Here is a 61,817-nt window from a genome sequence, read left to right as displayed (position 1 = left end):
GCTGGGGCTCCAGGATATTTAGAGAGTGGTGGGTAGAAGATTAAGGCACTATAAACACTGAGTTTAAGAACTTTGAACCCCAGTAGAGCCATCCAGTACCAGCATTAGTAGAGAAGAAATGAGGAATCCAAGCTTGGCTGGTTAGCAGGTCATAAAGAATCATTAAGTATGGCTGAAAGCACATGGAAGTGAGTATGAATAGTTATAAAGACATAATTTTAAGCACTTTGAAGCCTGTACCATAGTTTTAATTCTTTTCAGTTGACTGAAAATCATTCTGTGGGTCTAAGAAGAGAGGACATTAAGTGCTGGGCCTGGAAGTAGAACTCAGGTCTGTGTGACTCCAAAACTTGAGCTTCTCACCACAATGTTATACTGCTATTTGGTGAATTACTGTGGGGTGCGCGTGAGCCCTTGCGCATAAACATGTGCCTGTGTGTGCATTATACCTTGTATTTTTAATTTTCTTTTTAAAATAAAAACAGGAGGTTGACACTTTTGTAACTGTTTCCCTCACCAACTATTGTATTCATGTAACACTTTAGCCTTTGGAGAACTCTGGTAACAATGGTTCCAGCTACATAACCTTAAGCCTGAGAACCATATTTAAATAAAAACCAATTCCCTCCATAAAGAACAGTTCCAGGAGGCCATACTAAATCTACCAATGACTCGTGCCATTCATCCGACAGCAAGCCCAGCAGTAGTGATGAGAAGAAAGACAATGGTCCAATTTTTCTGACTTTGTACAGACAGTTAAATCATGGAGATATCCCTGACAACAATTTCACCAACTTTTTCTCACTTGGAATGTTTTGGGCGAGTGTGTAGAAATAGCAGAAATATAATCTCCACTGTTTCCTCTATTAGTGTTTCTACTCATTAGATAATAATCGGTAACAGTAAACTTTTAAAACACTACATCTTTGTTTATACAGGAAATAAATGTGGTTTCCAAGATACACAGGAAGCAGATACGTGAAGTAAGAAAGTTAATTTTTAAACTACCTTTTAAAAATACCAATTATGTTCCACTATGGAGAAATATGTAGTCCTCTATAATGATGTTTTATCATTCTTTTAAAAAAATTATTTATTTATTTATTTATTTATTTATTTGAGAGTGAAAGAGCGAGAAAGTGCACGGGGGTGGGGGCAGGGAGGAAAAGGCGTAGAAGCAGATTTCCTGCTTGGGAGATGGGGGTACATAATCCCAGAACCTCCAGATCAGGACCTGAGCACACACTCAACTGACTGAGCCACCCAGGTGCCCCAATATTTTATTATTCGATTTCATAATGGAAGTTTGTGATTATATAAAGTCAGATATTGGGTTTACTAACATGGAGGCTGGCAAATCACATCCAGATCCTTAAGTTTTTGTCCAGTGTATTGCTCTGTATTTTCTCAGTCCTTTAACAGAAGCAAACTAGTTTTTCCATCTGATTCTTCTACTATGTGAACAGCACAATCACTACAAATTTTAGGGTCTCTGTCCATTAGTAGTATATACATATTATTAACATGAATTAAAAATGGCCTTTTTTTTTTTTAAGATTTTATTTATTTATTTGAAAGACGGAGATCACAAGTAGGCAGAGAGGCAGGCAGAGAGAGAGAGAGAGGGAAGCAGGCTTCCTGCGGAGCAGGGAGCCCGATGCGGGGCTCGATCCTAGGACCCTGAGATCATGACCCGAGCCAAAGGCAGCAGCCCAAACCACTGAGCCACCCAGGCGCCCCTAAAAATGGCTTTTTAAAAAAAGAATAAAAATAGAAAATATGCCTCTCAAGATCATAATCCTTGTCTGGGATGCATTTTCTCATCTCTAGCATAAGGGATTTAGAGTTGTTGAAGGCTAAGCACCATTCAGCTCTACAGATCTATGCTTCCATTGTTTTTAACGGACATCGTGAAACTTGCCAGAGCAAAACCAGGCAAGATGCAACACCAGTCTGTGAGGAACACAGATGCACCTCTTCGTTTCTTGGGTTCAGCAGCTAATTTGCTTCAGAATCTCATTTAGTCTGATGGCTCCAGAACTGGGGCCTGCCACCTTCCACCTGGGTCACGTGAATCAAGCTCAGAGAGAACAGGGCTTTCTTATTCAAAACATGTGTGTGAAAATAAATTTCAAAAATAAAGCTAGAGAATACACTTATGTAAAAAAAGTTCCAGGACAGCATTTTTTTTTTTTTTAAGATTTTATTTATTTATTTAACAGAGAGTGAGAGAGATAACACAAGTAGGCAGAAAGGCAGGCAGAGGATGAGGGGAAAGCAGGCTCCCCGCTGAGCAGAGATTCCCAATGTGGGGCTGGATCCCAGGACCGATTCCAGGACTAATCCCAGGACCCTGAGACCATGACCCTGAGACCAAGACCTGAGCCGAAGGCAGAGGCTTAACCCACTGAACCACCCAGGCGGCCCTTTTCAGGGGCTTTTTAAAAAAGAAGTCCACAAGTAGGTTGGACGTTAGATGCTAATGTTCCAAGAGATTCTTTGGCATAGAAATAATTTACACTGCCCAGAATCATTCAAGAATAAGTGATAAGTGGAAAGAAAATGGTTTTAAAAATATTTAGGGAAAAAGGTCTTTAAAATAGCAAGCACAAAAGAAGAGTTACTTAACATTTCATAATCATTGAAGGTATTTAAAGGCTCTGTTGTCTGTCTTTACTTAAGACTATATTTCTATTTTTTAAAAAATTCCAAATACCTAATTTATTCATGCTTATTTTTCCTGCCTTAAAATATGTCATGAAACTGTTTCCCCAAGATTCCATCAGGAACACAAAGTGCCAGTAAGTGCATGTACAACATGCCACAGTATAAATTGTATTTAATCTACAGTATCAAAAATGAATCAAATCTACCACGTAATGTCCCATCTGGAATCTTTCTCTGTGATGGAATTAGGTATGTTTCAATTCCAGATAATTGATTAGGACTAATTAAAAGAATAGAAAGCATCTCATTTGCCAGCAGTCAATATTATCACAGGGGCACACCAGTGAGTGGTAGCCCTGGAATTAGAGCACAGACTGGAATGTTAATTCACCCACACCCTGCCAACTGGCCCAGGTCTCTGAACTCTCCGCCATGGATCTTTTGCATGCAGAGCTCACTTTGAAGCTGTGAGAGTTTCATGCGTGGGAAATCAGGAGAATCAAAGCTGCTTTACACAAAAGCATATGATTGGGAGTCCAGGGGATGCTGAAAAAAACTACATACTAGTAACCTCCCTGCGGGAAGCTCATCTGAGTTATGAGACCCTCACATTTTGCATTTCTTGAGCCTTGAGTGTTTAAATTGCTGGCCTCAATCCTATAGCACCGGGATTTGTTTTCACATTTAGTTCCCTTGGATTTTTTTTTTTTTTTTAACCTACTTTGACAAAAAAAGAGGGAGCAAAATAGGAAAAGAAGGCAGGGGCGGGGAAAGAATAAATCATTATGCAGCTCTCAACCTCCACAGGGAAACAGCAGTACAAACCCACAGATCCAGAATTGTCAAGCAATGGGGCTGTTTGTTTACAAGTCACAGAATCAGTTATGTAACTAGAAGTTAAGGAAATCAAGTGAGTGTTTAAAGAGGAGCAAATACTGATACTTTTAAAGAGGAGCAAATACTGATACTTTTGAATTAGTCGAGAGACTCCTCTCTGAAATAGGTTCAGCTAGATGTTAGTCACTTTATGAATTTAGTTTTTGAGTTTTATTGTACAGTGTTCCCATATAGATAATGACCACTCATTTTTATCATTAATGGGAGATACCTAGGAATACTTTTTCATCATGGCAGTTGTTAAAACATTTATAAGGGAAATTGGAACAACTTTTTACCTGCTGATCTAAAATTCCTGTCTGATTTAGTAGGAGAATGTGTTATATGACAATAGATCAGTTTTCATTTCTCTCCACTCCTCACTCCATAACTTTTTGTTAATTGGTTGGTTGCTTTTATTTTATTTTATTTCACTTATTTATTTATTTAGTTAGTTAGTTCTGGGACCATATAATATTTATAAAATGAAGACCTCTAAAAGTATTTCCATGTAAATAAAAATTCTTTTTTATCTGAAACTCTGTAAAAATTTCAACTCTAAGGCAAAATGTTAGAAAATCAAATTATTTAAGTAGGTGATTAGATTGGGCTCTAATAAATTACTTTCAACAAAGCTCCTAAAAAAGTTTTTATAATATTTTTGATACCTGCATTTATATTTAGTATTTTCTTTTTGCAGAAAAGATTTTCTTTATTTGCCAGAGAGAGAGCACATAAGCGGGGGAATGGCAGACAGAGGCAAAAGCAGAAGCAGGCTCCTTGCTGAGCAAGGATTCCAATGCAGAACTTGATCCCAGGACCCTGAGAAAATGACCTGAGCCGAAGGCAGACGCTTAACCGACTGAACCACCCAGGCGTCCTATATTTAATATTTTCTAAAAATAAGTTTTTTCCTAAAAACTTAGAGCCAGATTTCAGTGTTGAAAGAGAATATAATCCAATAGCAAATTGAACTCAAACTACTGAAGTTTCGGTAAATATATTGATGGGACATTGTTTTCTTTCTCATTTAGCTAGCTTGTTCTTCAAATTAGGTCAGTTTGGTGTTATATGTTACTCCCTACGGAAAATGCTAGGGGAATTGTTGGAGAAGAATTATGTTTTTCACCAGGCAGACAAAAGCTGAGTTCAGGCCCTTAGGGAACCTTCTCAGGGTGTTTTCTGCTAATGGTGCCAGAGCCCCATGACCAGGAGGGAGCTACACAGCTGAGACGTGGTACCCAGAGGGCTGCTCAGCTCTTGAACCTGTCATAATAGACACCGAGAATAGGGACTAAGTCCAAGTTAATCTTTTAAAGTGTACGTATGTTGTTTGTGTTTAATTTGAGTCTTGGCATAGAGCAGGATATTTGGTGGCCTATATTCTATCTAAGTTAGAAGTAGGGCTGGACCGACTCACTATCTAGAGATGAGAAAAGTACAACAGAAGCCCCTATGCTCATTGACAATATTCCCATAAATGTATATTCTTAGCCCAGGAGCATCACGGAGCCTCGGTAGCAGGGGGTTTGATATTTACCAGCTTAGAACAACGATGTAAATTTGAAAAGACCTCTCCTTCTATTTATAGGTCAGTGAATGTTGAACAGAGGAATATGAGTCTAAATGAAAGGAAAAAGATGAGTATCAACTTAAGACCAACTTCCCTCAATTGCTTTTCAAGTTTTTAGGTATTTCTGGACCTTAAGGACATATCATTCCACTAAAAAGCAACAAAAATGATTTATGCAACTTGTATGGAGGTAAACTGAATGAACAAAATTTTGTTCTTACTCACACTTGTATGGGTTATTAATCACTGCTAACAGATAGTGGTAGTGTGCAGAGGTGCCTACAATTTTTAAAATTACCTTTACCTTGGGACATCTGGGCGGCTCAGTTGGCTAAGTATTCGTCTCTCGATTTCAACTCAGGTAGTGATCTCAGGGCTGTGGGATCGATCCCTGGGTCGGGTTCTGTGCTTCACAGAGTCTGCTTGGGATTCTTTCTCCCTCTCCCTCTGCTGTTCCCCCACTCATGATCTTTCTTCTCTCTCTAAATAAATAGATAAATAAATAAAATCTTTAAAAGAGTAAATAAATAAAATGAAATTATCTTCACCTTGTCTTGCCTGCTATCCAAAGGCATAAGAAAATAGATCATTATCATTTAAAATAACCACAATTATAATAATACTTTATCAACAAGACCTTAATTTAAATAATGACATAGACTTTTCAGAGCACTCTGAAGTATATGAGGTAATTTATACACTACAAGAGCTCATTATTACTTGTATACATTTCTCTGAGATTTGAAATGGCATCACATCTTACAATGAAGATGAAATGGGTTTTAGACATTTATTTAGACAGTATACTTCATTTCTGTATGTATATTTTACTTCAATACAAAGTTGAAAAGGCTCTGAAAATATGCATTTTAATTGATAAAAAATTACTGAAACTGAGTGAACTAAGTCAATTTTTAAGAAAGTATATATATAGCTATTGTTTCTTCAATATGCATTTATAAAAGTGGGGGTGCCTGGGTGGCTCAGTCAGCTGGGCAGCTGCCTTCAGCTCAGGTTATTATCCCAGAGTCTGGGATCAAGGCTTCCTGCTCAGTGAGGAGTCTGCTTCCCACTTCTCTCTCTGCCTTTCCTCTTTGCTCATGTTCTCTCTCTCTCTCTCAAATAAATAAATAAAAATTTAAAAATTTGTAAAAGTGGTTTTTTTACGTGATTATAAACTACCTTCCTTCAAAAACAGCTTCAAAAATAACTCATGATTTGGGCTTTCTGCAGTTGGGACTGAAGTTTCATTAGTTTGGGGCACGTGGGTGGCTCAGTCCTTTAAGGATCTACCTTAGGCTCAGGTTATGATCGAAGGGTCCTAGGATGGATCCCCATATCAGGCTCCCTGCTCAGCACTTCTCCCTCTCGCACTCCCCCTGCTTGGGTTCGCTCTCTTGTTGTCTCTCTCTTTCTCTCTCTGTCAAATAAATAAATAAATAAATAAATAAATAAATAAATAAAATCTTCTTAAGAAAGAATATCTTAGTTTAGTTTTTAAGTTCAGAGAAAGGATGGGGACAGAAAGAAGAAGAAATGTGTTTGTACAGGGCAGGGCAGCTTTCAGTATTTCTTAGAGGTTGTTTGATGTAGTGGAAAGAGAATGAGCTGTGTCCTCCAATGATGTGGGTTTAAACCCCTGCTCTGTTACTTAGGCTCACCAAGCTATCCTTTCCTTATCTATAAAATGCGAGTGTTACTTTACAGAATTGGTGCTCAATACTATTTATATAGGTAGAGGACTCAACCAAATGACTTCTTGGGTTTCTTTTAAGGGATAAAATGATATAATTGTAAAATAGATGTACCAATTCCCCTTGAAGAGTGAATGGCTGAAAACACAACCAAAGATGGCAGGATAAGCTATTAAAATGGCTTTTGTGAAACTACCTTCCTTTGGTTTTCATCAGCTCTAAATGAAAGCTACTCTTTTCATAGCCTAAAGCAATATTTTCAAATCAGGAAAATGATTGCTCTGAGGAAAGCCAAAATGTTCCTATGCTTAATCCTACTGTTTGAAGTAAAAAGATTTGTTACATTTTTTTGCCTGAAATGAAAAACCAAGAACTGTTCTAAATACTTTAAACAACGATCAAGTGCTCATAAATTCTAAGTTATGAATCACTTGAGGACCCTAATGTAGCACATTATAAATATTAATTAATTCTTACTAACACCTCTGCAGTAAAAGTGTTATTATCCTTTTACCAGGCAGGAAGATGAAGTGTCCCTGAGACAAAGCAATTTACCCTGGGGATGTGTGGAAGTTGCCAAGCCAGAAAAGAGAACCAAGGAGTTTGGAATTGGAGCCCTGTGTGTTTACAATGTAAGAAGAGGCTCATTCCAGGGCACCTGGCTGGCTCAGCTAGTGGAACATGTAACTCCTAATTTCGGGTTTGTGAGTTCGAGCCCCATGTTGGGTGTAGAGATTACTTAACGAAAAAAAATCTTCAAAAGAAAAAAAAAAAAAGACTTGCTCCTCACATATTAAATTGATATAGTGCTGCGGTAGAGGGGGGTGGTTGTGTGTCCTACTGAGACCTTAAAAAATGTTAGTTCTTTGTTTCCAGGCACTGTCATCACGAATTATTTGTTGATAAGGCTAACACTTCAATTTTTCAGAACTAAACTTACCTAGTAAGCTTCAATTTGTTATTGTAGGGGCACCTGGGTGGCTCAGTCATTCAGCATCTGCCTTCGGCTCAGGTTGTGATGCCAGGGTCCTGGGATTGAGCCCCACCTCAGGCTCCCTGCTTGGTGGGAAGCCTGCTTCTTCCTCTCCAACTCCCCCTGCTTGTGTTCCCTCTCTCACTGTGTCTCTCTCTGTCAAATAAATAAATAAGATCTTAAAAAAAAGTTGTAAGTAGATTAAAAATAGAATTATTTAGTAACAATGAAGACCAAAGACAAAAAGGAAAATAAAAGATTTTTCTCTTTAGCAGATAAGTTATTTACTTGTTTATTGTGGTTTTACTTTCACATTTTTGTTTCAACAACTGTAACTTCTAAGATAATCTAGAGATTATTTTGTGATCTCTTTCTCTGTTCCAATCCTTTGATGTACAGAAGACATTCAATAAAGACTTATTGGCTGAAATGCAATTCCTCTTCCAATTATAAATTGACCAGTGACTAGTATAGAATATTGTCTAATGGGTAGGTAACACAATGTATAAACAACTTCACTCACTCAAGCACTCAGTTAATATAGCACATTTACTCCTTTAACCAAATAATGTGTGATTAGAAATATCCCAGGAATGAGCCAGAGTTAGCTGTGATGACTTCAACTTATTTAGCTTTGGCAAATAAGCATATAGTGCTAGTTCTTCTTCAAAAGCTAAAAATTTGACAATAGGAGTGTGATTTATGGTTTAAAAACAAACAAACAAACAAACCAGAAAGCGATTGAATGTGTCAAGAGCCAGCATAACATACATTTGTCCAAATTTTGTTTTCCAAAAAATCACTTACCTAGCCAAAAATAAATGCTGGAGGCTGCTTGACTTTCAGAATTGGGTAGTATGAAAAATGGAATTCACCATTCCTGGGTAAGTTTTTTTTTTTCCATAATTAACTGAAAGATTGGTTTATATTGCATCCATATAACTCTTTTCTGTCATACCCTTGGAGCTGTGATGTTTAAAATAACACCTTGAAATTGTTGACTATAAGGTAGAAAAGTAGAATTGAATTTAGTCGTATGGGGTTGGTCTCAACTTCGAGGTACTACAGTGTACTTATGAAAATGAGCCTGGCAAATGTTTTCCACTAGAATATTTACGGATATAGTAATTTAGTTAGTCATTCCCCAGAGGAGATTATGACATGCCAGTAGCAGTGTCCAGTTGGAACAAGAGAAAGACATTTAAAAGAAAACATTTTTAAAAACCCAAAGAAAACCCCACTCTGTTTAATTTTCCTTTTTTTTTTTTCAAAGATTGGAACTAAGTTAAAAAGGTCCACACATTTGAAAAACTGTCTCTATGACTTTTTCTGATAGACTGCTTCCTTTCCTGTTTCTGGGTTAAAAAAAGTAACTCCTAAGATTTTAATTTTAGTTTCTCATACAAGACAAGACCAATTTCACTGGTTTGTATTCTGTCCTGAGCCAAGAATTGAGGCCAACAGTCATGAAAAGATAACCACAAGTTGACTTTTTGTCTTTTGTCAGTTAATACCAACAAAGAAGAGAATGAGTTATTTACATCCTTATAAAATAATTTCAGAAGAAAAGGGTCTTCATCCTACCATTAATCATATTATTTCCCACTCTTTTTTCTGATGAAGAATTTGGAAATATCAGTTAGGCCCTCACTGACAGAAATTACTGAGTTTAAGTTCATGCTAATCCAACTAATGCTGTTGATAGTTGTATATCCAACAAGATCAAAGCTGTTAATTTACTTTTAAGAACCCTAGCAGACTGATGTTCTTACAACCAGTGCGTATTAGAGATCTTTCTAAATCATCAGGTCTGTGAAATAGCAAAGAACCTAAGGAGAAAAAAAAATTAGGCAACATAGTTTCATTGAGCTCTTTTCCCTCTGGGGCCTATTAAGTACTATGCAAACAAGGCCGCCTCTTATTTTGGCTTATTTAATGTTGCTATACACCTCTCGGACAAGTGGAGCCAGCCCTCTAGAACTGTCTGTCTCATCTCGAACAGTTTGTTATTCATATTTTAGGTTTTTTGTTTTTTTTTAGGTTTTTTTGGTGCCTGTTTTTCAGTTCATGAAGTCAGAGTATCCAATACAGATAAAATCAGCCGAAGGTAGACCGGAAAGTAAGCATTTCAAGATAGGACATCAACATAGCACTGAGTATATCTCATTCACTGGCACAAGTCGTAGGACATCTGGGCAGAAAAAAACAAAAACAAAACCAAACCCAGTTCAGAAATGCCCCCCTCGACTCCCTCGCACTGTCTCAATGGCCAAGAATTATACAGAGAAGCCATTTTCAAAGCCCACATCCTTGAGATGACGCAGGCAGGAGCCACCTGTGTCGACATTTCATCGCGTGGAGTCTCTTAGTCAGGCATCACGATTTGTCTGAACACAGAGGAGGATGGAGCCAAAGAGCAAAACTGTGTTTAGTCTGGCCTCGTGAAATGCAGGCTTGGGAAAATCTTAGGGGTTTTTAGAGCCTTCTTCATGTTCACACTTAACACCTATTACTGTTCATAAGGGATAACCACATATGTTGAAAAGAAAACATGCCCTTTAGAATTGAACTTATACCTTGGGGATGAAGAGATCTCCCCAGATAATAGCTGATGGGCACTGCACAGTCTTGAATTTGCTCCCTACTGACCTGACATCATTGAATTTGGAGAGGCACAGCCAGGTTCATCTAGGGGTAGCAGAGAAGAAAACTGTTTTGAAAAAAAAAAAAAAAAAGAAAGAAAGAAAGGTGATTATAATTCAGGCTTTTAAATTAAGTCACAGAAGTCCCTACCTAATTATACCATGAAAACAAGTTCTAGCTCCAAGTTCCTAGGAAAGAGAAGGTTGTGGTGGCTTTATTCTTGTTTACTACTTTCAAACAACCATACCACGCTTGATCTGTGTTTCATTTTTTTCTTAAAATAATACAATTAGACCCACCTAAAAACACTAGATGAAATGTTTCAATTTGGAAACCAATTTTCATTTAATTCTTAAGGATACATGGCAAAGGGAAATGTGGTAAAAAATTATCTTGGCCAGCAGAAAACCACAAACCTTGAGTTATATCCCATTACTAACCTTCTTGACCCCGAATGTGAACCAGAGACCAGCCAGCCAGTCACTGAAGCATCAAAGTATTAAGAAACCATTGTGCTGCAATCATAAGAAGTGCTGAGGGGAGACAAAAAGCAAATGAAAAACAATTCTTTTTTTTTTTTTTTTAAGATTTTATTTACTTATGTGAGAAAGTGAGCAAGAGAGAGAGAACATGAGCAGGGGTAGAGGGAGAGGGAGAAGCAGACTCCCCTGCTGACCAGGGAACCTGATGTGGGGCTCGATCCCATGACCTTGGGATTTTAAACTGAGCCAAAGGCGGGTGCTTAACCAACTGAGCCACCCAGGTGCCCCCAAAACATAGTTCTTGCCTTTAAAAATGTATGAGGCAAGATGTTAGTACAAATCACATGGACAAGTTTACATTTACTTTCTTGCTTTGAAATTTTTCTCTCCCCTTTGCAAAAGATAGTAAACTGAGGGGTAATAGGAAGGGGGAAAGCTGAGATCCTTAGTAATCTATTAAATGGGACTGTAAACAGATTTCTGAAAAATCAGAGCCCTTAAATATCTTCAGAAAAGGATAGGGATTAAGAGGAAAAGCTTTGAAGACAGATAAATCTGAGCCTGCCACTTGAACCTTCCCAACTTTCAGTTTTCATATCTGTAAAATGGGAGCGATAATGCTACTTTACAGCATGGTTGAGGAAATCAAGATAAAGTACATGAAGGAATTAGCACAGAGCTTGGCAAATAGCAAGAGCTCAAATAAACAGTAGTCTTTATTATTATTAATACTGGCTAGTGGCTAATATCTATCTGATATCTAATGCTGTTGACATGGAATGTTCCCAACTCTCCTCTCTAATATTTATCAGTGGCTCAACCAGCCATGCAGGGAGTGTCAAGTACAACTGTGTGTAACTTTGGTCACTTTCTTCTTGGGTTTGATCCAAAGGCTGACTCAGTGTACTGTCCCTGCTGGAGGGGTCTGGCAGGGGTTGAGGGTGAGAAGGTCGAAGAATCACGGCAGGTCTAGTGAGGATTCCAGCCAGGAGTGTGCTGTCTTAGCCCAGCGAGAACTGCTGCAGACACCTCTTGGCTTTGCAGCCTTTGGGACTGAGTTGCTGTGTGTGTGTGCCAGCTTGGTCTCACTGGTGTTTTGAAGACAGCACATGAGTGTTTCCCCTGCATCCTGCTAAACTGTGATAACTCCAGGACTGGGAGTCTCCAGCACTTGTTTTGGGGATGAAATACTGTTTTAGAACCAAGGACAACAGATTCAGAGCACTCCATGATATCAGAGGAGGTATGCCCTGCTTAAAAGGGGAAAAGCTCCCCTCCCCAAACTAAAATCACAAGGACTGCATTCTAATGGGACTCAGAAGGAGAATAAGTGGTAACATTTCTGTCTCCTGCCCACATCAATTGAGGAGGTGGAAGATGTAAGAATTAAGCCAGAAGAATTAAGAGTAAGTAGATGAAAAGAAAGGCCTAATTCTTGGAATTAGGAAACCTCGGGTCAAGGTGACATCACAGAAAAAGGGTTAAATTATTTTTACGCATCTGATTAAAAGTTGGATTGGGAATATTATCATTAGAGCCGAGATCTTGAGATAAATCTGAATATATGTGAACCAAACTGTGTGTAACTTACACTGGTGCAGAAAGGACTTTTTTTTACTTGAAAATATTTGGATATAAAGGATATAAAAATATCTTTTACCTCATATCCAAAGGGGGAATACCCTTAAGCTTGAGAATATATGCCAATAATAATAATAATAATAATAATAATAATAATGGGTGAAGTAATTTGTCTTACTCCTTAGTGTTAAGAAGTTAGACCCAAGTACAGGCGTCCTGGATGAGCACAGGAAGCTTAAAGGCTGTTGAATCTGTCCTGCCGCTAGTACCACCTAGTGGCAGCCAGAAGATGTGTAAGCATCTTGGATCTTTGAACAAATGGCTTTGAAAAGCCACAAAAGCATCCATCTATAATACTCATTGTCGAGGGGCGCCTGGGTGTCTCAGTGGGTTAAGCCGCTGCCTTCGGCTCAGGTCATGATCTCAGGGTCCTGGGATCGAGTCCCACATCGGGCTCTCTGCTCGGAAGGGAGCCTGCTTCTTCCTCTCTCTCTGTCTGCCTCTCTGCCTACTTGTGATCTCTGTCAAATAAATAAATAAAATCTTTAAAAAAAAATACTCATTGTCGAAAACCACTTGAAAATGCACAGGAATTCAGAACAAATTGTCAAGGCTCCCTCCTTTCCCTCTCCCAGTCCCACTTGTCTTCCTTGTTAATAGTAATCTGCTGTGCACTTCCTCAAATCCCTCTTTCTCCTTTGCGTCTGTCTCCCTGACTCTCTGTCTTACTCCCTGCAATTGTTTTTTTTTATTATTTAATTTTACTTTTTCAGTGTTCCAAGATTCATTGTTTATGCACCATACCCAGTGCTCCATGCAATAGGTGCCCTCCATAATACCCACCGCCAGGCTCACCCAACCCCCCACTCTTCTCCCCTCCAAAACTCTCAGTTTATTTCTCAGAGTCGACAGTCTCTCATGCTTTCCCTCTGATTTCCCCCAGTTCACTTTTCTTTTCCTTCTCCTAATGTCCTCCGTGTTATTCCTTATGCTTCACAAGTCCCTGCACTTAGTTTTTTAAAATATATATATATATAAAGGGAGGGGCACCTGGGTGACTTAGTTGGTTGTGTCTGCCTTCTGCTTAAGACACGATTTCAGGGTCCTAGGATTGAGCCCCATAGGGAACTTTCAAATAAATAAATAAAATCTTTTAAGAAATATATAAATGGAATCATACTACATATTATGGGGTGACTTGTTTTCACTTAACAAGTATACCTAGTCCCTAGCACAGCAGAAGCTATCACAAGTTGGTCCAGGCACTATAATTTGCTCACAGGCTCAACTGTCAGGGGGCTTTCAAATAATGAGCTAGAGGAGTTAAATGGTCATTAAAAATGCCTTTTTTTGGGCCCCTGGGTGGCTCAGTAGGTTAACTGGATGCCTTGAGCTCAAGTCCTGATTTCAGGGTCCTGTGATTGAGCCCTGCATTGGACTCCATGCTCAGCGGGGAGCCTGCTTCTCCCTCTCTCTCTGCCCCTCCCCTTCCAGCTCGTGCTCTCTCTCTGTCAAATAAATAAAATCTTAAAAAAAAAAAAAAAAGGTTTTCCCATTTAAGTGGTTCTTGACTCAAGACCAGCCATTATCATTTGCCCTACTTCCTATTCTTATTCCTGAACAATAGTCCCTCTACCTCTCCATGCTGTGGTCTAAACTGGCAATGGGCAGGCTACCTCCATACAGCCCCGTCCCCTGCGTTCTCATGGTCTGCTAACCCCACCTCAGAAAACTCCTAGTCTGCGTGGGACATTGTCCCAGTGCACCTTCTTCACTCCTCACCACCACTGCAGAAGCTTCCTTCTGTATTCTTCACCCTGCCTCCAAACTGCCACAGGGCAATCATTCTGTAACACACATGTCATCCTGTCATTTTGCGCTTACAAAAATTCCTGCAGCTCTACAAAAATTTTCTGCAGAGCAAAGCCTCAACCATTTGCCTGTATGCGAGGTTCCTCATACCCTGGCCCCAACCGGTGCCTCTTTTCTCCTCCACTGCTCCCTATACGCTGGCTGCACAGAATCTCTTCTTCTGGAGTGGATCACCTGCCTTCATAGGCGAATGCCCTGCGATTCCTTCTCTGCGTGTGAAATGTGCTTTTTCTCGGGTCTTCCTGATTAGATTCTACTAATTTGTCAAGATGCGTCTCAAATACCACCTATGACATGGCCTTCAACTCCTGCAGCTCCTCCCCTATCTTTTCATGTGTTTCATAGCCCCTTCAGGATAGCATTCATGTTTTACTGCAATTATCTGGCAATGAGCACTCTGAATATTTATTGTAGTTCCCGCCCCATTTCCCATCCTGCAGAGGAGCTGGTAACATGAATGCTTGTTCATGAGTAAACGAACATTAAAGAGAAGAACTAGAGTGAATAGACCAGTGGTTTCTAAACTTTACTGTGATAAAGATCATCTAAGGTGCTTATTAAAATGCAGATGCTTTGTGTTTACCCTCAAGAGAGTCTACCTTATTTAATAGGTCTGCAGAAAATGGGGTTCAGGAATCCTTGTTTTTGTTTTTTTAAGATTTAACTTATTTATTTGACAAAGAGAGATCACAAGTAGGCAGAGAGGCCACAAGTAGACAGACAGGCAGAGAGAGAGAGAGACATGGGGAAGCAGACTCCCTGCGGAGAAGAGAGCCCGATGTGGGGCTCAATCCCAGGACTCTGGGATCATGACCTGAGCTGAAGGCAGAGGCTTTAACCCACTGAGCCACCCAGGCAACCAGGAATCCATGTTTTAACAAGCATCCCAGGTGGTTCTGATGGCCTGTAGAAGAAGCCTTCCCTTGGATAGTGAAGCAAATTATCTGAGAAAGAAAAGAAAAAGCAAAGAACATTTGTTCCTCGAGATGGCATACCCTGAAGAATGTGCTTATGCCCATAAGAGATCCCCTGAGGTGATTGTTCTTCTGAGGTGTTTGCAGTCCCTGAATAAATAGATAGCAGTCCAAGTTTGAGAAAACCGCAGCGCAGTCAATTCAGGGGAGACTCTAAAAAAGCATCAAGCTTTATGTCCAAGGGCTGGACTGTTTCTTTTTCAGAACAGTTGTCAAGTCCCATATGTTTGTTTTGTTAGAATAGTCACTATTTAGCCAGACCCAAGCTGTTTTGATTAATATATTGCATTTGTATTAAACTTCTCTTTGGATGTTCTCCAAGCATTTTAGCAGCTTTAAGCCTGTCTTCCCTCATTCCCTGAGGGAGGAACAAGTACAAGTTCACGCCAACTCGTTAGAGGCATTGCTCAAGAACAGCTCCTGGGGCACCAGATGCAGGCAAGAGGGAGAGAGTGGGATAATTCCCAGCCCCTACCGCGGCTCTCTCATTTTCCTCCACCCACTCTTCCAAATGCTCACTGGCGTCTTCAGCAGGTGGCTCCCACCCCTGCCTTCAAGTCGGCTCAGAAATTTCCCTCCCCAGATAGATGAGCTGAAAAAGATTCCCAGGTTCTAGACAATGCAGGACTGCCAAGGAACACATTGACCCGAGTGAAGACTTCATACAACTGAATGACAGGATTTCGTAGCGATGGCAGCAGATGCCCACTGGAGGCAGCACACCAGCTCTCCCAGTGGTCCATGGGCTCCAATGTAGTCACCTGGATCTACCTGGTCTTGTCCTGACTCCTCATTCCTGGGACTTTCCTTTTGGTGAGCCATCCCCGCTCAGCTCTACAGACTCTGATTTCCTCAGATCCAATGACACTAACCCAATTGAATCAACCCACTTTCTGATATAGGTACTTTAATGACTCCGTATTGGTAGGGTCTGTCTTCTCAACCATTGCCTTCTTAGCATGTCCACTCTTTTTTTTTGTTTTTAAGATCAATTTATTTAATTTAGAGAGAAAGAGAGAGCATGAGGGGAGGGGCAAAGGGAGAGAGAAACGGGCTCAGTTTCATGACACTGAGCTCACAGCCTAAGCTGAGACCAAGGGGCAGATACTTAATGATTGTGCCACCCATGTGGCCCTTAGAATGTTCACTCTTTAGCTTCATGACAAGGTCAAAGTAAGGTACATACATATTCAAAGCAGACCATCATTAAACTCCTCTCATATGATTTCTGAGAAACATTTGATTCTTGTCAGTTTCCAGAAGGATTTATATACCTGAAGGGAAGAGGAGACAACCCATTGGCATCTGCCCCTTGGGAAGTCTATTCAGTGGAGTGTCCGTCTGGAATTATATTCCCTGATGCTTTAGGGAGATGGGTTGACCTTGAAAACTTGATTTCTTGACTCATGGGCCACTTTGCATCAGTATCGTCTTTTTTTTTTTTTTTAAGACTTTATTTATTTATTTGACAGAGAGAGAGACAGTGAGAGAGGGAACACAAGCAGGAAGAGTGGGAGAGGGAGAAGCAGGCTTCCGGCTGAGCAGGGAGCTTGATTAGGGCTCGATCTCGGGACTCTGGGATCATGACCTGAACCAAAGGCAGATGCTTAACGACTGAGCTACCTGAGTGCCACATCTTCATGTTTTGTTTTGTTTTGTTTTGTTTTTAAAGTAAACGTATAGTAACATTAACTGTGTATGTGAGTGTTTGTGTAATTTGTTAATTATCTAGATTTTGGGGGAAAAGTGCCTGGCATGCCTGTGTGAGCATGCACACACACACACACACACACACGCATGCACACACACACACACCCCTACTCCACAACAAAAGAAAAGCCTAAAGAATAAACTGGGAAAAATCAAAATTCTGACTGGGTTTAGAGCTAAAGAAATGGAAAAAAAAAAAGTACTTGAGGCTGTTTTTTTAAACAAAGTCACTGATAAAGGCAAAGAAAAAAACAGCTTTCAACTTTGAAAAATTCACAGTGTTTGCTTATGTTTAATGGGCCTGTTGAACTTTTGAAACATTCAAAAAATATTTTTTCTCAAGTAATTTGACATTTAAAATTCTTCTTCAGGCAATGAAGGCAGGTGCCACTAACACCATTGTTACTTCATGGACTCTGTCCTTTTTAAGAATGACTTTCTCAGTATGTGGGAAACAGGTTGTGGGACTGTCAGAGACCAAGAGTTTGCAGACTCCCAGAGGAGGTTGTGTGTATGGGAGTCACTGGATTTTCATTCTGCCTCTTCCACTCACACTAGCTATGTGACCATGGGCAGCCAGTCTAACTTCTCTGGGCTTAATATCTTCATTTTAATAATGGAAATCATATACACTTTACAGAGTAGCTGGAGGATTTAATGAGATACTATGTAAAATATGTCTGCCCCACAACATATTCAACATATTCAACTTCATGAATGTGATTTTTGCCTCTCCTTATCCCATTTAATCCATCCCACTACCTCCAGAGCCCCACCCAAGCTAGCTCAGTGTTTATCTTATTTTTTTAAGTCCACGAGAGAAAAAAGATGGTTTAATCAGTCTCCCGATTCATTCTATGACTTTAAATTTTCCTTGGCAGGAAGTGATGTTTTAGAAAGAATTGAAAACATTTACCTTCCTTTTTGGTGTCGTTCCACCTTAGGATCCCCAATAGAAAAGGAGAGTAGTTTGTCAGGGCTCCTCAGCTGTCGATCAAGAAAGTCTAAATTATATTGTCATAATATACAACCCCAGATCTTAGTGGTATCTTATGATAGGTCTCCTTCATAAAAAAAAAAAAAAAAAGATGAATTCATACAGCTTGGAAGGATGGGTGAATGAATGGATGGACAGGTAAGTGATAAAGCACATATCCTTAATTGTTAACTGTGAAATCCCGGTGATGGGTAGGGGGATGGTGTTGTACAGTTCTCTCAAGTTTTCTGTGTTTTTCAACATTTTCACATTGAAAGGTTGGGGAGAAAAGTTTATTTCTTACTTATGCTACAGGTCCAACAAATGTTGCCCAGGATTCCACTCTATACCTCCTCATGATAGGATGCAGGATGACGGATCAACTTGAAAGTGGCTGGTTGCCATGGCAAAGGGAAGACAAGCTCTGCCGGGTATCACACAGACAGCTGGATACTTCAGGCTGGAAGGACAGAGTCGCTTCTGCTCAATTTACTGGCCTGAGCTATACTTACATGGCACCAGCGGGGCTGTAGAAGTGCAATCCTATCATGTGCTTAAACAGGAGAGGCTGGAAACCTTTGGTGGGGAGCACACATGATTCCCCTGCCGTAAATAAACTCCTTAAAAGAACTACACATCTTTTTTTTTTTTTTAAGATTTTTTATTTATTTATTTGACAGAGAGAGATGACAAGCAGGCAGAGAGGCAGGCAGAGAGAGGGGAGGAAGCAGGCTCCCTGCTGAGCAGAGAGCCCGATGCGGGGCTTGATCCCAGGACCCCGGGATCATGACCTGAGCCGAAGGCAGCGGCTTAACTCACTGAGCCACCCAGGCGCCCCAGAACTACATATCTTAATACCATCATCACTAACAATACTCACATTAAAAGGCATATTCACTTAAATCAATGTCAGTAAGAGAAAGAGAAGCTTTTTTTCTTTCTCGTAGGCTTTCCTTCCTTTAGAGAGAGTAGAACTAACCCCCTAAGGGTTAATATATTCCAAACTTCTCACTGGCTGGTTTTTCAGCCAGCCAGCCAGCCAGCCAGCCAGCCAGCCAGGCAGCTCTTTCTAGAATCTCATCACCTTTTTATTGAGCCAGCTCATTTTCACTGAGTCAGTAAGTATATGTGGAAGCCGTCCAGAAAACTTAAGAAAAGCAGAAGTTAGATGGAGGCTGATGACACTTTTTCAGAAATGAAGTAAAAAAAAAAAAAAAAAAAAAAAAAAGTAAAATATGTGAGTAAACAAGATTTCAAAATTACTCCTGACTCACCATTTTAGAGAAGTCAGGACCGATTTCATAGCGGGGTTGACATTTAAGCTGGCACTTGAGAGCATGGCTAGGTAGAAAATGCAGTGGTGAATTCCAAGCAGAGAGAACAGGCCGTGCAGTGCCAAGGAACCGGTTCTGACTTGGTATATCTGAAGGAGAAGCAGAAGTTCACTGTGGCTAGAATCTAGAGTGCCTGGAGGGACCAAACATACTGCGCCATTTTTCATCCATTAGCAAATGGGAATGGAACACCATACTTGTTAGGGAAAAACTGTGATGTCCCATCTTGTGCTTAGTATGACTTTGAAGAGAAAAGGTCATCTTTAAGATATTTGCTGTGTAGAGTTCCATACATTTCTTTTTTTCTTTTCTTTTTAAAAATTTTACTTATTTATTTGAGAGAGAGAGAGAGAGAGTAAACAGGTAAGCAGGGGGAGAGGCAGAGGGAGATGGAGAAGAAGACTCCCCTGCTGAGAAGGGGACCTGACATGGGGCTTGATCCCAGGGCTGTGATTCCAGGACTGTGAAATCATGACCTGAGCCAAAGGCAGCTACTTAACCCACTGAGCCACCTTTCTATACTGACTATGGAGTTTCAAGAAACTGAGCACTTCTATTTATTGACAGTAATTTTAAAGTCTCATTTATATATATGAGATATAAGTGATACATAGATGATATATATGAGATATATGATATATAGATGATATATGTGAGATATATATTGATATATAATACATATTTAAGAGAGTCATAGTTATTTTCTTTGTGAAAAGTGATTGATTTACTAGGCTGCAAACCAATGTAGGCAAAACTACCAAGTTAAAAACACAAACACTGTAGGAGTGTGGGCAGATAATGAAATGATTTTGAATGAAATGTGTCAGGAGAAAGGAGGTGGGGAGAAGAGAAAGAAGATGCTTTGCATGTGATATGTTATTCCATCCAGACACACTTTGTGATGGGGGTATCGCTATCACTATTTCATAAATGAGACACTGAGGATCAAAGAAAGGAGTTCCCTATAAAATTAGGTGATTAAGCTTTGTAAGGGCCTATTTAGCCAGAGCAGCCCCACCTCGGTTGAACAGCCATTTTGTTGCTTATGCAGTATAACTTAAATTGACACTGCCCGCCCCTCGCCCAGGAGAACTTATTTAAAAGCAAGCGGGGGTGGGGTGGTGGTGGTGCTTGGGTGGCTCAGTGGGTTAAAGCCCCTGCCTTCGGCTCACGTCATGATCCCAGGGTCCTGGGATCGAGCCCCACATCAGGCTCTCTACTCAGCAGGGAGCCTGCTTCCTCCTCTCTCTCTGCCTGCCTCTCTGCCTACTTGTGATCTCTGTCTGTCAAAGAAATAAATAAAATCTTAAAAAAAAAAAAAAAAGCAAGCCCGGGAAACCAGTCCCAGGTACGAAGCCCAAATACAAGGGTGGGTCAGGTCAGGTAGAGATAAGAGCCCGAATTTGAGGATGAGTCGGGTCAGGTGGAGACATCCAATCAGTGGGGCGTGCATACTGTCTCCCTAGTTACCAAGGAGTGTGGGCCCTGCCTTTTAAAGGGCTCCAATTCTGACCAAGGTGATAGGCTAGTTCAAACAGCTACTATGGGGTGAATTGTAATTCAATTGGCCACCCGCGTATGACCTAGCATGACTGTGAAGCTCTCTCTGTGTGTTGCAATCTCATTCGCCCCCTGTGTGTGGTGAGGCCCAACCACATGGCCTTTGCTCTATAAAAGTTAGTCTGGGAGGCAGGGAGGGGTTACGCGTTCTGTAAGAGACGGCCCCAGGGGTTGGTTTGATTCTCCATGCTTGGCAAGAAATAAAGCTTTGCTTGACCTTCGCTTTGTATCAGTCTTGCTCCTTTAGTCACGGACCCATTATTGGGGGACTCAACATTGGGGACCCAACAGCTTGAGCCTTAATTTTCAACAGCTGAGACTAACTTTTCCTCTGTAAAATGGAGATATGACAAGCGCTGCCTACCTTAAGGAAGGTTAGAAGGAGTAAAAGAAATAACAAATAGAACTTGAGACATCCTTCTTGACCTTTACCAGATTTTAAGTTCTCTGACTCTGTCCTCGTGTTTCCATGTTATTCAAAACTGGGTATTCTAAAAAAAACTTTAGGGAAGTCTGTGTGTGGAAAATTTCTTTTCCCAGCATATCTTAAAATACACTACTTCAAGCTATTTACTTTTTTTTTTTTAAGATTTTTTATTTATTTGTTTGACAGAGAGAGAGACACAGTGAGAGAGGGAACACAAGCAGGTAGAGTGGGAGAGGGAGAAGCAGGCTTCTCACTCAGCAGGGAGCCTGATGTGGGGCTGGATCCCAGGACACTGGGATCATGACTGGAGCCGAATGACTGAGCCACCCGGGCGCCCCCAAGCTATTTACTTTTAAATAGTTAAAATATTGTTTATACAGGTTGGGGGAGGGCTTCTTTGTTTGTTTTTTTACAAAATAGAGCATAAACTTTGGCCATTATTCCACACCCATGTCAGGAATACGCTAGAAGAAGTTTTATCCCTTAAATTAAAAAAATTGACATTTTTAATGATTTTGTTTCAAAATGTACTTGCCCTCTCTTTTATTTTTAGTTTTTTAAAATGTTTTATTTATTTAGTTGTCAGGTGGAGGGGGAGCAGCAGGCAGAGGGAGAAGCAGTCTCCTCCCTAAACAATGAACCCGATGCAAAACTTGATCCCAGGACCCTGGGATCATGACCCAAGTGGAAGGCAGATGTTCAACCAACTGAGCCACCCAGGTGGCCTGTCCCCCATTTCTGTCTTTTTTTTTTTTTTTAAGATTTTATTTATTTATTTGACAGACAGAGATCACAAGTAGGCAGAGAGGCAGGCAGAGAGAGAGGGGGAAGCAGGCTCCCTGCTGAGCAGAGAGCCTGATGTGGGGCTCCATCCCAGGACCCTGGGATCATGACCTGAGCTGAAGGCAGAGGCTTGAACCCACTGAGCCACCCAGGTGTCCCCATTTTTGTCTTTTAAACAAAATATACTGAATAATGTTATGTGCCAGTCAATGTACTATAATAGCGATGTAATGGGACAGATTTGGCTACACTTGTGGTGGACATAGCATAATGTATACATTGCCAGGTCACCGAGTTGTACATCTGAAACTAATGTAACATTTGTGTGTCAACTATACTCAAATAAAAAAGGATATTAGACTAGAAAAATAATGTTATGTGTCAGACACCATTCTAAACATTTTACATAATTTAATCCTCATAACCATGCCATAAGGTAAATATGGTTATTATCTCCATTTTCTTAATGAGAAAATTGAAGCAAAGAGATATTAAGTGACTTGCCTAAGGTCATACTGTTGTTATGTGGATGAGCCAGGATTTGATTTGAGGCGTCTAGGCTGCAGAATCTGAACTCTTAAACAGAGTCATGATGCTACATTTCTGAAGACAATGGATTATCTATATAGATCAGAGTAATGATTGTGTATAACATTTTTTATTTGATGTCCACAAAAACTACTGTGGTCCAGCACAGGACTGTAGCCCCATATTGTAGGGATGTTCCTATCAATTATGCTTTTTGATGTACTTTACCTGCTTTTTTTCTTTGTCCTCTCTCTGTGGGGGAAAAAAAATTGTCATGTAACTACTCCTACCAACTGCCCTCTTTCCTCCAATTAATCTGCTTCTGATATCTGAAAAGTCAGAAATCAGAATACCCTGTATATTAGAACTGTCTCTGAAGTAGGAGTCATGAGGTCTTGAGAGAAGACCCAAGCCTTTGGTGAATGGACTTTGTGACATCTGTGACAGGGATCTTAATTTTTTGGCATGTTTTCTGTTCTCCCCTGGATCCAGACAATCTGGATGGCTGGGTAAATGACCTCTTGACAAGTGAGGTGTCACAAAATATAAGTTCAAGGCATTTCTACTCTTCCACCTGTTCAAAAGTGTTTTTAGTCATCATCACAATTAGAAGGATGGCCTAGTTCCTGAAGCTTCTGTGTAACCATCTGATGCTTCGAAGTAAAGAGACATGGCTACAACTCATATAAAAATAGCCCTTCCAGATGGCTGAGGGGCAAAGTTACAACTCAGCAGCTTGATATAGCTGAGCACTCACATTTTGGAGTAGGAGGAGAGCTATGTGAGAAGTAGCCAGAGACACTGGGCTGGAGTCCAGTCATAAGTAGAACAGCGTATGCCAGAGAGATCACTTAACGTGGCCGCTTAGCTGTTAAGATTTCCTGTTTACTTCAGCTCCATCTCCTCTCCATCTCCCTTGATTCAACCTTACCTCTCAGTCCAACGAAAATACACTTTTTTTTTTATCCTTTTTAAAAGCAGCATAGAGGTATAAATTTTACATCTTAAAGGGCTTTAGAATTCTATTAGCCCAACTCCTTGTTTTAAACTCAAGCAAATCAAGACGTACAAAGGCGGTGACCACTTAGGCTCGACCAGTATGTTTGTGGGACTCAGATGTTCCAGCTTCTTGACCAGGGCTCATCTGTCCACGATTCCCGGGTGGAAGGCATGTGGAACTATACCACACCACGTTTCCCCAGCTTTGCTCTGAGTCAGTCCATACACAAAAATTAAAGCCTCTAGCTCAAAAACAAAAACAAAACTGCAGAAGCCGTGATATTGCTTCCATCCTTCCAAACAAATACGCAAGCTCCAACAGACGAGTCACTAGCTGGAGACGTTGTTTCACAAATGAAAATATTTACTAATCAGAAAATATTTACTAATTAGATGCTTCGAGAGATTAAAACATAGAGTTTCCCTATTTTCCCAGCATCTACTAAGCCTGCCTCTCTGTTGGATATTCTGGAAGAAAACTTAAGTCAATGTCTATTGCAATAATTGAATGTTGGTTTTTAAAATACAGTCATTAGGAGTAGATTTGTGCTTATATTTAGCAGCAATTGTAATAGACACTATTATTTTTGACAAACAAAGGAATTGAGAAAGGTACTGTTCTCTTTCAACATTCCTTACCATGAGCCCAAATCCAAGGCATTGCTGTGCCCTGCTGGTAATATGGCCTCATTACAGGTAAACGACTGGGACGGAGGGTTTGCCGCCCGCCTTGAGAATGCAGTTCCTCAGTAATCTCTCTCCCACACTCCCCCTATCCTAGCATATGCCTACAAGAAGTCTTTGCAGGAAGCAGAAAAGCAAATCCACAGCTAACTTCTCCTGACACAATAAATCTGTGCTTCCCAAATGAACAAGACAACACTGTTGCAGGGTAGTATGTTGCAGGGAGGAAATGTTTTTCCTTCCTAGAGAATTTATCCTCAAACTGCATGGAGTGAGGGATTTGTGCCACAGAACTTGCAGGATCCTGGGGGCAGGCAAGGAGATCTCCATCCCGGTGCCCATTTGCTATGACAATAGCATGTCCTTGTGCGGCTCAGCTACATAGACTGGTGATGGGCATGGTCGTCACAGGAGGAGGCGTCGAAAGAAGTAGGGACAAGCAGTTTTTTCACTGTCCACCAAGGGCCTGAGTCTCTGCTAGCCTTGTTAGAGCTGGCTGGAGGCCTCCTGCTAAATTGTCCAAGCTGATCTATGATGAAGGGTGCTGATTCTCCTCCAGGTGTAGCCTCCGTGCCCTTCAATGGAACAGGAGATCTGAATGGGGCTGGCCTGGAGACAAAGGTCACCGGCTAGACAGATATTGCCCATATGAAGAAGAAAAATCAGGGCATGATTTTCAATACCTTTATTAAGAAATATCAAAAGTTCATTACAGTTCCATACACAGTTTTACAAAGTTCAAGGGAAGGGGAACGGAGGGGTGCCATCATATGCATGTTTGAACGTTATGACAGCTTGCCAAAAAGGTAATCCTACAACTTCTGTCATCTTGTTTAACAGTGGACCCCAGCCAGGCCTTTTCCCATTTCTACTAGGCCACAATATAATACCTTAAGCTACTTGAAAGAGTTTTAAGGTGTTATAAATACTTCTTAAATATTTGCCCTTTTATTGTCATGGTTGTTCCCTGAAGAAGCTGAGCCATTTATACGAGCACAACACCTGAGTCCCACTTACTGCTGCGTGTCTTATATTATCACCAAGCCTGCCTTGGGGTCTGGACAACACCACAAGTTACATGTTACCATATCACACTTGGGAGAGAACCCACACACGTTGTTACATTTTTTATTTAGCATTTAACAGAAAAAAAGGGGGGGGAGGGGAATCACTCAATGTGGAAACAAAACACCACAGTCATTCAGTGGAATTATGAGGAATGGGACACGTCTGCCAATTCCACTGAGCTCCTCTCAAGCGGTCGACGGCATGACCAGGAACAACTGGATGCAGGAACACCAACACAGAACACAGCAAGGGATCTTCTCGGGGATGGTACACCACAATCTCTTATGTCAGGGACATGGCATCAGAAGGGAATTACACTTTCAAAGTAATCGGGGCCAGTAGGTCATCAGCACCCGAAGGGAAACAGCAATGGTGTCATGTGCCTTGGCAAAGGCTTGTGCTGGGTTATCTGAAAGTAGATTGTTGAAGAGATTGTCCAGCAACATCAGAAAGAGCCATCTTCAGAGGAAGGACTCCTTGTTCACCCACATGAGGCTGCGTGTCTCATTGGGCTTGCATTCATACTCAATGACAGAGAAGGGGCTTCCCCATTGGCAGTGATCTCGCTTGTGGTAATTGTAGAACTTGACTTGCCACACCGTCTCGAAGGTCCCAATGTCCGTGAACTGAGGGAAGAGAAACATGAGTCATAAAAACCTTGTTCTGCCATGAACAATAGCTAAGAATTCATGTTAGGGAAAGAGATCCTGCATAATCAAGGGTCAACAGTCGAGGCTCTTTTGGTCTGCAAAGTTTAGGCCTTTAACTTTAATGAACTATTTTCCTTTATTATGTGAGCTATTTTCCTATAAGCCTTTTTCTCTATAATCCCATTGTACAGGTGACATTTGCTGTCATACTGTCTTTAATAAACATGACTCCCCAAATTTATCTGTTTTCCAGATTTAATTATTGGAAATAACTCTTTGAATCTCAGACTTTCAAAGCTTGCCACGAAGCAGGGTTAGGAAGAGAAGAGAGGGAATAGTGTTTGAGGAGGATCTTTTGGTGTCTATTTCAAAGGACTGTTATACAAAATAACAAAGGCACATTATCACTAAGCACAAGACACAACTGCCCTTCCATCATTAATTTCACTTCCAGGGAAAAATATTTTCTTAGAAGTATTTGATTGTTAAAGACCCTACTTCTACTTTTAAAAATACTGTTGAGCATCTGTAAGTCAGGACCCCATGTCCACGTCTAAGGCTTCAGTTGTACATGGTCCAGAGCCATAATTGAGTACATACTATGTGCTTTGCATGCACAAAACTTCATATGAGGTATGATTCTTGCCCTCAAGAAGTTTGCATTCTACTGCCAGAAGGTAAGCCCTGCAGATCACTGCACAGAATTCTCCTGAGCCCTAAGCATGCAACTCCCATGTAGCTGAGAAGAGGACACAGAATACACTAGGGGCCACTTGGGCAGGTGTTCAAGGGGCCTGACCCTGCCACTGCCTCCTGGAGCTATTTAGGGGATCTGGCATTAAACATCATGATGCCTGTCGTTATTTTCTCCTCTGACCCTCTCCTGTCATGGGAGGAGACAGGGACTGACTTGGCAATGTTCTTAGACTTGTCAGGAGCCAGAAGACGTGGAGGGAGGCAGGGCAGTGAGCAACAGGAGTCTTACGCTTGAGGCCGCTGCAGGAGGAGGGTGATCAGGTGCTTCCCAGATGGCTTTCCAAGATGCTCTCAAAATTATATCCTGCACCATTGCCTCATCCTGCTAATTTGATCCCCAAACAGGGTTTGGCTTTCCTTTGGGATATGTGCCTGACTCCAAACAGTGGGTGACATACCTTGAGTCCCCAACTCTTTCCCCAGGTAGGAAAAGAAAGTATGTTTTTCTAGAGAATCATGGCTTACCAGTCTAAAGACCTGGAGTGGCTTTATTCACTATAGCTTCCAAGTGGAATCAACTCAGTGTTTCATCACTCACTTGGTCATTGACAAGTGTTAGTGTGCCTGTTGTTAGGGCGTTTTACTCAGGAAAAAAGAAACATGCTGATTCAGGCAGCAACGAGGACGGATCTCGAAGATGTGCTGAGCAAAACAACCCAGACCCTAAAGGATACATATACTGTATGATTCCATTTATAATATTCACATATCTGTGTATCTATCTCTCTATCCATCTATCTATGCTGACAGGAAGCAGGAAGCCTCCAAGGTTACTTACAGTCTGGGGTGGAGGAAGGGATTAATGGTTTATGAAAATGAGCAAGAGGGAAATTTTGGGGGGGAAATGTTTTACATCTTGACTGGGGTGGTGATTACATGAAAAAGAAAAAAAAAAGGCTAACATTTGAAAAAAACTTCAGATGTAATAGTAGTAGTAGTTACAGAAAGGCAAACTTTGACTGAGGTGATTATTCACCTATTAACTCGGCGAAAATGTCTAAATACCAGAAGCAATCATTCACCTTCGGGGTAATATAATGAAAATTGGTGGCATATCCATTTGATGGATTTATGTAGCCATTACACAGGAATTTAGAGTTCTTCATGTTGACAGAAAATGCTTAGAACAATGTCAACAAGAAAAAGATGGATTAGGACAGTTTATATAGAGTGTGAGCTCAAGTGTATAAAATAAGATGGATAGAAAAAAAGAGAATGAAAAAATGTTGTCAGTAAAGCTTTTAAGTAAAGGAATGGAGTGTTTTCCTATCTTTTCTACTTGGATTTTCTGCAATAAATATGTAACTTTTATAAAGAACATTTTAAATGGTGAAATGGATTTATCATCCCTAAAAAATTAACACACATTTCCCTCTAACCCTAGGGATTTTATAAATTCTATCAAGGATACATATATGCTAATCAAAAGATTCCAGCTTTGTTGACAGTAGGGTAGTGGTAGAAAGAATAAATTGAAATGTGTTTTATAAATCACCAAAATTTTTAAAGAGGGATGATGATGGTGATTAGTGCCATTATCATGATTTGACCAGCACAGAGCTCTGCTCATTTTAAGTGCAACTGAATTACAATGACTCCTAAAAATACTTTACATACACCAGTTAATTTTTGAGGAAAGCAGCTTGAGACTATGCTAGGGAAGTGGGGGAAACAAGAATATCTTGAAAGATATACAAGAATATCTTTCTTGAAATAGATATAAATAAAAGTTGGTTGTAAAAGCAAAAACAAAGATTAAGACCACAGGCAAGAAAAACCCAAAGACACGACACTGTGTCTGAATAACCTTAAAATTAATGAAGTCTCAATGTCACAGTGATGTGGGAAACAAAGGCAGAAGAAAAATTATTAAATTTCCTACTTACTTACAGCCCACTGACAAGTCCATGAAACAGGCAGAATGACATTCCTCTAGGAAATCAGTAGCCTGGATGTTAATACTTTGCTAAGGGCAAAAGGCATTCTGAGGCTGGTCCCCCAGGATCCTAGAAGTCTGCTTTAACATATAAAAATTCCTTAGAAAACTTCCTTCATCTCTATTCCCCAAGATACATGTTGGTAGTTATCTTCCAAGCCACCCAGAGATATACATCTGAAGAGTCTTGTGGCTGACTTCTTACTCAACAGTTATAAGTGACCTTTCCCTAACAACAGCCAGACCCCTAGGATCCTGGAAACGTTGTTTCCAAAACACGTTGGAGGCTTCCCTATCCCTCACCCCCTCCCAACTTGAAAGTATATAATGGGTCACTCCTCAGGACCACAGTGCAGCTCTTTCTGCTTATAGGTCCTGTTCCCGTGCTTTAATAAAAAACCATCTTTTTGCATCAAAGATATCTCAAAAATCCTTTCTTGGCTGTCAGCTTGGAACCCTAATGTCTTTCCTACATCGACAGTTGACACAGGAGACCAGCATAGAAATCTGCTGACAGCAACAGTCAGAGCTAAAGGTATGGAATGTTCAGGTGCTTCTATTTTGTTTTTGTTTTTTTCTCTTTTACTAGTGTTGGGCCCAAGGTCATTTTGTAGTTAACTACTGCTAAATATGCATCTTTTTTCCCATGCCTTAGTTGTCCTAACCTCCCATTAGCTTTCTTCCTGTTCTTTCTTCTGGAATTCTATTTCCAGGATGCCTCACCACCTAGCTCAGAATTTCTTCTCCTCTGATGTAGGAGCAGATGGGATCTTGAAAGCTGACATTCTTCTTAAAGAACAGAAGCAACTACACAGGCTCTCCGCTCTCTCCCAACCCATCTGTGCCTTCCAAGGAAAACGTACACAGGCAGGCTCCTTGAGTGATGCAATTCACACACAGGTAGGATTTTGTGCATTTGCATAGCATTCTTTATTTTATACAATACCTTACAGGTGCCATTCTACTTTGGTCTTTTGACTAGTTTTAGCTTTTCCATTTCATACAGAAAAGAACTAAGATTCAGAGAGGTTAACTGACTGCCGTAGGTCTAGACTATGTAGCCATGATAGGAGAAGGTCAAGAACAATGACAGGAGAAGGTGAAGAACTTAGGTTTCCTAATTTTTATCTAGAAACTATTATCATTATATCGAACTGCTTTTAGAAGCAAATAAGAGTTAATGAACAGCTTTTCTCTATTCTCTGAATGAGAACATGTATGGATTGCCATATATAGAATGCTTTAGGGCACTACTGTGCACTGAATGTGTGCATCTCCCCAAATTCACATGTTGAAGCCTCCATCTCCAATGTGATGGTATTTGGGGGTGGGGCCTTTCAGAAGAAATTAGGCCATAAGGGTGGAGCCCTCGTGAATGAGATTAGTGCCCTTGGATGATAGGAGAGGGATGATCTCTATGCTTTTTCATGGGAGGATACAGCCAAGAAAGCAGCTGCTTGAACCTGCACAAGGGCGCTCATCAGACACAAAATCTGCTAGTACCTTGGTCTTAGACTTCCAGCCTTCAGCACTATGAAGAACTAATGTTTATTGTTTAAGCCAGCCAGTCTATGGTATTCTAAAAGTGACACTCCACTATAGACCTGGGCATATTACTTGATAGTGTCCATACAAGTTGCAAACTTTGGGATGTTTTTATTTTACAACTGATACGGGAGAGAATCATCAGATTCCAAGGAGAGGAGATTCATCTGTCATCTTCTGTAACAAGGAATCTGAAAAGTTTATTTTATTTTATTTTTTTAAAAGATTTTATTTATTTATTTGACAGACAGAGATCACAAGTAGGCAGAGAGGCAGGCAGAGAGAGGGGGGAAGCAGGCTCCCTGCTGAGCAGACAGCCCGATGTGGGGCTTGATCCCAGGACTCTGGGACCATGACCTGAGCCAAAGGCAGAGGCTTTAACCCACTGAGCCACCCAGGTGCCCCAAGAAGTTTATTTTAAATAAATCCTATGGTCAGGGCACCTCGTGGCTCAGTCGGTTAAGCATCTGACTTCAGCTAAGGTCATGATCTCAGAGTCCTGGGATCGAGCCCCGCATCAGGCTCCCTGCTCAGTGGGGAGTCTGCCTCTCCCTCCGCCCTGGTCATGCTCGCTCTCTGGCTCAAATAAATAAATAAAACCTTAAAAAAATAATAACTTCTATGGTCTTACAACCAGTTAGCTTAAAATCACTAGAATACCTCTCACCACTCACCATGCCACTAGAGACATAGGAAATTCACAAGAATAAGGTCACTCAGGAATCCGTTGACTTGAGAGCTTAGAACAACCTTATCATATCGATAGAAACACAATGTTACCTCACTGGTAAACACATTCATTACAATAAGCATCTGTGACTTTTTTTTGTGCGGCGTGACCTATGAATTCTTACCGGATTCCAAGCCTCTCCTACTCCTGTACTGCTTGATGTTTTATCAGTAAATACATGTTTTCCATGTCTCTTAGAACTAGATCGATAGAATAGATAGGACTAAAAGTTCTGAGAGTTATAAAGTACGCTTAACTTTGTAAGAAACTGTCCAACTTTTCCTAAGTGATTGCATCATTTTACATTCCTCCCAGCAACAAGAGTTTTAGCCGCTCTCCATCCTCCCCGACAGCTGGCATTGCCAGCCCTTTAGTCAGTCTGGTGTAAAGAAGAAGAAAGATATTAAAGAGTAGAAATAAATGAAATAGAAAAGAAAAACACAGTAAAGAAAAAACTATAAGGGAAGACTCTAGAAAAGAAATAATGTAAAGAAAAAAAAATGCAGTGAAACCAAAATCTGGCTTTTTGAAAAGGTCTGAAATATTGATAAACCTCAGGGGCACCTGTTTGGTTCAGTCAGTAGAGCATGCATCTCTTAATGTTAGCATCAGGAGTTTAAGCTCCATACTTGGTGTGGAGCCTACTTAAAAAAAAATTTAAAAAAAAAAAAACCCTAGAAAAACTGAGCCAGAAAAAGAGGACAAATTACTGATGTCAGGAATGAGAGAGATGCTACAGCTATAGATCCCAAAGACCTTAAATTGGAACTTTATACCCATACAATTAATGAAATAGACAAATTCCTTAAAACACACAAACTATCAGTTGCCCTCTATGTACTAAGGAAATTATATCTGTGGTTAAAAATCCTTCCAGAAAAAAAATCATAGGCCCAAATGGCTTCAATGATAAATTCAGACATTTAAGGGAAAAATACCAGTTCTACATAAATTCTTTCACACAATGGAGGAAGGAAAACTTCTCAATTTATTTTATGAAGCCAATGTTAACACCATAACTTGGCAAGGATATTACATATAAATGAAAATTGCAGACAAAAATTCCTCATGGGCTTATGCATACAATTTGCTTTTAATTTTTATTTGTTTGAATTAGTAAATGAAATCCAGCAAGAGTCTTTTACAACAGTAACAAGAAAGTTTTATCCTTGGAAGTCAAGGATGGTTCAATATTCTGAAATCCTTTTAATTCACCATATTAACAAAAATAAAGGAGAAAAGCTATTATCATCATACCCATGGCTGCAGACAAAGCATTTGGTAGTCCAATATCCATTCATGATAAGAACTCTCAGCAAACTAGGAATTGAAAGTCCCTCAATCTGATTAAAGGGCATCAATAAAAAAACCTATAGCCTATAGTTAACATCACCCTTAATGGTAAGACTGAGTTCTTTCCCTATAAGATGGGAAGTAAGACAAGAATATCAGCTCTTACTATTCCTGTTCAGCATTGTGTTGAAAGTCCTAACCAGTACTTTAAGGCCAGAGGGGGGGGGGAAAGGGAAAGTAAAACTGTTTCTATTTACAGGTGAACAACTGTTTGCAGAAAATACTAAGCAATATAATGAAAAGCTACTAAAATAAGCGAATTTAGCAATTTTGTAAGATACACTATCAATTTATAAAAATTGCTGTATTTCATAAAGAAATACACTAGCACTGAACAACTGGTTGTTTTTTTTTCTTACAGAAACTGATTTATTTTTCTTTCTTTTTTAATTAACATATAATGTATTATTTGTTTCAGGATTATTTTTAAGTATTTCACCAATTTTGTAGGTGAAAATTGGCATTGCACTATTTGTATTTTTTTTTTAAAGATTTTATTTATTTATTTGACAGAGAGAAATTACAAGTAGATGGAGAGGCAGGCAGAGAGAGAGAGGAGGAAGCAGGCTTCCTGCCGAGCAGAGAGCCCGATGCGGGACTCGATCCCAGGATCCTGAGATCATGACCTGAGCCGAAGGCAGCGGCTTAACCCACTGAGCCACCCAGGCGCCCCTGTATTTTTTTTTAACCAATAGTGAATTTAAGCCATTTAAAAATACAGTTATTGGTTATTTGTATTTCTTTTGTGAATTGCCTATTTATATATTTTTGCTTATTTTCCCATTTCCCACATCCTACTGTTATTTTTTTCTCACTAGCTTCTAAGAATTCTTTGTATATTAAATTATAGATCTTGACAAATGGCTCTACAGAGCTGACACACAGGAACAACTTTTCTATTTGGCAGGACATGCACCAGCTCACCTACCTCTGCACACAGAGCCTCCTAACAAGCTCACATAGCTCGTTACCTTATTCCTCCTAACTGCCACCAGTCTCCCACTGAAGAGGGCCAACAAAAGGGGAAGAACGATATGATGTATGCAGGAAGAATATCCACCTGGATTCTCCCCCTGGAGGGACTGACTGGGGGATCAGTCACATTAAGGTACAAGTCAACACTGCTGTTTGAAATGGGGGTTGAGAGCTTTAAGAGCTAGGTAATTCATTCCTGCTACCAGGGCCTCAGGAAATATCTGAGTAAAGAGATCACTGCCATCAACCTAAGTCAGATATCAATGGATACTTCCTGACTTCAGCTTCGGTGGGTGGTAAAGGGCTATGGAAATTCACTGCAGGCCGCAAGCCAAGTCCACACAGGCAGTGGCTGAAAATCAAGGCAGTGTAGCCTAGGAGACTGGGCATATGACATATAAAGCTTTCACCAATTGTTACTTGCCTTTTAATTTAAATTCTCTTAATGGAAATTTAATTTAACATCATGATGTCTGACAGTAATTTTACAGTGCATGTAATCAAAGCTTTCAATTTTAGCTTTGAAGATCTATTTCTTTTAGGTTTAAATTAATTATTTTCTTATCAATTTTTTTAAAAAAGTTGACTTTTGAGTTAACTCCTTGATCCACCTGAAATATATTTTAGAGTATCATATCAGGAAAGAAAAACAGTGATGTTTCCCCCAAATAGCCAATAATTCCAGTATTATTTATCCAAATATTTAAAAACAGAAAAAAATACTTTTAAGTAATTTCACACTGCTAAGAAGTTGCTCTTGTATATCCTTAATTCAACGTCCCTTACCGGATTCCCCTATCTGTAAGTTGGATTATTTGGACATTTCAAGACTTCCTTATTGTACCTGAAAATGTGGTTATGTCTTTAATGTATAATACTTAAGCCTGAAACATGGATGACAAAAGTCATAAAATAGGTTCAAGGCTATATGAGCCTTTCAATACTAGAATGAAATTTGAATTTAACATTAGATCTGTTGACTTAATCAGGAAACCTTCTCTAACCTCTATTGTTTTCCTTAGAATCAGTCTATTACAGATGAGATACAAATACAGGGCCAATGTTCACATCAAAAGCCACGTGATCATTGTTGGAAAAATCAACTGTCAATCACTAACTTCTAGATGTGCACATTCTATCTAAGAAACCAGGCTTTCCTACTGGAACTCAAAATGCTAATACCATCTTAAATCCTTTGTAAGATGATGTACAAGTGTAAGCATAAATCAATTTTCAATGAAAGTTAAGTAAAATCTAAAATTATGAAAAAATCAAAATAGACTGTCAACTCTGGAAAAATAATGTTCTCAAATTTAAATATAAAAAATCACAAAGGAAAATGAGAAATTTAAATGGATTATGTTTCTAAACAATGGAAAATATAAGCAAAGCAACTCTGAGAGAAATAGGATAGATAGGACAGATTAAAGAAAAATCTTTACAAGGACTCTGATTTTTTAAGATTTTATTTATTTGAGAGAGATAGAGGGGGAAGGAGTGCATTGGTGTGTAGTAGGGAGAGAGGCAATGGGAGAGGGGGAGAGAGACTCTCAAGCATGCTTGGATGCTGAATACAGAGTCAAATCTAGGGCTCAATCCCATGACCCACAGATCATGGCCTGAGCCAAAATCAAGAGTTGGAGGCTGAACCAACTGAGCCACTCAGGCACTCCCAGAACTCTGATTTTTAAAAAATAATCTCAAAAGAAATACTAGCAAAACATGAAAGAACCAATTTACACACACAGAAGTAAAATTAAATGTTGAGATGTTCATTCTTGTCAGTGAGAGTAAAAAGTAAACTAGGAAATTTGTTTTTTAAAATAATTCCCAGTGATGTCATAATTATAGCAAACCCACTAGACTTCTATATTGCTGGTAACATTGTAAAATGGTACACACAATATTAAAAAAAAAAATACCCGAAATGGCCATATGTGGGAACAGTCATAAAACTCATTTCTTTTGGGGACACCTGGGAGGCTCAGTCAGTTAAGTGTCTGTCTTCAGCTCAGGTCATGATCCCAGGTCCTGGGATAGAACCCTGCATGAGGCTCCAGGCTCAGCCTGGAGTCTGCTTCTGCTTCTTCCTCTGCCCTCCCCCCATGCTCTCACTTTCTCTCTCCCCCTCCACAAATAAATAAATAAATAAATACAATCTTTAAAAAAATTTTTTTTGTTCCTCTTGCCAAATAATTTTACTCCTATTGAAGCAGTGGCACAGAATAATTCATTATAACACTTCTTATGATGAGAACAGCAGACATATCTAACATCTGAGGAGCAGTCTAATCAATACAATACAGCATGACAGAGTCTTATGGTGTCATTGAAACTGTAACAATAAACATGTAGAATGTTGGACAATTACATAATAAAATGGTTGCAACTATAAAATGTATATATGTGGAATGGAATCTGAAAATGAACAGACAGATTCCTGTTGCTTTAAAAATTGTTCAGGGCACCTGGGTGGCTCAGTGGGTTAAGCCTCTGCCTTCTGCTCAGGTCATGATCTCAGGGTCCTGGGATCGAGCCCCGCATCAGGCTCTCTGCTCTGTGGGGAGCCCGCTTCCTCCTCTCTCTCTCTCTGCCTACCTCTCTGCCTACTTGTGATCTCTGTCTGTCAAATAAATAAATAAAATCTTTAAAAAATATATAAAAAGATAAAAATTGTTCAAAATCCTGGGGGCACCTGGGTGGCTCAGTCGGTTAAGTGTCTGCCTTCTGCTCATGTCATGATCCCAGGGTGCTGGGATCAAAGCCCACATCAGGTTCCTTGCTCGGCAGGAAATTCTCCCTTTCCTAGTCTCCCTACTTGTGTTCCCTCTCTTGCTGTGTTTTTGTCAAATAAACAAAATCTTAAAAAAAAATAAAAAATTTTCAAATTTCTAAAATTTGTACTATTTAACATTTTTTTAAAAAATCATGCAAATCCCTTGAGATGCCAGGATATATTCCCAGCCCTCTTCTCTGTATCTTTGCCCAAACAAAAGGAATCCTACAGGGACTTGTTGGCTTTCGGTCCAATGGGTGTGTTACTAAATGACAGTATTTCAGAATCTGACTTTCTTCATCACATAACTAGTATCATCCCCTTAAGGGTAGATTTGTAGTCCTTATACCCCCTTAGAGCTGAAAGGGGCCTCAGAGATCAGGGAGTGGATCCACATATGCCGCTCTGGCTTTATCTTGAGCCAGTCTCTGCCTCACTCTCCGCTCCACCCACGCTGGGCTTCTCTCCATTACAACACATTATGCTCTCCCTCAGCTTGTGATCTCTGTAAGTCCTCTTTCCTCAAGTGTTCCCTCTTCTCTCAGTGCTCATCTGTTTATTTCTTTCTCAAAAAAACCATCCTCAAAATCTTGAATTAGACCCGTGATATATGCTCCAAGGGCATGCTATTTTTTTTTTTTAGTCCATTTTGTATAATAATAACTATTTACTTTATTATTGGATAATCACATAGTCTGTTTTTCTGCTCTGGATTAGAAGCCCCATAAAGCCAGGAATATCTATTTTGTTCATGAATCCTCTTTCTGTGCCTGATGGCTAAGAAATGCCCATGTGTTTGTGTTGAATTGAGCAAATAAAAAAATTAATAGAAGAGAAATCTAAAAATACTAAATAAAATATGAGCATGTTGAATTTAGTGACATATTTTTTTAAATGCAAAACATTTAAGTGGGGTTTATTTTAGGAAATAAAGGGTAGTGTATTATAGAATTATTACATTAGTGTATCAAAATAGATCAATTATCTCAATACATCGGAAAAGAAATTAGATAAAATTCAGCACATCTTCCAATTTAAAAAATGTCTCAACGCGCCTGGGTGACTCAGTCAGTTAAGTGTCTGCCTTTGGCTCAGGTCAGGATCTCAGGATCCTGGGATTAAGCCCAGCATTGGGCTCCTTGCTCAGCAGGGAGTCTGCTTCTCCCTCTTCCTCTGCCCCTCCCCACCATTCGTGCTCACGTGCTCGCTTTCTCTCAAATAAATAAGCAAATAAAATCTTTTTAAAAAATGTCTCCTAGTGAGCTAGAAAAAGGATGCTTTAACATGATAAATATTTAAAAAACTAACATTGTATCTAACAGTGAAACCCTAAAGACAAGGATACACCTTACCACCATTAGTGAGCACCATTATTCTAGAAACACTAGCCAATGCAGTAAGGCTGGAAAGAAGATTCAGAAAATGATAGTTGTACGTAGATATAACTGCCAACTTGAAAAACTTAAGATTAAATGGAAAATTTGAGTAAGCAAGTTCAGTAAGGTGGCCAGTTACAAAATACATGAACCCATAATAAAAACAATACATTTAAAACCATTCAGTATTAGCATAAGAATAGACAGATGATGGAATAGATTAGAAAGCACAGAAAGATTTTTTTGCTCTACAAGAAATTACTATGAAACTGACCATTGAAGAATGGATTTAATGAATTGTATTGGAATATTATGGACAAATAGATTCTAGTATGAAACTTTGAGTTAAAATTTCATAATTTTATAATATTTCCTATCATTTCTTAAAGGGATATACTGATTGCTTTCTTTTCCATGGTTTCCATTTGCCCTAACACCCCCATGCAGACCTTACCGGCATTGTGATCTGGATGGGTTGTCGCTCTCCACTCTTGGTTGGGGCCACACCTTCTGTGTCATATGTGCCCGTATAAACAATTCTGTCCCCATCAGGCTCTTTAGACTTCAGCTCCAGTGGGACAACCACACCACCAATGGAAATGTTCCTGCAATGGACTGGAGTTCACTATATACAGTAGGAATAAACTTAGGCACCCTGTCCTGGTCTGGACCATAACCCCAGGCAGGAATCCTACAGAGTTTGGCTAAAGGAGACTTCTGGTGGGGTACAAACTTCTGAAAGATCAGGAGGCCTGAGTTTGCCAACTTAACAGTCATGTGACCCTAGACCAACTACTTAATCTCTCTGGTCTGTCCTTAGTATTTCATCCAGAATATTTGTACAAGACTGAGTTGGACTCTATCGGTCCTCCTCTATATTTTCTTATCTGTGGGATTATGAAAAACTTACCTATGCCCAGCCTCATCCCAAACCCCAGAATTTAGAATTCAATGTGGTCAGGTATGGTTCAGGCACTGGTAAATTTAAGTTTCTCTAGGTGATTCTAATGTGTAGGTAGGGTTGAGAACGACTGAATTAGTTGTCTAATGATTTTTTCCTGTTCCAACAATCAGAGATCCCATGATTTGGGGCACACAAAGCCAACCACACAATCAGAAATTCTCAGCAGCATCATTCCTTTGCACTAAGGTAGTGATTCTCAAGGGAGAGCCCCTAAACCAGCCCTGTCAGTATCACCTGCTCATGTATTAGAAAACAATGTTTAAGCCCAACTCCAGACATAGTAAACTGGAAACTCAAGAGTGGGGCTCAGGCATCTGTGCTTTAATAAGCGTTTTAGGGGATTCAGATACTCAAGCTTAGGAACTACAAGGTTAGGGCAATGAAAAACCCTTGATTAAAAAGTGTAAATAGAAAAAGTAGTTCTGTCATAAACACAAATTCATTTTAGATTAGTTAAAACAAAACAGAGAACCACCTTGAAGAAAATGGAATAGAGAACAGATAACTTGGGAGAAGAGGTTGCCAGGAAAGAAGGGAAAGGAAAAGTCGGGATCATATGGGGCTGCACCGAACAGTGGGAAATGTGAAGGCTACCTTGGCATGGGGTTGGGGGGAGGGGTGTCGGTGACAAGCAGGTGGACCAGGAGCACCAGAAAAAACCCAGTGTGGTTCTAACACCTAGACGGCCAACACAGGTTTATTGAATTAATGCCCATGGATGGAGACTGCAGCTATAAAAGGTATCTGGTGGACCCAAAGCCCCTCCACAGCCAGCTTCCACATTAGACTTCACACCATGTTTAGGTGGAAGCTGAGAGGTAAAGGCCCCCATCCCTAGATACTTCTCTATAAGCTACAGCACCCTTCCATACTGACTTAGAAATCCAGTGGGTGCATCCAACTGTGGTAGCAGGGAAGAGGGAATCCCTGCCACGAATAAACCAAGAAACATCCTTTTGTTGCAAGGATGGGGGGGGTGGATCCCAGGCACCATTACCAGGATGAACAAACAACTCAGGAGAAAATGAAAAACACCTGGCAAGGAAAACGGTGAAACCAGGCCTAAGCAGAGGCGGCTGTGCTCTAACTTGTGGCTGTTCCTCCAGCCCCAGGGTCTCCAGCTACATAAGGGTAGACGGATGGTGGAGTAGGGAGCATCCCTCAGGGAGCCCCAATAAATACCCCCCCCCCCCGGCTCAGCCCTTCTCCCTCCTTCAGCCTTGCGGTTGGCAGAAACGCCAGGGCAGGGGAGAGGAGGGCTGGGATTGCGGTAGGTGAACCACCCTGGTGGCCTGTGGGTGCGCCAAAGGCTGAGCAGAAGGGATGAAAAATTTACTAGAAACAACCCTCCCCGCGCCCCCCACCTGACCCCGCCCCAACCCTGGCTTCCTGACGCTGTTTTAAACATCCCTCCCCGAGATGGGTGGAAGGAAGCGTGAATAGGGAAAGACAAGCGTAAAACAGAGGAGGGGACCAAAAGGAACAGGGAACTGACCTCTTCCCCCCACCCCTGGGCCGCTGGACACGACGCGAGGCCAGAGGGCCCGGGGAGAGACTCAGGGTATCGCGGGGGCCTCGGTCCTCCACGCGGACCCCAAGGTGGGACCGGGGGGCCCCGGCGCGCGCGCTTACTCACTCGACTTGCAGCGTGGTGGGCTTAATCTTCACCTCCACCTTGTAGGAGGAGCCGGTGAGCAGCTTGATGGTGCGGTTCTGGCCGAAGCGCTGCCCGTCCACCTTGAAGAAGACCGGGCCGTCGTTGGGCTGGATGCGCAGCGCAATGGAGAGGCGCACTACACCCGGCAGGTCCCCCATGGCTGGGCGTGGAGCGAGCACGGCGGCCCCGCGGGGCGGAGGACTGCGCGGGCTGCGACCGAGCGGCTGGAGCGCGATGGGCGGAGAGGGAGCGCGGGGCGGGAGAGGGAGGTGGCGGAGGGGAGGCTGCAGCTAGGATCCCGCGCCGTCGCGGCCGTTCGCCCCGGCTTTTGAGGACCAGCTCCGGAGGCCGTGGCCTTCCGCCCCACTCCGCAAGGAAACGCGCCCGGGAGACGGCTCCGAGGGCCCGAGCTTCCCCATCCCCCGCCCCCGTGCTGCGCCCTCCGCGTCCAGCTGGTTTCGTTCCGGCCCGCAGGCCCCAGGCAGATCCGCGCAGCTGGGGGCGAGAGAGTTAATCCTGCTTACGCACCACAATCCCCTCCAGCTGGAGAAGAGGACATTCAGGCTCCTCCTAGAGCCGCGCGGGGCGGGCGGAGATGAGGATTGGGAGGGAGGAGATACTGGGGTACTGAGGTTAAGCGGCATCTCACCAAGGACCGAGACCTCGGAATCTGGGTACAACTTTGGTCGACTAAGGGATGTGGATACCATTGCTCGAGAATCGGGCCCCAGCTAGGCAAGAGGAGGCTCAGAGGCGAAAGGGAGATGGGAAACGGGGCAGGAAACCTCTAGCCAGTGATTTAAATGTCAGGAAATATGAGTCTTTCCAAAGCTTAAGGGAAATGGCCGAGGAAAGGCGCAATTCCATCCAACGTGACCTGAAAGCTGCCCTGGTTTAGAAATGTGTGCAAGAAAAAGAAAAAAAAAATACCAATATATATTCAAGGAACTGCACCTTCTCGTAGGTGTGTATTTCTATTATGCATCTCAAGAATGACACGGTGTAATGAGTCACGTATATTTACAGAGATCTCGAAAGGTGAGCTGTTAACCCTGTAAAAGGTAACTGGCTTGTGTCCAAGGCGTAGCTGGTGACAATCGCCAAGAGGAGGCACTGGTCACAAGATCATTGGCAGGGCACCCCTTGCGACACGCAGAGTTTTGATTTGCATAATAGCGTGATTAGAGCTTGTCGTTGGGAGAAGTCGGTTGACAGGTCGAGATTTTGGAAGCAAGAGGAGACCAAGGCTATCAGGGCTCTACCGGGAATGGCTTCAGAAAGCGGAGAGTAAACACCTGCTTCAGCACCAGCTAGGTGGATAGTACCAGAGCCTGCGAGCACACCTGGGGAATGGAGAAGCTGGTTAGTGAGGACAGATATGCAGGGAGGGGTCTGTATGGGAGTTTTAATTCAGTCAGATTAATAATATTGCTTTTCTTTAGAAATACGACCATTTCGAAAGTGGTTTATTTCCCACCTTATTCTACAAATTACATCACGTTTCTCTCATTTCCGAATTGTTTGCAATATTTCCTACACTACTCTGAATCGTATTAAATTCTGTAGGCTGCAGTTTTGTGTAATTGTTTGTATTGACAAATTTGTTCACCACACCATAGTCGTTAACATTAAATAAAATAAAATCCCTTAAAAAAACCTGATACAGGGACGCCTGGGGGGCTCGGTGGGTTAAGTCTCTGGCTTTGGCTCAGGTCCTGATCTCAGGGTCCTGGGATCGAGCCCCGCATTGGGCTCTCTGCTCAGCAGGGAGCTTGCTTTGCCCCACCCCTCTCTGCCTGCTGCTCTGCCTGCTTGTGGTCTCTCTGTGTGTGTGTCAGATAAATAAATAAAATCTTAAAAAAAAAAAAAAACACAACCTGATACATATATTCCTTACATAACATGTATTTTGGCTCCTGAATAAAATTTGACGGCAGGAACTCTTTTTCAGATCACTCAGTAATGTCTACCATAGTGTCTTCTGGAAAGGGGCCCATCAAATATTTGTGTTTATCCAAGTTGTTCAGACTTCACCAAAAGGGGGGGGGGATAAGATGTGAGGGAATGACTGGAAAATGTTCCTTGGCAGCAGAGGCAGTTTGTGTAGTAGTTAAAGCCCAGAAGCCTTACCATCAGACTTGTTAAAATCCTCACCCTATCACCTTGACAGTTGTGTGACCTTGGCAAATTTCATAACCTCTTCAAAATGGTTTTCTCACCTGTAAAAGGGATGGAGGAAAGCAGATGCTATCCCTCTGATAAAGTTGTTGTGATAATCAAATGAGATGATGCACATTCTAGAGCCTGAATCTAATATTAGCTATTACTGTTAAGTGGGGGGAAAAACAAATAGTCAATAAACATATATCAGGATGCTCAGCCATCGCCAGTAGAAAAGCCAGAGGAATGTAGACCAAGTCAGTAGTATCAAAATTTTTTGTGTATCAGCTTGGCAGAATTTTCAAAGTCTTAAAATTCAGTATTGGTAAAGATGTAGAGAAATCAGCACTGTCATGAGCTGGTGGAATAATATAATTGCTACAACCTTTTATTAGAAGTAATTGAATAAATTAATAAATTAGTAAAAGTTAAGCCATAAATGGGGCACCTGGCTGGCTCAGGTAGAGCATGCAATTCTTGATTTCAGGGTTGTGAGTTCAAGCCTCAAGTTGGGTGTAGAGATTACTTTTAAAAATATAAAAATCTTCTAAATTAAAAAAATTAAACCATATATGTATATATGTGTGTGTGAATGTACGTATACATATATACATATATGTATATATATGTATATGCACACACGCAGTGCTGAGACAACAATCCTACTTTTGAAATCAATCCTTCAGGATGCCTGGGTGACTCAGTCACTAAGCATCTGCCTTCAGCTCAGGTCATGATTCCAGGGTCCTGGGATCGAGCCCCACATCAGACTCCCTGTTAGGCAGGAAGCCTGCTTCTCCCTCTCCCACTCCTCCTGCTTGTGTTCCTGCTTTCGCTGTCTCTGTCAAATAAATAAAATCTTAGAAAAAAAATAAAACCAATCCTTCAGAAAAAAATGAAGAGATTATTGCACTGGATATATGTAATTTGGGTGTTAATTGCAGCACTGATTATAAAAATCAAAACAAAGCATAATTGAAAATCAACCAATAAATACATGGCTGAATAAATTCTTACCCATGCTATAGAATTTGTGCCACTGTTAATATAATAAATTATATGTTGTATTGGCAAACACATATGCTAAAACTGTTAATGGTAAGAGCAGGGTGGCTACAGGGCGGTAAACTGCGGCAGCCTGAGGACAAGTACTTTGTTTTATTCATGGCTGTATCACAGCCAGCACAGAAGAGTGCTTGGCACATACTAGGTGCTCCATAAATATTTATTGAATTGAATTTCTGTCCTTGTTTTAAACATGTTCATATGTAAATTCTCCCATGTCTTGAAAAACAATGGGATCCATCTGATTTATCTGGAGTAATGTAAACTGAAAACAAATCTAATTGCAAATAATATCTATAGTGTGATGGTATTTCAAAACACTGAAATTTTAAAACCATATAAATGTGCATATGTTTTTACTAGCCCTCTTTTAAAAAAGTGGAAGGTACACAGCAAATGTAGTTTTGGTTACTTGGGTGGATAGGGACTGGAAAGAGAGTGATACTCTTGAAAGTACTTTAAAGTCTTTTGGGAAATTTTACTTTTTTCCTCCAGTTTTTGTTCAGCAATCCCAGTCTCAAGTCAACTTCCATCTGTGTTTTAAAAAGAGTGTTGGATGTGAAGTAAGATGACTTCAGTTTGAGTGCTGGCTCAGCCACTAATTGGTTTCTTTATGCAAAGCACTTAAAATCTTTGCATTTCAATTTTCATTATGTGTAAAATGGGAATTAAAATATATCCTTCCTAACGCTATGAAAATTAAATGATAAGATGGAAAGCATTTGAAAAATAAATTACTTTTCAAATATGAGGCATTATGAATGCTGGGCAACATGCATTAGGGATAATAATTTGAGAATGATAAAATGCAACTTCTTAAAACAGAATTAATAAATATAAAAGCAACCATAAATTTTCCTATACCGATACAAATGTGCAAAGAATATGGGTATGCAGTATAATGGATCTGTATTTGTATCCCAGTTCAGTTGATTATGAGCTGGTGACCCTGAACAAGCCAAGCTACTTAACTTCTGAGAACCCCAGGTTTTTCATTTGTTCAAAGATAATGGTAACATATATGATGCTCATAGAACCCAGTGAGATGATATAAAACACACAAGAATATCAGTAACATATAGATTCTTAATATATAATAGATATTTTTGTTTATTTGAAAATATATTCCTTTATTTTTAAGGTCTCTAGTGTTACAACTTCAGAGTGGTATACTAAAATATCAACTACCAACAGGGCAACTGTTATTAGATTCTTATGAATCTTGATAAATTTAGCCCAAGTGAATGGTGCACGTGGTTGAGGAATCAAGCAACAACTTGTCCATTCTCTGGGCTGAATTAAAAAACCCATCAGTATTATGATACAAGACGTAACTGTGTGTGCATGTGTATAAACATGTATGTACATATAAAATCCAATTCCAGTACTCTTAGCTACTTTCTTTTTCACTTAAACCATATTGAGGTAGAGTTTAATATCTGCAGGAGCTCTTTCTTTCTTTTTTTAAAAAAATCAGTGTCAGTAATTCATGATTACTGCCTCAGATAGACTTCCCATCAGAGATGTCAACTCGTTTACTGTCCATTTTACTAGGATTTCCTCTCCTGGTTTCATTTGCTAGACTTGAAGGCAAATCTATCCTCCCAGACCAGTTTTGAAAAACCCAGGTTCTGTCTTAGGCCCAAAGGATTTTGTTGCCATGGCAATGAGCAATAGCCTACCATTTGTCTGCTAGACTCTCGGAGCATTCCAGTTACGTTCTTACACAGTTGCTCAGCGATGAGCATCAGCGATGGTCATCCTCACATCAGTTCTTGCTTGCATTTGTTGCAGACCAATTTAGCATAAGAATTTACATCCAAATAAAGCTTGTGCTGATTTCTACCATGGATGTTATCTGTGAACAACCAGCACAACATTACTTTTTCTTCACAAATGTAGATAAACATTCAATTAAATCTAGATTTCATAGAGATGGCTTTCTATTTTTTCTATACAGGCTTTTAAGAAAAATGATTGTAGTTAAAATATGCATAATATAAAACTGACCATTTTAACCAGTTTTAATAGTGTAGAGTTCTATGGCATAAGTACATTCATTATTGTGCCACCATCACCAACATCCATCTCCAGGGTGTTTTTATCTTCCCCAATTCAAATGCTATACTGGTGAAACCCTAAGTTCTTATTCTCCCCCAAACCCCTGGAATGTTACATTCCTTTGCATCTCTGCATGCCTTGTTCTTTCTCTTCATTCAGGCCCCTGATCAATTGTTAGCTTATTAGAGAGTCCTAAATTTAGCCCCCATTCCGTCCCCCTGCTTTATTATTTTTTTCAGAACATCTGTCAGCATCTGGAATGATAAAATATACATTTACTAGTCTACTTGTACATTGCTTCCTCCACCAACATATAGATACCTTTAGGGCAGGAATTCTATCCTATTTACAACCTTCTTCCTAATAACTAGAACTAAGCCCAGCAAATAGTAGGTGCTTAATATTTGTTGAATGAATCAGTAAATGAATTAATTGTTCAGAATTATTAATAATTAACCCACCCAGCAAGGCTCAAGTCAAGTCTTCCTTCTCCTTAAAGCTGTTACTGACTAGCCCAGCCCTCACCAATACTCACTTCCTTTGAAGTCTTACAGCAATCATAATATAGTCAACTGACAACTAATTGGAAAACTGGGGGCAATGGCAGACTGCAAGAGGAGAAATTGGACATGGATAACCCTAATTCATAATGAAAATAGAATTAGTCAAAATCTAATACAAAATGAATATGATATTTAGAGTATTTCTAATATTTTATTTATTTTTTCTTATTTTTTATTGTGTTATGTTAGTCACCAAAGAGTACATCATTAGTTTTTGATGTAGTGTTCAGTGATTCATTGTTTGCATATAACACCCAGTGTTCCAAGAAATCTGTGCCCTCCTTTATACCCATCACCAGGCTCACCCATCCCCTCACCCCCCTCCCTTCTAAAACCTTCAGTTTGTTTCCCAGAGTCCATAGTCACTCATGTTCATCTCCCACTCTGATTTTTCCCCCTTCATTTTCCCTTCTCTTAGTGTCCTCCATGCTATTCCTTATGTTCCACAAATAAGTGAAGCCATATGATAATTGATTTTCTCTGTTTGACTTATTTCACTTAGTGTAGTCTCCTTATGTCCCACCTGTGCTGATGCAAAAGTTGGGTATTCATCCTTTCTGATGGTTGAGTAATATTCCATTGTGTATACGGACCACATCTTCTTTATCCATTCGTCTGTTGAAGGGCATCTTGGCTCTTTCCACATTTTGGCTATTGTGGACATTACTGCTATGAACATTGGGGTGCTTATGGCCTTTCTTTTCACTATATCTGTATCTTTGGGATAAATACCCAGTAGTCCAATTGCTGGATCATAGGGTAGCTCATTTTTAATTTTTTGAGGAACTTCCACACTACATATTTTTTAAGTAGAATCCATGCCCAGCACAGAGCCCAGTGTAGAACTTGAACTCATGACACTGAGATCAAGGCCTGACTGAGGATCAGGAGTTAGACATCTAACTGACTGAGCCACCCAGGCACCCCAAGAATACATCTAATATTTTAGAGCAGTATTTTTTTTTTTGTTTGTTTTATAGGTTCCTTCCAAAAGGTGAAGGTTATACAACTACTTTTAGGTTCACAGAATATTATATACATTGTTTGACCAAGAAATGGCCCAACATTCTTCTTTGTTCTCAAATAATACAATGAAGCCCATGAAATACAAGTTCATCATTGAGCAAATGCTCTTTTTAGAGATATACACTTTCTACCCGAAGTCTGAAGTATTGGTCACAATTTTATTTTTGCTCTCTGCTTCCCTTCCCACCACTCTCCATCCTCACACTGAACAACCTCACATAGCCATCGTTTCTGTGTTCACAAACAAGGTTTCCATGTACTATATTCAAGCCATTGTTCATTTCCATTTTCTTCAATACGTTCTTTGAAAAGCTCATGGCATGATATCAATACAATACCCAACAAAAAGATAGTGCAGTTATCTTCACAAAAATTTTAGTTCAGTGCAGAACAAATCAGAGCAGGGCATTCACTGAGTCTCTCTCTTGTGATGGGCTCAAACTACCACCATATTTTCCCTTCCAACAGGAGCGCTTCTAAAAAATGACCTCTCCCTTTGTTCATTCTGTTTAATGCAAGTGACAAGGATGGAGATTGCTTAATCTTTTCCCCTCTTCCCATTTTCCCACTTGTTCAAATATTTTGAAATTTTCTTCAATGTTAGGATGCTGACATTTTTTTCCCCAAGGTTATTTGAATAATACTTACACTTTCAAATGTTCGGCAAGAGGATATAGCTCAGATTTTCATAGAACAATGGCAGAATGTCTGGCTACGGCACAATATGATGGATTATATCTGATTGGAGAGGGGTTTAATGGATAGAATATGATAATAGCTAATAAATATATTTTAACATGCAAGTATTATGGTAATTTAATTTTTAAATTTTTTAAGATTTTATTTATTTATTTGACAGACAGATCACAAGTAGGCAGAGAGGCAGGCAGAGAGAGGGAAGGAGAAGCAGACTCCATGCTGAGCAGAGAGCCTGATGCGGGGTTCAATCCTAGGACCCTGGGATCATGACCTGAGCTGAAGGCAGAGACTTTAACCCACTGAGCCACCCAGGTGCCCCATATTATGGTAATTTTAATATTTTTTTTCACAAATGGAATACTGTCATATATTTTCTTATTTATTTATTTATTTAAAAAAATTTTTTAAAGTAGGCTCCATGCCCAATGTGAAACCCTATATGGGGCTTGAACTCAACACCATAAGATCAGGACCTGAGCAGAGATTGAGAGTCAGATGCTTAATGGACTGAGCCACCTAGCCCAGGTGCCCCAGAATATTGCTTTTTAAATGCTCTTTAGCTGAAGTCCACTTAATACACCACCAATAACTGATTACTGTAATAATTATACTTCTGTGCTCTCTTACATAATCCTTTGGTTTTTTGGGTTTTTTTGTTTTTGTTTTTGTTTTTTTACATTTCTTTTGTTTCAGTCAGACCATGATTTCCTATTCTTTTATTTACACTCTAACGTGTAGGACCATTGAATTAGTCAGGATTAATTTGCGAGTGATCACAAGTGTGAACTCAATTCTAACCAGCCTAGGCAAAGACCAAATGGGTATTTTATGAAATAAAAGGAAGGGGTTAAGGAGCAGCACATAGATGAGGGGACGTATCCGCTGGACTTCAGGAATGCTAGAAATAGAACCTTTAGAACAAAATGGTTGGGGAGAGAGAGAGAAAATGAGAGAGAGAGAGAGAATCATTGTCCAAAAGAAGAGGTGCTGTTTCCTAAAGAAAGGCCAGTGGAGGTACTGGTCAGGCAAAACAAATAAAAGTGGAAATAAATGATGGAGGAGGAACTTGAGCTGAGATGGTCCAAGTCGGGTTCCTGAACTCTAGGACAGTGCCTGGCAAGCCCATCACCACTGATAATCCTCATGAGCCCTTGTCACTAGACCCTGTCTAATTTTGAAGAAGAAGAACTCCATGAATACATGGAGTTCAAAAACCAGATGGGGATTTTTAATGGTCTCTTGATGTTTATTCTACATTTAGAGTTTTCTGATTAATTAAGAAACAACTTGAATAAGGGAAGTTAGAACAACTCGGTTTGTCTCACTTCCTGAACCCCACCTCTCTTCTCCTTATGTGCTCACATGCCTGAAACCCCCTCACACCGAAACAGAAGGTAGAGAAGGAATTTGTGGATATTAGGAAGTTCCCATGCCCTGAAATCACAAAATACAATGAGATGATTTCTTGCTAATGATGAATGGCCTGGCTCCAAGCTTCTGTGAGGCTCACGTGATTGGCTTGGCAGAGGGAACATTATTATTTTTTTTGCTTTTCCTGCCTTATGTTTCACAAAATGTCATCTTGAATAGTCACAGGACCTTTAACACCGAGGAGTAAGAGTGGGATAGACTGCGCATGATACGGAAAATCAGATGACTGAGAAAGGGCACAATTCTCAAAGACAGAACTGTCACTGAAAGTGCGACACACTGGCTGAAAAGAAACTGGAAGTGTGAGAAGGAGAGATGAGGAGTCACATAAGCAGGTTAGGAAGCAGCAAATTAACTTTTATTTAACTTTTTTTTTTTTGAGAGGGAAAAATGTTATTAAACTACTTGATTCAGAAAATCCAACCAGTATTTTATGGAAAAGAATGCAAAGGAAACTATTTCTCTATCCTTTTACTAGTTCCATATGTGACACACAGACATTCCAAAGGCTAGAGTTCAGTCTCAATTTCAGGGAGTGTCTGAGTGCAGCAGGGTTCATGGACTGGGCACCCAGACAAGGGGCTGGGTTTTGAATCAGAGCAGAAGGGGCTTGAGGGCAGCATTATGGGAAGGGTCAGGGCCAGGAAACCAACAGATCTTGGTCACACGTAGGCACCACTTTACTTACCTGTGAACGCATAAAAAATGACCCCAAGTGATACCTGGGTGCCTCAGTCAGTTGAGCGTCTGTCTTTGGCTCAGGGTTCCTAGGATTAGGCCCCACATCAGGCTCCTTGCTCAGTGGGGAGCCTGCTTCTCCCTCTGCTTGCTGCTCCCCCTGTTTGTGTTCTTTAACTCTCTCTCTCTTTCTCTCTGACACATAAATAAATAAAATCTTAAAAAAAAAAAAAAAGACCTCAAAACCCCGCAGCTAAAAACAATGCACATTTGTTATCTTACAGTCTCTTGCGGGGGTGGGGGGGGGTCAGGAGTTCAGAAGGGTTTCATTGAGTGATTTTGGTGCAGAGTCTCATGAGGTTCCATTCAAACCATTAGCCAAGGTTGCAGGGTGTGCTTCTAAATTCACTCCCTTGGCCATGATTAGGAGGCCACAGTTCCTCTCTGACTGTTGGCTGCCTCCAGTTCCTTGCTATGTGGTCCTCACCACACAACATGGCAGATTTCAAGAAAGAGAGTCAGAGAGAAAGCATCTAAGGCAGAAATCACAGTCTTTATAACTTCATCTTGGACGTGACATACCATCACTTATATTGTACGCTATTGTCACATGGGAGGGGGAAACAAAAGGGGTGACCATCGGGAGGGGAGTATCACTGGGGGCCAACTTGGAGCTGTGTCCCACAGACACAAAAGTGTTCACTAATACTGGTCTCCCTAGGAAATGTCAGGTTGAATCTGAAATCTTCCTAATAAGGAAGCCCAAAAACATACACATGTTTTCGTTTGAGCAAATAGTATTTTTGGGGGGGGGGTGGTCCCTGTGCTACAAATATTTAAAACATGGGTCAGCAAACAATAGCCTTTAGGCCAAATTTGACTCTGCCTATTTTTGTATGGCCTGTGAACTAAGAATGGCTTTACATTTTTAAGTGGGTGGGGGAAAAAGAAAAATCATATTTAATGATGTGAAAATTACATGATTCAAATTTCAGTGTCCATAATTAAAGTTCTGTTAGAACACAGCTCTGCTGGAATGCGTGTGTGTGTGTGTGTGTGTGTGTGTGTCTGTGTGTAATGGGGGGGAGGCAACTTCCTAGAATTTAGTTTGATACAGTGCATTTTGCCTATCCAAAAATACAATATAGTAAGCAGTGTTTCCCAAATGTATTTTGACTGCCACAACCCTTTCCTCAAAACTAATATTAATATCATGGAGTATTCTCGTGTTGCATAAATGGGTGTTCCCATAAGTATTGAGAAATACTACACTGGATACACATTTGAGGATAACGCATTTTAGGTCTCATGTGTTGAGAGTACAGAGCAGATTCACACCATTCACCATTAATTTTTAAAAATAAGCAGAATCAACCTTTGTTTTGCTCTAATTGTGTGTAATGTGCTTAGGGAGACTATGGCCTCCTGCCCAGTGTGGACTCCTTCTTCTCTCTCCTCCAGTTGGCTCAGCCATCTTTGGTGGGGCAAGGGGCAAGAGGCCCCAGACAGCCACATTCCTTAGCAGCTGATGCCTGCTCAGGAAATCCACTAGGAGAAGGAGAATCAGTCCATGGTTTCTTTTTCACAGCAGTGGTGTTAGGTGTGGAGGCAACCTAAATTCATTAACACTTGGCTGTGACTACACAGGAGAGAGAGAAAACAACAACAAAACAATAACAACAATGTGGTGCAGCGGTTTGAAATGTTTCCGTCTATTCACCCTGATTTTATGTTAACAGAACTACCCCATACCCATTTATACTGGCTACCTGGCTCTGCCCCAGTCCATGCAACCTTAGTGGAATTGCTGAATACAGTGCTTTGTGCTAACCAACACCCAGGACAAAAAGTAGTTTGGAGATGAGTCAGCCAATGGCCAAGTTCTGAGGAGACTGTCCGTGATTGCTGTTGCTGGAGGCTGAGAGCCACCAAGGTTACTGTCGTTCTGAGGCCTGGGTGTTCTACTTGAATGATGGGAACTCTCCAGGATCCTTCTAACAAATAGTTTTTACTGCTTAAGTAAACAAATGGCAGTGGAATTTGCCACCCCAAAATATGACACTATATTTTGGCATAATTAATTTGAGCCAAAGGTAACTGAGAAGAGGGGATACAAGGAAAGCTCTCTGCCCTCTCCCCATTTGCCTGAAAAAGCAGGACATACATTTGTAAAGATGTAACCCTTTCCTCTCTCTACCATGTATGTAAGTCAGGAGTTAATTACTGAGACAACTCTAGAAACTTACCAACCAAGAGAGGCATCCGAGGAAACCACACAGCAAACTTCACTGAAAATTGTTCTTTCCTAAGGTACTATAATGAACCCAAGCTCTAACCTCATCTTTGAGTTTCTCACCACTGGGTACTCCATGGGTTAAGTGTAGTGCCTATGTTAATAAACCTCTCTTTTCCTCTTGTTAATGTGTCTTTTGTCAGTTTATTTTGCAGGGCCCCGGCCAATGAACATAGGATGAGTAAGAGAAAAAGAAAAATTTCCTCCCTCACATAAGACAGAGTCAGTTTCCTGTATGGCAAGGAAATAACAATAGAGTTGGGGTGAGAGTGTGGACAGTACAGTCAGAAGATATAACTAAGGTTTTAATAGTAATAGGGTTTAAAAAAATTTTTTCTTGCCTTTATTTCCTACAATAAATAATGAATATGTATTACTTTTATGATAGGAATGAAAGAGGAAGCAAGTTATTGTTCTGAACAGGATCAGAGACAGAAATGGGATCTAGGATGTACTGGTTACCACAACTGAGCTCTTAGTGTAGGTCTGATTTTTCTGGAAGTTAAGGGGAAAAGTTGAGACAGGAAACATATGGGTTATATAGTCTGATAAAAAGAAGCAAACATATTTTTCTAAAGAGAAAGGTTTTTTCCTGGCACTGAATATAAGGAGAAATTTTTTAAATGTGTGGGTTCTTGTTTAAGGTACACTGAGTAATTTAATAGATATCTTCAAGTGTGGCTTTGCAAAAGACAGAATGTTCTTCTAGTCCATTTTTTAATATTACTATGCTCTATAAACTAAGAGGCTAACATAAAATCGTTTTTTAAAAAATATTACTTATTTATTTGACAGAGAGTTAGCAAGAGAAGGAACACAAGCAAGGGGAGTGGGAGAGGGAGAAGCAGGCTCACCACTGAGCAGGGGGCCTGAGGCAGGGCTTGATCCCAGGACCCTGGGATCATGACTTGAGCAGAAGGCAGATGCTTAATGACTGAGCCACTCAGGCTCACTTGCTAACATCAAATCTCAATACGGTAAAGATATTTCTGCAACAGGCCAAAATAATAAGATCAAGGTAACTTTAATTGTTCAGATACTACTTAATGTAAGTTATTGACCCTAGCTCTCACTCTCATCTACCTCAGAGACAAATTTAGAATTTCATGACCTCATCCATAGTAGATCCAAATCACATTCTTTTTCTTCTTCTTCTTCTTTTTTTTTTTTTTAAGATTTTATTTATTTGACAGACAGAGATCACAAGTAAATGGAGAGGCAGGCAGCGGGGGTTGCGGGTGGGGGAGAGGGAAAGCAGCTGCCTGCTGAGCAGAGAGCCTGATGTGGGTCTCCATCCCAGGACCCTGAGATCATGACCTGAGTCAAAAGCAGAGGCTTAACCCACTGAGCCACCCAGGTGCCCCCAAATCACATTATTCTTAAAAATGGATATATTTCTGGTCAGTTTATGATTCACATTTCTCACCAAACAGTGGAAACTTAATAAAACTCATTCAGTAGAGTTTGTTTCTCTTCCCCAGTTACAAGGGTAACTTCTCCTCTCCAAATCACTGCAATTCCTATGAGGTCCAGACAGCTTTTGTCCTCAGCTGAGAACAATCTAGCTCCTGTCTATCTTATTTAATAAAGTAAAAGCCTGGTTTTGTTCATGGAATAACTGCTACTTATTATTCTCAAATAAGACCCTTTTAAAAAAAAAGATTTTATTTATTTATTTGACAGAGATCACAAGTAGGCAGAGAGGCAGGCAGAGAAAGAGGAGGAAGCAGGCTCCCCGCGGAGCAGAGAGCCTGATGTGGGGCTCAATCCCAGGACCCTGGGATCAAGACCTGAGCTGAAGGCAGAGGCTTTAACCCACTGAGCCACCCAGGCACCCCCATCAAATAAGACCCTTAATGCCTCACCATCCTATCAAAAAATAACATTTGAAGGAATTCTGCCTTTGATATGATGTTTGACCAGATAGTTTTGAGAGAGTCCTCCTCTTACAAAATAACTTAAACTTGCATCAAACACAACTTTTATTACATTGCTTTTATCACAGCAAATAGGGAATTTTCTGAAGGAAAGAAACCAGTGAAAACCCAATGAATCCCAATGCCTCTAAGAAGGTAGAGTTGAACAGGAACACATGAAATTGCATTATCAACCCTGCAATCCAGAAACTAAGTTCCTAGGCCAGTGGCAAGATGGAGGGGAGAGGACTGAGGAATGGGTCTGGGGCTCTTCGTGCTCCAAATAAGGGTTGAAAGTAGTTGTGGATTTGTAGCAGTCCCTGGCTTCTTGAAGAAGTGTATAAAAACCATATCTAGAGGAAGCATGCTCGACTTAGACCACACATGTTTCAACAGATGAATATCAGCCAACTATCAACTCATAATCAAAGATCTACAAAACCGTATAGATTAAAGAATGAGATTCCACACAAATAATAAACAGCCAACTTAGATCATGAAGAACTTCAAATATTAGAATATCAGATAGGAAATACAAAATGGATATGGATGAATTGTTTAAAAACTCAAAAGATGAAATCGCAAAGATGATCTACGTTAAAATACACTGTAAAAAATACTCAGGGAGCTATGAAAAAGAATTTCAAACCCGATGAGACTGGGTATCAGCAATCTATTTCCAAAAAATGCCATAGATTTTCAAAATAATTGAATATCTATCAGCAATAGAATGAATAAATTTTGGACAAGAGAATGCCATACTTCAGTGAAAATGAACAAACAGAGCTATGTGCAATAATAGAAATGCATCTCTCAATACTAAACCAAAAAAAAAAAAAACCCCAAAAACAAAACAAAAAAACCCCAACAAGATCCTCAAGAGTACAAATAGAATTCTATATAGTTCCAAAATAGTTTGGTGTTGGCTTAAAGGCAGATATGTAAAGCATGGCATAGAATAGAGAACCCAGAAATAAACTCTTGCATAGATGGTCAAATGGTTTTCAACAGGGTGCCAAGACCCTTCAGTAGGGGAAAGGACAGTTTTTTTCAACTAATGATGCTGAGAAAAACTGACTAGCCATAGCCAGAATGAGGCTGGAACTTTACCTATAGCAATCCAAAAAACAACTGAAAATGTATCAGAGACCTAAATGTAAGACCTGTAACTATAACACTCTTAGAAGAAAACATAGGAGAAAAACTCAATTATATTGGATTTGTCAATGATTTTTGGTTATGATGTCAAAAGTGTAGGCAACAAAAATAAAAATAAGTAAATTGGACTACATCAAAATTAAAAACTTCTCTGCATGAAAGGACACATCAACAGAGTGACAAGGCAACCTATGAAAAGGTAGAAAATGAGAATCATATTTCTGACAAGGGGTTAATATTCAGAATATGTAAAGAACTTCTACAACTCAATAACAAAAAGCCCCAGATAACTTCATTTAAAAAATAGGCAAAGAATTTGAATAGATATTTCTCCAAAGAAGATATGCAAATGGCCAACAAGCATATGAAAAGATGCTGAACATCACTAACCATTAGGGAAATGTACATCCAAACCACAAAACCATATCACCTCACCTCCCTTAGGATGACTGTTACCAAAAAAAACCTCCCTAAAACCAAAAAACCAAACAGAAAATAGCACGTGTTGAAAAGGATTGTAAACAAGATGGAATTGGGAGGGAGACAAATCATAAGAGACTCTTAATCTCAGGAAACAAACTGAGGGTGGATGGGGGAGGGGAGGGATAGGGTGGTGGGGTTATGGACATTGGGGAGGGTATGTGCTACAGTGAGTGCTGTGAAACGTGTAAGCCTGACAATTCACAAGCCTGTGCCCCTGGGGCAAATAATACATTAAATGTTAATAAAAATAATTAAAAAAAAAGAAAACTATTGGAGAAATGAGAACTTTTGTGCACTGTTTGTGGGAAGGTACAATGGGGCAGCTGCTGTGGAAAACAGTATGGTGTTTCCACAAAAAATTAAAAATAGAATTACCATATGATTCAGCAATACCACTTCTGGATATATACCCAAAAGAACCAAAAGAAGGGTCTTGAAGGAATGATTGTCCAGTCATGTTCATAGCAGCAATATCCACAATAACCCAAAGGTGGAAGCAAGCCAAATGTCCACAACGGGTGAATAGACACATGAAATGTACTATATACATACAATGGAATATTATTCAGACTTAAAAAGGAAGGAAATTCAGACACAAGCTACAACATGGATGAAACCTGAAGACATGCTAGGTGAGATAAGCTAGTCACGAAAAGACCAAATACCGTAAGATTTCACTTATATGAAGTATCTAAAGTCAGTCAAACTCATAGAAACAGAAAGTATGGTGATTGCTAGGGACTTTGGGGAGAGGGGAAATTGGGAGTAATTTAATGAGTATGAAGTTTCAGATTTGCAAGATGAAAAGTTCTGGAGATCTGTTGCATAACAATGTGAATATACTTAACATTACAGAGCGGTACACTTAAAAATGATTATGGTGAAAAATTTGTGTTATGCAAATTTTAGCACATTTAAAAAACAGGCAGGGGCACCTGGGTGGCTCAGTGGGTTAAGCCTCTGCCTTCGGCTCAGGTCATGATCCCAAGGTGCTAGGATCGAGCCCCGCATCAGGGGCTCTGCTCAGCGGGGAGCCTGCTTCCTCCTCTCTCTCTGCCTGCCTCTCTGCCTCTTTGTGATCTCTCTCTCTGTCCAATAATAAATAAAATCTTTAAAAAAAAATAAAATAAAAAATAAAAATAAAAAACAGGCAAAATTGGTATACTGTTTAGAAATACACTTCTTTATGTGCATTTATGGTGCACATAAATTATAAAGGAGACCCAGAAAATGATTACCATGCAGTCTAGTAGTTGTGATCTCAGTGGGGAGGGAGAAATAGATGAAGGGGAAGGGTATATGGGGTGTGTAGGCCAGGTTGTTGGGAATGTTCTATTTCTTGATGTGGGTGATGGTCACACATATATTTACTTCATCATTTTTCTTTTAAACTGCTTATATGGGGTGAGCCTGAGTGGCTCAGTTACTAAGTGTGTGCCTTCTGCTCGGACCCTGATTGGGATGGAGTCCTCATCAGGCTCCCTGCCCAGCAGGAAGCCTGTTTCTCCCTCTCCCACTCCCCCTGCTTGTGTTCTTCTCTCACTGTGTCTCTCTCTGACAAATAAATAAATACTGCTTATATATTTTATGTATACATGTGTAACTTCTCATCTTTTTAAGAAGTGTTTTCTTTAAACTGTATATATATGTGTGTGTGTGTGTGTGTGTGTGTGTGTGTGTGTGTGTTGAGGCTGTGACAAATTGCAACAAAATTAGGAGCCTAAAACAACATAAATTAATTATCATAGAGTTTGGAGGTCAAAAGTCCTAAAATAATGTGTTGGCAAGGCTGCAGTTCTTTTCTGATAGCTCTAGGGGAAAATCTTTCCTTGCCTTTTTTAGCTTCTAGAGATGACTTGCATTCTTGGGTCATGGCTTCAACTTCTGTCTTCAAAGCCAGCAACATGACATCTTCTGATCTCTCTCTGCTTCTGTCATCACATTGTCTCTGATCCCTCATGTCCCTTTTATTAAGAAAACTTGTAATTACATGGGGGCCAATTGGATAGTCCCCGATAATCTCCCCATCGCAAGATCCTGAACTTAATCATATTTAAAGCCTCTTTTTCTGTGTAAGATAACATATGCACAAATCCCAAGGGTTAGGATGTGGGCATCTTTGGGGGGGCCAATGTTGAGCCTACCAAAAAATATTTATTATTTTGGTTTGTCTTTTTGTTTTCTTCATGGTATCTTTTAAGGAGAAAAGTTGGTTAATTTTAAAGGATTACAATCCATCAATTTGTTTTTCTTATGGATCATGAATTTATCTAAGAAATCTTTGTCCAACTTAAGGCCACAACATATTTTGCCTCTTTTTCTTCTACAAGTTTTCTAGTTTTACATTTTGCATTTATAGATATTATACATCACACAAGGTGTGATACAGATATCACACCTTGTATAAAAATTTAAATTTTTTAAAAAATTAACATATAATGTATCATTGGTTTCAGGGTTACAGGTCTGTGAGTTATCAGTCTTACACAATTCACAGCACTCACCAAAGCACATACCCTCCCAATGTCCATCACCCAGCCACCCTATCCCTTTCACCCTCCTCCACTCCAGCAACCCTCAGTTTGTTCCTTGAGATTTAGAGTCTCTTATGGTTTGTCTCTCGCTCTGGTTTCATCCCATTTCATTTTTTCCTTTCTTCCCACATGATCCTCTGCCTTGTTCCTCAAATTCCACATATCAGTGAGATCATATGATAATTGCTTTTCTCTGATTGACTTATTTTGCTTGGCATGATACCCTCTAGCTCCACCCATGTTGTCGCAAATGGCAACATCTCATTTTTGATGGCTGCATAATATTCCATTGGGTGATATCTATCTATCTATCTATCTATCTATCTATCTATCTATATCAGGTATATAGACCATATCTTCTTTATCCATTCATCTTTTGATGGACATCTAGGCTCTTTCCATAGTTTGGCTATTGCAGACATTGCTGCTGTAAACACGAGTGCAGTTGCTCCTTTGGGTCACTACATTTGTTTCTTTGGGACAAATACCCAGTAGTGCAATTTCTGGGTCATAGGGTGTGGGAGACCACGTTAAGGCTTGAGACGAGGACCAAACCAGGCCCTGACTTTTGCCTCCTTTAAAGGATGAATAGCCGAACAAAAGGCTTAGGTCAATAATGTTGAGTAGCACTGAGAAAGGGTCTGTGCTATGTGTTGTGCACTCACATACGTGACTTCCCACACGTTTGTTAGTCAGATAGAGACGATTTGGTCGGGGTCAGAAATTCTTGGCTGGTCCCTGCTGTCCTTGCATGGGCTATAGACTACACCACTGTAAGACTGTGCTGTACTTACCTAAACTATGTCTTGAGTGACCTTGAAGTCAGTGCATCTGGTGCTAGAGGGTCTGCTATTGGTGCTTGGGAAATAGATAATGGGAAAGCTTGAAGGATTTTCTGTACATGTTGCAAACTCTTTAGTAATCAGCTAAAATTAGATACTTTTCTTATGATTGTTTCTGTTAACTATATAATGCCTCACAGCCTTAAATAAAATTGGCACTATTGGACATCCTCCTTGGTGCTCCTCCTGCCCCCATCTCTTTGTCTCTTAATTTCTTTTCACCATCCTCTTATCCTCGCGTTCCTGGTCGATTTGTTGCGCCAGCCACAACAAGTGGCGCCCGAACAGGGACCTGAGCACATTCAGGAGGTGCACGTTTATGGGTAAGTAGTTAACAAATCCAGGTAAAAGGAGTCCAATTTTTCGGGGCCACAACAGGAGTAAAATAACATGGGGCAAGGTCAATCAGTGGAACAAACTTTCTTTTTGACAGCATTGCAGGCCCTAATGAAAAAGCAGAGGTCCAAGGTTACTAAACGAACCTTGCAGCAGTTCTTTGACACTGTTTCAGTGTTATGTCCATGGTTCCCAAAGGAAGAGACTGTAAGTTTAGGAACATGGCAAGAAGTGGGACAAAAGATTAAAAATCAATAAAAAATTAGGCGGTCATATACTTGCCCTAAAGGAACAATAAAAATTGGGGAGGATATCTGGGAGGCTTTAGATCCACAATACTCTATAGATTTAATGTCTATAGCCTCTCGGGATTCCCCCTGTGATTTGGTAGTAGATGAGCAAGAGGATGTGTATGAGCACTTGGACACAAATATTCCTCCTTCCTCTCCTGAGTTAATCGCTGGTCTCACTGGTTCACAATCAGACCCTTTAGACGCCCCTGAGGATAGAGTGCCTTTAGTTGACAAATAGAATTAAATTATAAACATCTAGGTCTTAACCAAATGGAATAAAATGCTAAAGCATTGAGTATTTGATATAGGTTTATATTTTTAACTTCTTACTACAAAAAAAAAAAAAAACTAAGAATAAACATGTTTTATGCTTAACTGTTTCATAATTTGCCTTCTAAAAAATTCTGTTGTAACTATTCACAATTGGTTTATATTTTGTCTTCACTAGAGATTAAGATATTTCTAAGAGTGCAAAATTCTGCTAACTGTAAGGCTGATGGAAATGAAGAAAGCAACCCTGTATGTAAAAAAGTAAAAAATATGTAAAAAAAATTTAAGAAATGAAAATACATCTTGTTAAAAGTAAAAAAAGGTAATTTTGTCCTAAATAAAAGGTTGTTTGAAAAAAAATGACTTGCTGTAACTACTCTAAGAGTTCTATACATTTTCTAAAGTTTTAATATTTTGATAAAGTCATCACCTAGTAATTTAACCATATCTATTTTGAGTTTAGTCATTTGTAATTGTTTTAATTCTCTTGAAAAATAAATTCTTAGAGAAAATTCATATGGGAAACTTTCAGAACAAATACAGATATTTGATATACTTAAAAATCCTAAAACTAAAATGGATAAAAATTTCCAAAACTAAAACTACATTCACCAGATTTAGTAACATGAAACTAAATAAACTAAAAAATTATAATGTTATATCTCTTAATGTTTTGTCTTATTTTAAACATTAATGATTCTCTAATATTTACTCTTCCAAACTAGGGATTTTTTTTTCTTAAGATGTCTATAACTTACAAAATGTAAAAATATTTATTTACAAACAAATCAGAACATTCAATGGACATCCCTTATAATTCACAAGGACAAGCCATTGTCAAAAAACAAAAACAAAAACAAAAAACACGAATGGTACCCTTAAATCTTACCTCAAAAAATTAAAAGGGGAGATACTACAGGGAACAGTGAAATACTCTCCTCATATGCATTTAATTTTAACTCTTCATGTTTTAAATTTTTTGAATGTCAACGATATAGGTCGCACAGCAGCTGAACGCTTTTGGCATCCAGACTTTTCTCCTCTTCCTTATGCTAGGTGGAAAGACCCCCTGACGGGTACTTGGAAGGGTCCTGATCCTGTCCTCCGTAGAGGACGCGTTTTGTTTGTGTTTTTCCGCAGGATGAGGATACCCCATGCTGGATGCCAGAGGTATGGTGCCGACTCCTCGCCCCTGTGACAACGAATTATAACACTAATCCTGAGTCGGAGAAATCAGCGGAGGAGAAGACCTCTTCCCCCTTACAGCCGGAGGGATGTTTCATGCAGAACTCTGGAAACTGATTATTGCCCTGGGACCAATCAGAGCACAAATAGCCAGAAATGGTTATACTGCCACAAAAGACTTCAATCTGACTTTGCGGGCCTGTGTTCCTAGACCTTTTTTACTGGTCGTGGGCTCGGGATCAATAGTTCTTACCTCTTTCCAAGGGGGACATCTATTGTATAATATCCATTGTGACTATTGTGTGTTAACAAATTGTCTACCTGTGTCCCTGCCTTCGTCAGGCTCAGGTCCCATGATAGTGTTTATAACTATACAACCTCCATATATGTTATTACCTGTGGAAGTAGAAGGACCTTGGTATGCTAATTATGGTTATCAGTTTGCCCTTAAAATGCAGTTCCAGCTCAAATGAGTCAAACGTTTTCTGAGTCTATTGATAGTAGGAATAGCAGCACTAGTATCACTCATTCTGGTTGTTTACTGGACTCCTCATTATATTATTTGCTTTTGTTTTAATATGGTACATTGTACAGATTCATGCAGAACAACAATGACTACATGCTCAAACACAAATTCACATACTTAATTTATTTAAAAAGGAAGGGGGAGATGTGGGAGACTACGTTAAGGCTTGAGACGAA

The 61,817-nt window shown here is 40.1% G+C and overlaps 1 protein-coding gene across 1 annotated transcript; it reads right to left on the bottom strand.

The window, feature by feature from the left end:
* Nucleotides 1–25,006: 25,006 nt before the first annotated feature.
* On the bottom strand, nt 25,007–40,707 carry CNRIP1 (cannabinoid receptor interacting protein 1). Its single transcript, XM_082745776.1, has 3 exons — nt 40,102–40,707; nt 37,956–38,106; nt 25,007–26,030 (listed from the first exon to the last, which is right to left on the bottom strand). The coding sequence occupies exons 1-3, from the start codon at nt 40,278–40,280 to the stop codon at nt 25,866–25,868; spliced, it is 495 nt and encodes a 164-aa protein (XP_082601902.1). The 5' UTR covers nt 40,281–40,707; the 3' UTR covers nt 25,007–25,865.
* Between the last annotated feature and the right edge of the window lie 21,110 nt (nt 40,708–61,817).

Source organism: Mustela nivalis, assembly GCF_964662115.1.
Source record: "Mustela nivalis genome assembly, chromosome: 8".
Taxonomy (NCBI): domain Eukaryota; kingdom Metazoa; phylum Chordata; class Mammalia; order Carnivora; family Mustelidae; genus Mustela; species Mustela nivalis.
Note: the sequence above shows the minus strand (reverse complement) of the source record. Positions and strands in the feature narration are given on the sequence as shown.

Bases quoted from the DNA above. Each gene is read 5' to 3' on its own strand.
- CNRIP1 (XM_082745776.1), bottom strand. From the start codon at position 40,280: ATGGGGGACCTGCCGGGTGTAGTGCGCCTCTCCATTGCGCTGCGCATC. The intron at 38,107-40,101 runs GTGAGTAAGCGC...AGTCCATTGCAG, and splicing joins CCCACCACGCTGCAAGTCGA to GAACATTTCCATTGGTGGTG. The intron at 26,031-37,955 runs GTAAGGTCTGCA...CTCTTCCCTCAG, and splicing joins CCATCCAGATCACAATGCCG to TTCACGGACATTGGGACCTT.